We start from the raw sequence: 72,089 nt of genomic DNA on the forward strand, positions 1-72,089 counted from the left end.
TCTGCCCCTCCCCCACTCGTGCTCTGTCTGTCTCTCTCTCTCTCTCTCTCTCTCTCTCTCTCTCAAAAATAAACATTTAAAAAAAATTCTTCTGTTTTCTCAATTGTTTGAAAACTGAAGATTGAATCGAGAAAATAATGATTATTTCTGATCATTACATAGCTATTACTGAATATAAGTCTGTTGTCTAAGCGTGGGGGCCATGTTACCCAATCTTCTCCGAGCATCAAATATGCCAGGCATACCACTGTTTCTGTTACATGCTGAAGGTTGGGGAAACCCTTCTTGTCCACTCCTGATACTACTTCCATTTGGAGCAGCCTCCATTGTTGTAAAATCCCAAGCCTTCCTCATCCCCTCTCCCCAGTCCTAATCCCCACCTCCAGCAGGGGGAGTGGTCTATGTTGAGTAATTATTTGGGTGTAAGGTATACAGAGCTCTAGCTTTTCTCTCTTCCTTGCTGAGAGCCAGGTGACCTGTAGGGAGTTCACATCCATGTTCTTGGCAGTGAATCATACAGAAGGAGGCTCCCCAAAGATGCTTGTCCTGGCCAGGGTGGGGTAGTAGGGTTCTATAATCCTCTGTAGTCCATGCAAACCTCATCCTCCAAGGTGACATTTTGGTCTCCCCTTAGATTGGCTCCTTTATCTTGTTTCCTTTTGTTTGTTTTTCCATGAACGGAGGAGAGTGGGGGTTCTCTTTTAATATTTTTATTTAAGTACAGTTGACCCCCAATTCCCAATGCTGTACCTTTTATTCTCACCCCCTTATCTTATTTCTTACCTGATTCGGAACTCAAGCAGGAAACAGAATCGCTCCTTATTGGACCTCCTCATACACCAACAGTCATGACGATGACAATGATACCAACAATAGCAATTTTTTAAAGCTGTCATGTTTGGAGTATTTGCTGTGTCAGGCACTGGGATGAATTTAAATACATTCATTATCTTACTGAATCTTCCAGACACATTTGTGAGGCAGGTTCTATTGTTATCTCTACATGGCAGAGGAGAAAACAGAGATTACCAAGTAATAAACATGCCCACTGTCACGCAATTAGCAAATGATGGTAAAGGACTTGAACCTCAGTCAGTGAGTTAGGGCCCAAACACTTCACCACTATGCCACTTTGCTTAATGGTGGGAGAAAATCCTTTTATGGACCCTCCTTATTAGATTAAACTCAGAGCTAATGCACTGTTCCCAGGATTACAGGGCCTGTAGCTATCGAGGATGGAAAAATGGTCATGTTCTCTCACCTCTGTTCTGTTGATTTGCTCTCCTTCACCTCTCCCTAGGTGACAATACCAGGAGATTTAATTTGGAGATAGGCTCTGTTCAGCAAACACAAAGCACAGCAGCCTGGCTGTTTCCAGCTCCACGGCCCCACCTTTGCCAGTCATCTCATCTTAAGTCTTGCCTTCCGACTTGGCCGGGCACTTCCCTGCCCCGGCATGGCCAGCTACACAGTATCCAGGCTGAGAGGGGCCAAGAATGCACTCATTGCTACAAGGTGACAAACTCAGCCCATGCCAAGTGAGCTGAGATCAGGAGTCTGGGATCAAGACCTGAGCTGAGATCAGGAGTCGGGACACTTAACCAACTGAACCACCCAGGCACCCTCCCTTTAACTTGGAAAGCATCATCCCCCTTTAAAAAAGGAAAACATTCAATGACGAGTATCACACTCAGCCTTAGTTTCTCTGCACAGAGTGGCGGTGTACAAAACATCTTCTTCAAAACGCTGGCATGAGAACCAAGAGAAAACGTGTAGTAAACTTCTCAGAGCACCTCGTACAAAATGTGTGCTCAATAAATATTAACAGTTACCCCATCAGCATCACCATAGCTAAGTGTGGGTATGTTCATATTCATGATTTCTTTGCTCAAGGGCTTAGGGATGGAACCTAGGACTGGAAGCAGAAAATTTGAATTCTGACCCTGACTTGGCCCTTAACTCACTATGTTCTGGAAATGTCACTGATATTCTCTGGGCCTTCTTAATTGTCCTCAGCATTCTCATTATCATTATGAATACCTTTTATTTCTACAGCATGTTTTGGTTCACAGAGCTTTTTGGCATTCTCTCTGTGCCTTATTTAAGCTTCTCAGTACCCAAGATTTAGGCAGGGGCAAATGTGGAATTTGAGGCTTTAGGTGTGCTAAGTGACTTCCCCGAGGTCACAGAGCTAGCTAATAACAGAACCAATGTGACTTCCAAAAGGCGTCATCATCCAGTCTCTGGTCCAAGAGGGTTTGCCAGCATTAAAGCTAGAGGATGTCACAGCTGAAAGAGCCTTCAGAGGTAGCCTCTTTGGTGATGGCTAATCCCTAGTCCTCAGGACCCAATTCTCCATACCCACCCATGGCAGATATCACTGATTGACCGTGATGTATAAATACTTCTCAACAGGGGCTCCAATTAATTCTCAATCAAAGCCGCACACGGAATAAACTCATTGTTTCCTCCCACCCAGACCAGAAGCTCCTATCATCTCATCATCTGTGCGTCTCAAACTTTAATATGCCTATGAGTCAACTTTGGCTCTTGCTAAAATGCAGATTCTCATCAGTAGATCCATGTTGGGGCCCAAGACGCCACATATCTACCAAGCTTTTAGGTGTCACTGCTGCCTTTGGTCCAGGGACCACACTTTGGGGAACAAATTCCTAGACGATGTGATGGAGATGTCCCACCTCTGTGTGTGTGGTGGGGGGAGGGGGAGCCTCTCTCCTTAGGAGTATCTATACTGTCCCCAGGCTGCCACCAATGCCTCCTCTATGCTGTGTTCCTTGAACACACAGGTACTAGAAGGGAGAGCAGGAGAGAGCACACAACATACTCTTCCCCCACTCCTGTGCCAGTACCCCCCCTTACACAAACACAAACACACACACACACACACACACACACACACACACACACACACACACTCAGTTCTTCAGAAGTTTCCTGGGACTTCTGCAAGGTGCATCAGATGGCACACCACCTGAGAACTTGGACGCCTTGCCTCTGCAACTTTCCTCTGTAGGATCTTAGTCAAACCGCCCCGGATTGTCTGCATCTTCCCGAAAGGACCCTGCTGAGAAGCGAGCACAGTCCTAAAGCCAGCTTGGCACCCGGCCCCAAGACATGCTTTCTTCCCTGGGATGTTTGGGAACACAAAGTGAGAAGGTGTGGCTGTGGGTACTTATCAATTTTGCACCAGGTTTGTGGTGGGAAGTGACAGGTGAGCTGTAAGACAAACTGCATGTCAGGGCATAAAGGACCTCAGCACCCAGCCCGTCCAACCTCTTCATCCAGCATCATGTTCCTCCTTGTTTGCTTATTCATTGTGTTTAAGACAAACAAAAGAAACCCAAACACCTTGGCCCTAGAACCCTGGAGCAAACTTAGCAATCAAGAGATACTTAAAAACTGCAAGAGAGCCTACAAACCATAGCAGCATTTTAATGACCCTGAAGTAAAACCCTGTTTAGGAAAAAAAAAATTTTTTTAAACCTTTTACCTTCTAACCTGAGAGCACCCTCACCCCAAGGGCACTGTCCTTACTGCGAAGGGAGATAAATTGATGCTGTTCAATGGGCTGGAGCAGGCAGAGCTGGCTGCAAGTCAGGAGACACGGGACCCCGGCCAGCTCCCGCAGCCTTGAGCAGGTCACTTTCAGAAGCTGATTCTCAATTTCCTCATCCATCAAATGGGGATAATAGTAATAGCAAACGTGAACTGAGTACTTGATATATGCCAGGCACTATTACTTGTGTTGTCATTAATCCTCGCCAAAGCCCCAAGCAATACTACTATTACATCTAATTTACAGATGAGAAAAACAAAGCTTGGAGAGGCTTAATACCATGAAAGACTCCCCTAACAAGTTGGTCCTCTTGACCGCAAACTTGGACTCATGTCCCCCGCACCAGACCATCTTCCCTTGTCCTGCACCCCTCACCCCTCCCTCACAGAGCTCCTGTGAGTTTCAAATAAGAAAATCACTTCATCATCTGAAATGTTGCATACACACTGCTGCAGCTCTTGAAGTAAAGCAACAAACGCCAAGTGGATACAATGCAGACACCACAGCAGGTGGGAGCATGCAGGGAGGAACTGGGGTTCTTCTCAAAGCATCTGGGGACGTCACTGGTTCTTGATTCCACTTCCCTGGAATCTGACTGTAATGCCCATCTCTTTTTTTTTTTTTTTTCCAGACATTACACCACTCAAATGAAACATACGCCCCGTGCCTGATTAAAGTCCTCACTTAGAAATTCCCTGGGGCCGGGGCACCCAGGGGGGCTCAATCAGTTAGGGGTCCAACTCTGGATTTCAGCTCAGGTCATGATCTCACAACTCATGGGTTGAAGCCCCACATTGGGCTCTGCGCTGACAGCTCGGAGCCTGCTTAGGATTCTCTCTCTCTCTCTCTCTCTCTCTCTCTGCCCCCTCCCCTGCTTACTCACTTGCTCTCTCACTCTCTCTCTCTTTCTCTCTCTCCCAAAATAAATAAACATTTAAAAATTTATTTAAAAACAAAATAAATAAACTAAAAAAAAAAAAAGAAATTCCCTGGGGTCACTCCAGAATGATCTTATTCCACACACTTTCACCCTTGGTTTGGGTTCTTTTTCTCTTGGGTGGGTAGTCAAAGGTGGAAGGGAATAGGGAGGAGGGAGTTACAGTCTCCCCCTATGCAAAGCAAGCTGCATTTTCACCCAATTCTCCTGCCACCCATTCTCTCATTATAATTATGGATTTGGACAGCCTCTTGCCATGTAACACAATCTTCTGATTAAATTCTGCCAGCCAGCCAGCTCCAGTTTCAGAATGTGAATGAATAAATACACTGCCACACTAAACCAAATGAGGAGACACAAACCTTGGGTACAAGGAGAGTTCTCTGAAAACTAAAACAATCAGGATCATATTAAAAGAAGTATAGAGGCCTCAATAAAGGAGGCGGGAGAGGAATGGGTTTATTTTAGCTGGACTACATTTAAGAAATAAACACTAATAAAAGTAGAATGTGCCTGAACTTGGAAGGAGAACAGATGATTAAATGTGGGACACTGGTCAAGTTCTTCCCTTTTTGAGACTCAGTTTTCTTAGCCGTCAAATGGTGTGATCATATTAACCAGTAATTATTAAGCACTTAGCATGAGCCAGGCACTATGCCAAGCACTTTAACAATTAACATGCCATATGTAGATTACTTGAAAGAACTGAAGATGTTTTAGCCCAAGGAAAGGCAGCTTGGGAAGGTAAAGTAAACTGAAATTTAAATACATGCTATAATGTGAAAGAAATACTAAGCTTATTTTGTGTTTCTTTGGGCTTTTCAGTTGAAAGAGCACAATGTTTCACATAGACTTCAGGGTAAGGGATCCGCCAGTGCCTCACTCTCTGACACTGGAGGATTTATTAGGTCTCTCAGCCTCTGTTTTCTGGCCTGTGAAATGGGAATAATGCCACCAATCCCATTAAATTAATGTAGGGTTAAATTAATGGAAGTAAAGAGTATTTACTGCATAATACACACTAAGGGTCCAGTAAATGTTTGTTCCTTCTTTTATCCAAAGGATAAGAACAATTACTCTCCTTATAAGACTTGACTTAAGAGAAATCTGGATGACCCCAGGATTTTATCCCATTTGAGTGCAACCTTCATCCCGGCTACAATCATTGCATATCCACATGCATGTACACAGAGAGAAATTTTGGACGCACCCCTAATTTAATCATCAGGATTCTCTAGCCTGGGAGGATGGGAAGAAAATCCTTTCATTCTATCAAAATAAATGAGCAAGCCTTATTTTCCCTTATACCCCGATGGCTCTTGGAACTAGGAGTAAGCAGGAGAATTTATAGCCTGTAAATTCTCTAAGGGCAGGGATCGTGTCCATCTCATTGACCCCATGAACACCAGCCCTGGGCCTGGTGCATGGCACATGATAGGTGTTCCCTAAGTAGGTCCCTGGTCTACCGACAGTACCATTCCTCTGTCACTCGCTTTACTTTTCAGTTTTTACTCCCCACCCCTCCCCCCTCTGCCCCAAGAATATGAACTCCTCTGGAGTATGGAATGACACACTCATCCACTTTCCATTATCTTTTTTTTTTTAATTTTTTTTAACGTTTATTTATTTTTGAGACAGAGAGAGACAGAGCATGAACGGGGGAGGGTCAGAGAGAGGGAGACACAGAATCTGAAACAGGCTCCAGGCTCCGAGCTGTCAGCACAGAGCCCGACGCGGGGCTCGAACTCACAGACCATGAGATCATGACCTGAGCCGAAGTCGGCCGCTTAACCGGATCGCACTTGTGGGCTCTAACTCCTGTATCTAACTGCCTAATCTGTGTTTTCATCTAGGTGTTCAATATAAATAAGTAGATAAGCGAGCCTTGAATATGCTCCAAAAAGAACTCTTAATCCACCCTCAAGTAAGTGAATGATAAATAAAAGCCTGCGCTGCCTCCAGTATTTCTCATCTTGGGTAATGGTACCACCCTTATCCACCTGTTTAGGTTAAACATCTAAGAGTCGGCCTTGCTTCCTCGTTATCAATCTACATCCAGTCTGTCAGAAAGTCCTGTCAGCTCTTCCAAAATGTATTTCAAGTGTGCCCATTTCTCAGGGGTTCCCCCTGAAGCATCTTCCAATAAGCTGCCATCCTCTCCTCCCTTAACGACTCCAGTAGCTGCTAACGGATGTCCTGGCTGCCTCTGTTCTCCCTCACATGCCGCTTGTCATACAACAGCCAGACAATGTTTGTAAAATACATCCTCTCACTCCCCTGCTTAAAGCTCTCTCATCCATTCAACAGTCAGCATTTTTGGTGTACGGTCTGAGCTGTTACGAAGATCGTCCTAGAGAACACACCGAACAAACATGTCTGCCCTTGGGCTTACATCCGACTGGGGGAGGCGGACAATAACCAAGAAGGGGCAGTGCGGGCGTGGGGGTTGCAATTTTTATGTGGGCAGTTAGGAAGAGCCTCAAGGAGAAGGCAGCAGCATCTGAGCAGAAACTTGGGCAGGGGGTTGGGAATGAGCCATGTGGGTGTCTGGAGAAAGCTCTCCGGACTGAGGGAAACGCCAGGGCAAAGGTCTGGAAGCAGGAGCATGTGGGGCATGTTCAAAACCAGCAAGGAGAATCCAATGTGGCTGCAGCCAAGTGAGCAAGGAGGAGAGCAGCAGGAGAGGAGCTCAGGAAGGTGAGGGAAGACCAGGTCCCACAGGACCACGTAGGCCATTGTGAGGACTCTGGCCTTTATGTCAAGTGAGACGGGGAGAACCTGAAGGGTATTGATTTGAAAGTGAGGTGATCTGGCTTACACTCTGGTTTCTGTGTTGAGAATACATGAAGAAAGTTACAGCAGCAAGATCAGGTAAGAGCTTAGTGCAATAAAGCCAGGCAAGAGATGAACTATGGGGCTTGAACTAAGAAGAGCTATGAGCATGGTGATGAGCATCAGACCCTAGATAAAATTTGAAGGCAGAGCCATCAGAGTTTACCGACAGAGTACATGTCTGGGGGCCGGGTCATCAAGGACAACTCCAGGTATCTTGGCCCAAGAAACTGGACAGAGGATTCACCCTTCCCAGAGACAAGGGAGACTGGGTGAAGTAGGTCTGTGGGACAGTAGGAGAAGATCAGGAATTCAGATTCACACGTTAAGTTTGAGTTTCCTTTAAGACATGAAAAGGAGGCATTGAGTAGGAAATTGCATATGCAAGTCTGGAATGCAGAGAAGTCTGTTCTTTAAAGTCAGAGGACTGAATAAGATGGGTTGGAAAGGAAGCCTGACTAGAAAAAAGGAGAGAGAGGCTCACAGATTGGGCTCTGGGTTACCTTGAAGTTAAGAGATGTTGATGAAAAGGAGAATCAATGAGAAAGAAGATGGATAACTTTCTACATAGTAGAAAACAACTCAACACCTTGTTTACAACGTTGATTACTTCGGTAATCTAACCCCATCTCTCTCTCCACCTTCATCCCCTGACTTCTTCCTTGCTCACTAAGCACCAGCCACAGTGGACTTCATCTTGTCCCTAAAATAAGTGAAACTCATTCTCCATTCAAAACTGTGGACTCGTCTGGGGAGATCTTCTTTCAGACTTTACAACTGACTTGTCCCTTAAGTGTCAGAGCTTTTACTTTTCTTCCACGGAGAGGTATTCCCTAACCTACTCCCTATCTGCCCACATATTTCTTTATCTTGGTTGACTTACCTATCTAGGAAGATCATTATCTTAAACTTTCTTATTTCTTTACATTTCTACTTTCTACTTCACCTATCCTCAAATCTGGCTAGGTAAACTCAATGAACATGGAACTGGGTCCCTCTCTCACATTGTGGTAACCCCATCACCAAGATTGAAATGTATCATGTAATAAGTGTTCAACAAATGTTTAAGGGATGAATATAAACCAAGATCCAGAGAGGCAGAGTAAGCTTCTCAAGCTCATCTAGAGAGTCAGTGACAGAAACAAGGCTCAGGATGAGATTTCTTAACCATACACTGGTTAAGGGTGGTTGTTTGGGTCCAAGCGATTGCAGGCAGAGGGACACATAGGCTGAGCAAAACCACCTACGCTCATTTTGAAATTACTGATTGACGAATGTAACCCTCTTTTTCTTGGCCACTTGCCATACTTCATACACTTTAAGCATGAAACTTCAAGCTTGTAAAATCATTGACCAGCACAAGAAGGGAGCTTGTAGAAGACAAATCATAGTGTATTGGAGCTTAACTTGGGAAGGGACCATAGTCATTTTTAATCTAACTTTCCCTGCTTCCCTTATAATCTCATGATCTTGAAATGTGTCTGGGCAGTGTCCAAGAAAAAGAACGAAACTGATCTACATCTCTACCAGTTACCTGGAGCCTTTCAGATGTCCTCTGAAGAAAAGATTTTTTTTTCATTTGTTCATTCATTTGACAAATACGTAATGAACTAACTCTTCTAGAAGCTGATGACCCAACAGTGAATAAAACAGATACAATGCTTGCTCTCAAATGCCTACATTCTGGTTAGAGAGGCAGATGACAAATAAGGGAATGAATAAATTATCAAAATAATGTCAGATTATGTTAGGTGATGAGAAGACAGCCAAATAGGACAATGTAGTACAGAGCATTTCAGATACCTGGTTCCCCGCTCTGGTTCTGACTTAATCTCAAATCTAGACAGACTTCATGGCTCTCCCTTTGGAATAGTGCTCAGTACCTCCTTGTGAGAATTCACCAGACTGCTTTATTCCAATCTGACTGCTTATCATAGACAAGAAACCAAGCCGGAGGCCCAGATCCTCAGGCCATCATGTTCCCGACTCCATTTCATGCCAAATCCCATTACACAGGATGCAATACGTCTGAGGGCTGAGACCACATGTTTGACCTTGCTAGGTTGCCCCATTGAGCTACTGACTTACTCTTTATATCCCTAACTGAACTGGAGGTTAGTCAGCCAAGTGTCTCTGGCAGCACACTTGGCTGTGACCCAGACCAACGAGAAGAACAGGAGGAAGCACTGATATCTCTGCAGTGTTTAACACTCACACACATGCTTCTGCCCCTCCATCCACTTTGCCCAGAAAAGAAGGGTTGAAGTATACTGGGATAGAGCAGGATGAGCTCCAAGTAGAATCAACACAATAATGTTCCAGCCTAAACAGCTCAGGCAACCCCAATCCAGAGTCCTTCACACTTCTGTCAGACAAATCTTTTGGGGTAACTGTATTTACAAACAGGGATTTGGACATCATACAAGCCTAGGTGTGAAACCCAGCCCTGCCACTAACCAGCCATGTGACCTCAAGCAAGTTGTTTAACTCTTTAAACCCAGGTTCTTCACCCATACAATGGGAGTAATGCATATACCTAACCGGTCAAGTGTGTTGTGAGAATAAAGTAAAATAATACGTCTTAAAGCACTTAAAAGTGTCAGGGCACACTTCTCACCCAAGAGCTTAAACGTTTGGAGCTGGAAGGAAATTTACAGGATACTTATTCCTATATCTTCAGTGAACAGATGGGGAAACTGAGGCCCAGAGATGGGAAAGGATTGCCCAGAGATAGACAAGGGGAGAGCCAGAAGAAAAACCCTCCACCCCTGGTTCCTACATGTCAGGTTGCCTTCCTAGAACTTCTCCAGAAAGAGAAAGCTCAGCCTTGCAGTGGATGGCTTCAGCATCACAGGCTAAACAAAGCAGAGTACATAAAGCACCAGCTGGTCTTGCTGTGTAACTTGAGACAGGCCAGGATGCTCCTCCACACCCAGGTCCTTTACCTCATACAGAAATGGCTAGGGACTATGGTGACACTGTCCCAAGACTGTGAGGTCTAGGTATACATGCTCTGTACATTCAATTCAACCACACCAGACTCCTCGGCAAACCGCCGAGATCGCTCTGATTCCTCCTCATCCAGGTGTTTATGTATCAGATCCACAGTATCACACAGTGAATTGAATTCCCTCTATAGCAGGAGGCTTATTAAAGACAATCCCACACTTCCAGAATATAGCTCCAGATTTCTAAGACACTGAATGGCAACTTCCTTGGGCTGCTGAGTGCTTCATATTGACCCTGTGACTCAATTTCCAACCTTTGGGAGTTGTATATACACCACATCTACCCCAGTCAGAACATTCTCCAGAGAAGCAGACTAGAGAAGTTGCCCAAAGATGGTGAATCACATGGGTAGATGACATGATGTGACAGTGGCAGTGGCGAAACAGTATCTAACAGCTTAGGGACACATTTTCTGTGCCAGGCACAGCACCCAACACTAAGCATTCCCTCATTCAATCTTTACCATAATCCAATGATACATACAGTGTTAAAACTCCAGTTTTCCAGATGAGTAACTAGAGACCCAGACTGGTTAAAGTAACTGAACCAAGGTCATTAAGTGGTATAGCTAGGATCCAAACCCATTATGCCCTAAATCCAGACCCCATATTCATAACCGCCTCTCTACATTTCTAGAAAAGTCTCAGAGAACTTAGGTAGACCAACCTCATATAAAATTTCATTTTATTGAAATGACAACAGTACCCCAGAAAAGGGCATTCATTTATTCATTCATTCACCCATCAAATACTAACTGACCATCCCTGTATTCCAGGTACTACATAGGTGGCAGAAAAACATCTATAAGGAAAACGAAGTCCCTGCTCTCAAAGAGTGTATACACTGATCAACTTCACCACATTGGTTAATGGCAAAGCCAGGACAACTCCAATTTGCCAGTATCCTTCCATTTTGCTAGGCAACAGCATCATTTAGGGTTATCCAGAGAACCAGGACCAATAAGGTGTGTGTGTGTGTGTGTGTGTGTGTGTGTGTGTGTGTATGTGTGTATTTATGTATCTATCTATATCTGTATCTATATCTATATCTATGTATCCAGATTTATTTTAAGGAATTGGCTTGTGCGATTATTGGGGCTGGCAGGTCCTAAATCTATAGGGCAATCTAACAGGCTGGAAACTCAGGCAGAAACTGAGTTGTAGTCTCAAGACTACAAGTCTTTTTCATGAGGAAAGAGTGTTTTCCTCTTCTGGAAACCTGTTTTGATCTTAAGACCTTCAACTGATTGGATGAGGCCCATCTACACTGTCAAAGTGTCTTAAAGTCCATTGATTGTAGAGGTTAACCACACCTACAAAGTACCTTCACAGCAACACCTAGGTTGGCATTTGACTGATACTCGCCAATAGCTGAGTAGACATGCAAACTGAGCCTCGACACACAAAACTGTCACAGTGAGTCAGGCCACCATCCTCCCCATGATTAATTAATTGATGAGAGCTATACCCAGACTATCCCCAACTTATCTCCTCCCTCTGTGGTCTGCTTCAGTTACAGAAGGAGAAAATTATTCTCCAGTTCCTTCTATCAAGTGTCAACCTGACTTTCTACTTCCAAACTGACAAAACCTACAAATAGCAACACAAGTTTGGCAAACATTGATTGGCCTTCTCTTTTTCAGAAGATCACAATCATGCTTTTTAATTCAAGTATAATTAACATACAGTGTTAGTTTCAGGTGTACAATATAGTGATTCAACAATTCTAGACATTACTCAGTGCTCATTATGGTAAGTGTACTCTTAATACCCATTATTTATTTGACCCATCGCCCTACCCACCTTTCCTTTGGTAACCACCAGTTTGTTCTCTGTAGTTAAGAGTCTGTTCCTTGGTTTGTCTCCTTTTTTTTCTTTGTTTTGTTTCTTAAATTCCACATATGAGTGAAATCATACAGTATCATACTTTAATGCGTATCATGAACAAAACTTAACATCTCAATCTCTACAGAACAGCTGTGCTCCTAAATCTTAGCACCTGCTTTAAACATGGGAGGGGGAGAGGAATAAATATGGATCCTATCAAGTTTGATTGTACTTGAATTGAAACTTTCAAATAAGTAATTAATCAGTCTTTAAAGTGTGTGTGTGTGTGTGTGTGTGTGTGTGTGTGTGTGTGTGTAAAGAGAGAGAGAGAATTGAGGTACTCCAATCATAACTTTATAGATACACTGGAATTTGATCCTGAGAAACTATACCAGCAAATAAAGTCATTATCTACTATAAATAAGTACATAGAATTGACAGGGTTAATTGTGTGATGGTATGTCAGTGATTTAAAACTTGATTAATAAGAAAACAATGAAGTGATACAGGGAGTGATACGTGTTCTTTTCCTGGCGTGATTGCCTCATAGTGCCACATGACCCCTCACATCCTTGGTTTACTCCTGGTAAGAACAAGGAGTGTTACTGGAAGAGTGCCAACTCCAAATGTCAGTCATTCTACACCCTGTGAGATAGAAAAAAAGAGGTACAATCTCTGACAATGGGCCAGTAAGAAAGAGAAACCTACCAATCTCATAACGTTGCCAAAGGCCAGTTTACCTTCTTCAGCCCAGACAACAGAATACCTAGGCTGAACAATACTTATCAAGGTTAAGTTGTCTGATCAGACCTTCGGTGCAAATAATTAATTTTAATCCTAATACCAGATCACAGCACTCTGCCTAACATGACTTGCTTTTGTGTATTCGGTAAATTTTTTTCAGCTTTATTGAGGAATAGTTGACAAATACAATTGTAGATATTCAAGCTATACAACATGATGATTTGATATACATATTTATTATATTATGAAATGACTACCTCAAGCAAATAATTAACACATCCATCATCTCATACAGTTAATTCTGTGTGTGTGTGGTGAGGATACTTAAGATCTATTCTCTCAGCAACTTTCAAGTATACAAATGCCATATTATTAACTATAGTCTCCATGCTATATAGTGGATCCTCAGAACTTATTCTTTCTAAGACTGAAATTTTGTATCATGTGACCTGCATCTCCCCATATCCCCTCCCCACCAGCCCCCAGCAACCACCATTCTTTCTCTATTTCTATGAAATCAGCTTTTTTTTTTTTAGATTTCACATGTAAGAGAAACCATGCAGCATTTGTCTTCATGTGGCTGATTTAACTTAGCATAATTCCTTCCATGTTCATCCATATCTTTGCAAATGGCAGGATTTCTTTCTTTTTATGGCTGAATAATATTCCACTGAGTATATATACCACATTCGTTTTATCTATTTATCTATCAACACTTAAGTCATTTCCATATCTAGGCTACTGTGAATAATACTGCAATGAACATGAGAGTACAGATGTATCTTTGGGATACTGATCTTGTTTCCTTGGGACATATATCTAGGAATAGAATTGCTGGATCATACGATAGTTCCATTTTAATTTTTTGAGGAATCTCCATACTGTTTTCCATAGTGGCTGCATCAATTTCTATTACCACCAACAGTTCCCTTTTCTCCACACTTCACCAACATTGGTCTCTTGTCTTTTTTGGTAACAGTCACCAAACACACTTGTCTTTTTTGGTAACAGTCACTCGAACACGATGACATATCATCTCATTGTGGTTTTGATTTGCATTTCTCTGATGATTACTGAGTATCTTTTCATATACCTATTAGTCACTTGTATGTTTTCTTTGGAAAAATGTCCATTCAAGAATGGGAGAAGTTATTTGTCAACAATATATCTAATAAGAGAGTTAACATCCAAAATATACAAGGAACTCACAAAACTCAATAGAAAAAAATTCAAATTTAAAATAGGTAAAAGACTAATATTTGGTATTTGTTTTCATATTTTTTATTTAAATTCTAACTAGTTAACATATAGTGTAATATTAGTCTCAGTTGTATGATATAGTGATTCAACACTTCCATACATCACCCGGTGTTCATCACAGCAAGTGCACTCCTTAATCCCCATAACCTATTCTACCCATCTCCCCACTCACTTCCATTCTGGTAACCATCAGTTTGTTCTCTATAGTTAAGAGTCTGTTTCTTGGTTTTCCTCCCTTTCTTTTTCCTTAACTTGCTTTTTTCTTAAATTCCACATCTGAGTGCTATCACATGGCATTTGTCTTTCTCTGACTGACTTATTTTGCTGGGCATACTTCTCTCTAGCTCCACCCATGTCATTGCAAATGGGAAGATTACATTTTTTTATGGCTGAGCAATATTCCATTGCATATATATATCACATCTTCTTTATCCGTTCATCAGTCCATGGACACTTGGGCTGCCTCCGGATACACCTTTAATAATATCTTCTAATCATAGGAGCCCCCATCTCATTCCACTGTTTTCCCCCGTCTGAGATAAGCATCATTCTAAATCATGTGTTTATGTCACCTGCTTTCCTTTTTGCATAGTGTTGCTATAGCTATATGAATTATTTTGAAGTTTTTTATTGTAGTTTTTATTTCATAAAATGATTATCAAGCTGAATGAAATGTTAGTACTTGCTTTTCAAATCCTATATATTAAGTTGCTAAGATTCATCCATGTTGTTGCACATCTCTGTCCTTCATTGCTCTGACTGCTGTATAAGATTCAATTGTGTGAATATGACACCATTTACTCAAACACACTCCCTGAAATGGGCATTTGAATAATTCCCAGGTTTCTGCCATTATGAACAGTTATGTTGAACATTTTTTTTACCTCTCTGCCTGGTATTATTCTATAGAATGGTCCGGGTGTTTGTCAGCCCTTTGTTATTTCATATATATTTTAGAATTACCTTAAGTTCTGTGGGAGCAAAAAAAATGGCTGTAATTTTCATTGGAAATCCATTGAATCTATAGAACAAGTTTAGGAGAAGTGAATCTATGATATTAAGAATTCCTGGGGAGCCTGGTTGGCTCAGTCAGTTGAGCATCCGACTTTGGCTCAGGTCATGATCTTGCAGATTATGGGTTCAAGCCCACAGCAGGCTTGCTTCTCTAGGTGCATAGCCTACTTCAGATCTTCTGTCCTGCTCTGTGTCCCTCCCTCACTTGTGCTGTCTCTCTCAAAAATAAGTAAAACATTTTAAAAAATGAATTACTATCCATGAATGTTGTATATCTCCTAACTATCTCATCACTCTTTACTATCTCCTTAATAAGTTTTATTTTAATAATATTTTAAATAATTATTTATTAATATTTTTCTCTTTATAATTCTTACACAATTTTGTTAGATTGGTTTCCAAGACCTTGGTATTCTCTAATACAATTATAAATGGTTTCTTCTCTTTATCAGTTTTTGTAACTTGTAACTTTTTAAAAAATCTAAATCCATACCAATTATAATGACAGCTTTTAATACAAAGCTTGACTGCACTATAATCAGCAAGCGAAAATTTTAATTTTCAATATTGGGTAGAAAGATTCAGAACTGAGACTTTCTCAGACGGTGTAGTTCATCTTTTATGATTTTGGGCTCTAATCCTGAGTCTGCCATTTTTGGCCTTGTGGTCTTAAGTCCTTGCCTTCTCTGAGCTTAATATTGCCTGTGATAGCTCACCTCAAACTGGCTGCCATTAATATCTTCCCTTCCTATATACACGGTATTTCCACAAAGAGAGGTGGAATTTATTCCTCCACTCCCTTGAATTTGGACTGGTATATTATTTCTTTGACAAATAGAAATTGTGAACTTAATATCATGTTAATTTCTAAAGATAGGTCATTAGAAGACTTGCAACTTCTCTCAGGGTGTCTTGGGATGCTCACTCTAGGGGGAGCCAGTCACCATATAAGACTACCATTCTGTGAGGAAGCACAATCTAATCATGTGAAGGAGTCAGGTTAAAAGAGATATCCAGTCAACCCACAGTGTGTCCCACCATCATAGCTCAGGCAGGAAATATGATAATGGAAAAGCCTTTCAATGAGTCCAGCCACAGATGTCATCTGAATTCAACCTTATGAGAGTCCTCAAATAAGAACTAGTCAGCTGAACTTTGCCAACATACAAAAATATAAGAGATAATAATAAATTGTTGTCTAAAGCTACTAAACATTGCATAGCTTATGTACCCATCAGAAACAACAAGCAATAGATAACTGAAACCAGTATTTTTCAGACTGTGATTGGTAGAACTGTAGAATTCCCAGGAAAACCCCTACTGGGAAATAGATTGACTTGTAGTCTCTATGCTGTCTTCATCACCCCCTTCAGCCAGGAAAGCTCCTTTCTCACCTCTTATAATTGTAGTCCTACAAAGAAATTCTTTAAAAGGAAGAGGAGGGGTAAGACAGGGGGAGAAAGAAGATAAGAAAAGGAGTTCTAGTGGTATTTGTCTTATAAACCTCAGACCAGATGATCTCTAAGTTTTCTTCTATCATTATCTTTCTATGATGATATCACTAGATATATAAAAAATAATAATACAATGTCAAATGAGAAATGGTAGTGAGAATTAGGAATGTTTGGTCCAAAGGAGGAATTATTATTATTGTTATTATTATTATTATTAATTTCTTCTATTTATATTAGACTACTTTTTCATATAAATAAATCTGGAGTTGATTTTTTCCCTAATACATTCCAAAATATATGCATAATTTTTAAAATGTTATTCAACTGTAGGCTAACTAAAATTACAAGTGTTTGTCAAAACACTGGACTAAATGACTCTTCCAATGCTAGTCAAATAGTCTTCAAAATATATTAGCTTATTCCAAAGAAGACATCCAGATGGCTAAAAGACACATGAAAAGATGCTCAATATCACTTATCATCAGAGAAATACAAATCAAAACCAAAATGAGATACCACCTCACAGCTGTCAGAATGGCTAAAATGAACAACTCAGGCAACAACAGATATTGGCGAGGATGCACTGTTGGTGGGAAAGCAAACTGGTGTAGCCACTCTGGAAAACAGTATGGAGGTTCCCTGAAAAATTAAAAATAGAACTACCTTATGACCCAGCAATTGCACTACTAGGTATTTATCCAAAGGATACAAAAATCCTGATTCGAAGGGGCACATGCACTCCAATGTTTATAGCAGCGCTATCAACAATAGCCAAAGTATGGAAAGAGCCCAAATGTCCATCAACTGACGAATGGATAAAGAAGATATGGCATATATATACAATGAAATATTACTTGGCAATCAAAAAAACTTATCATTTGCAACAATGTGGATGTATTATGCTAAGCGAAGTAAGTCATTCAGAGAAAGACAAATATATGATTTCACTCATATGTGGAATTTAAGAAACAAAACAGATGAACATAGAGGAAGGGAAGGAAAAATAAGATAAAAGCAGAGATGGAAGCAAACCATAAGAGAGACTTTTTTTAAGTTTATTTATTTATTTTGAGAGAGACAGACACAGTGTAAGTGGGGGAAAAGCAAAAAGAGGGAGAGAGAGAATTCCAAGCAGGCTCCATGCTGCTAGCACAGAGCCCAATGTGGAGCTTGAACCCATGAAGCCATGAGATCATGACCTGAGCCAAAAACCAAGAATCGGACACTTAACTGGCTGAGCCACCCAGGTGCCCCAAGAGCAACTTAAATACAGAGAACAAACTGAGGGTTGGCGGAGGGGAGGTGGGTAGAGGGATGGACTAAATGGGTGATGGCCATTGAGGAGGGCACTTGTTGGGATGAGCACTGGGTATTATATGTGAGTGATGAGTCACTGGGTTTTACTCGTAAAACCGATACTACACTGTATGTTAACTAACTTCAATTTAAATAAATTAATTAATTTTAAAAAATTTGCCTTCATTCCAGAAGCCTGAGTCAGCTTTCCTCATTTCTTTCAAGGTCTTGTAGATGTCATCATCTTCATCCCTTGAACTTTCTCTTATTCTCTTTATTGGCAAATTCCTATGGACAAAATACTCTTTGCCTTTTACAATAAAAAATGATAACATTTATTGAACACTAACTGTATGCCTGTCCCCATACAAAGTGCTTTACGTAAAGCCTAGATGCTACTTTTTTTTTTTTTAAGCAAAATATAAGGTAACATTTACATTAGCCTAGCTTCATGAGTTTCTTTACTTCCCATGCCAGGTACCTTTTAGCTTTTGGTCATATAATTACAAAGAATGATGTTTCTGTACTTAATGCTCTAAATAAGATGCCTGTGAAGAGCCCTATTTGGGAAAAATGTCAACCCCATCTCGCCAAAAGCTAGTCATATGGTAGCCTCATAACAAGAAAAGGAAAAAGTTCCCAGCTTAGCCTTTTCAGAATGAAATTAATTGTGAGAATTTCACTCTAAGTCTCTTGGGCACTCGTGCCTTCCTCCTCCACTACCCTCCCCGCCACCACTGAGAGTTAGTTATAAATGATTTTGAATTTTCTGTGCTGAGTAATGTGGTCAGAAATTCACAGAATGGAGAGGGAAAAGAACACTGAAATATGGCTTCACCTTACTACCCCAGGTTCCAAAGACCCTTCAATGCTACAGGGATGGCTCTTCCTGCTCCAAAAATCATTAATATTCTCTGTGTCTGCCATTTCTTAGCCTTGACTACTCACCTGAGCTTAGCTTTGTTATTTTCCCATGCTGGTACCACCGAGAAGCTGTTGAAATAGCCTTTCCAAGCATCTTCTCAAACAGGCCTGAAATCTTACCTGCCTCTCTCTTAACCAATCCCTTCCCACATCCCAGCTAATAAGACATTAATTTTGCATTCATTCAACATTCATTCATTAATTCAGCACACATTTATCAGCTCCTGTTGTGCACCATACATCGTATGTGATTGCAGCGGGGATACATCAGTGAATTAATACTCTAATTTCAATAGCTAAAATATATAGAGCCAAATAATTAAAATAGAGGATAGATCAGTCCTCCCCACCACCTCTAATCACAGAAATACTAGTATCATGAAGGCAGAAATTGTATTCATATATTATATTCCAACCACCTAAAAATGTGGCTGCCCCACAATAACAGTTAATAAAATATATTTTAAATAAATAGAGGCTGTGAATATTCAGTGGAAAGAAAAGCTATATTGGCTGAGGATATCAGAGAAGATCTCTTAGAAGTAGTAGCAATTGGAGGTGCCTGAGTGGCTCAGTCGCTGAAGAATCCTACTCTTGATTTCCACTCAGGTCATGATTTCATGGTTTGGGAGTTCAAGCCCCACGTCAGGCTCTGTGCTGACAGTGTGGAGCCTGCTTGGGATTCTCTCTCTCTCTCTCTCTCTCTCTCTCTCTCCCTCTGCCCCTCCCCTGCTTGCTCTCTCTCAAAATAAATAAATAAACTTAAAAATTTTTAAAAAGTGGCAATTAAAATAGACCTTCAGAGATAGAAAATAAAGAAGAAATTTAAAAAGAGAAAATAAAATTATCTGGTGTTATGGCAATTGTTTATTATATTTATTTATTTTGTACTTCATTCTTGAAGTACCCTATTTTTATTTATTCACAATATAAAATCTAAGCATGAGCAACTCCCTTAGCCCCAGCTTCTAATCATCTGTCACGTCTAAGCCAATTCAATGTAGAAATATTGATCCAACACTACTCAAATAAGACAAATAGTTTGTAAGAAGTCATGGAAAATTCACTCAAATTCCATCAAACAACCAGAAGACTAACTAGAACTCCTCACACTAAATGTAAGCAAAATTTAAAAAATAAAATAGAGCCGGACTTCAAGTTGTATTACAAAGCTGTAATCATCAAGACAGTATGGTACTGGCACAAGAACAGACACTCAGATCAATGGAACAGAATAGAGAACCCAGAAATGGACCCACAAATGTATGGCCAACTAATCTTTGACAAAGCAGGAAAGAATATCCAATGGAATAAAGACAGTCTCTTCAGCAAGTGGTGCTGGGAAAACTGGACAGCGACATGCAGAAGAATGAACCTGGACCACTTTCTTACACCATTCACAAAAATAAACTCAAAATGGATGAAAGACCTAAACGTAAGACAGGAAGCCATTAAAATCCTCAAGGAGAAAGCAGACAAAATTTCTTTGACCTTGGCTGCAGCAACTTCTTACTCAACACATCTCCAGAGGCAAGGGAAACAAAACAAAAATGAACTACTGGGACCTCATCAAAATAAAAAGCTTCTGCACAGTGAAGGAAACAATCAGCAAAACTAAAAGTCAACTGACATAATGGGACAAGATATTTGCAAATGACATATCACATAAAGGGTTAATATCCAAAATCTATACAGAACTTATCAAACTCAACACACAAAAAAACAAATAATCTAGTGAAGAAATGGGCAAAAGGCATGAATAGACACTTCTCCAAAGAAGACATCCAGATGGCCAACCGACACATGAAAAAATGCTCAACATCACTCATCATCATGGAAGTACAAAACCACAATTTCCATTGTGGAACTCAAAACCACAATGAGACACCACCTCACACCTGTCAGAATGGCTAACAATAACAACTCAGGCAACAACAGATGTTGGCAGGGATGCAGAGAAAGAGGATCTCTTTTGCTCTGCTGGTGGGAAAGCAAACTGGTGCAGCCACTCTGGAAAACAGTATGGAGGCTCTTCAAAAAAGTAAAAATAGAGCTACACTATGACCCAGCAATTGCACTACTAGGTATTTATCAAGGGATACAGGTATGCTGTTTCAAAGGGGCACATGCACCCCGATGTTTATAGCAGCATTATCAACAATAGCCAAAGTATAGAAAGAGCCCAAACGTCCATTGATGGATGAATGGATAAAGAAGATATGGTATGTATATATATACCATACACACACACACACACACACACACACACACACACACACACACAATGAAGTATTATTTGGCAATCAAAAAGAATGAAGTCTTGCCCTTCGCAACTACGTGGATGGAACTAGAGGGTATTATGCTAAGCAAAATTAGAGAAAGACAAATATCATATGATTTCACTCATATGAGGACTTTAAGATACAAAACAGATGAACATAAAGGAAGGGAAGCAAAAATAATAAAAAACAGGCAGGGGGACAAAATATAAGAGATTCTTAAATATGGAGAATAAACAGAGGGTTACTGGAGGAGTTGTGGGAGGGGGCATGGGCTAAATGGGTAAGGGGAAGTATGGAATCTACTCCTGAAATCATTGTTGCACTATATGCTAACTAACTTGGATGTAAATTTAAAAAAAAAATTTAAATAAATAAATAAATAAATAAATAAGAGTATGGCAAGTGTGCAAACATGCCCCAGTAAAATATTAAAAGAGTAGAAGATGGTATGCGAAAAGAGTTGAAGAACCTCATCTGGAAGAAAAGCTGCTCTATGAAACAAAGGAAAATTCCCTACAAATGGTCCCCTTATTTAAAATTTTAATAAGAAAAAACAAGAACTCAGATGCCAAACAATGAGAGTAAATGGCTAATTGTATAGCTATGGAAACAAGTTAAGAGCCAGGATTCCATTATTATAAAACTCAGTAAGTTACATATAAAAGAAATCAGATAGGGATAACTATAAAATGAATTACTGACATGAAACACAGGCTTAATATAAATGTAGTGAAAAAATAAAGAACAAAATCAGGGGCACCTGGGTAGCTCAGCCAGTTAAGCATCCAACTTTGGTTCAGGTCATGATCTCAAAGTTCATGAGTTCGAGCCCCAAATCAGGCTCTCTGCTGTCAGCGAAGATCCTGCTTTGAATTCTCTGTCTCCCTTTATCTTCTGCCCCTCCCCCACTCTCTCTCTCTCTCTCTCTTTCTCAAAAACATTAAAAAAAAAAAAAAAGAACAGGGCACCTGGGTGACTCAGTTGGTTAAGCATCCAACTTCGGCTCAGGTCATGATCTTGTGGTTTGTAGGTTCAAGCCCTGTGTTGGGGTCTGTGCTGACATCTCAGATCCTAGAGCCTGCTTTGAATTCTGTGTCTCCCTCTCTCTCTCTTCCCCTCCCCCACTGATGCTCTGTCTCTATCCCTCAAAAATAAACATTAAAAAAATTTTTTTAAAGAACAAAATCAAAACAATTACAAGATAACCAGTATTGAAGACAAAGATGATCTAACTTAAAGATAACTGGTACCCCTACAAAATATTCAACTATAAAAACACAGTAAAAACAGAAATTATCTCTAAAAATGAAGCAAGAACTATAACTGTATGATAAAAAAAACACACCACAGTAAAATAAAAATTGATGCACAAGTATCAAAATCCAGGTGCTAATGTATATGTGTGTATGCATATATATAAATTATATAATATATAGCATATAACATTATGTAATACATATATTCTCTATATTTTTTCTTCTATAAGGCAAAAGGTCAAGCTGGTTTAATAGTGCTCCTCAGTAACATCCATGTACAAAGTTCTAGGGGAAACAAAATATGACCAAAGAATACTATATCCTACTCCACTATTCCAACATATAATCATTAACATTAGATGAGCATAATTCCAGATATTTCAACTGTATATGACTTTGTGTGTGTGCATAAAATGTCTGTAACAAAAATGATTATAATATAGATCTACCTTTAAAATTAAATGTAATAAGTATATTTATACTGAATTTAACAGAAAAAATAAGCAATTAAAACTATTAAACTATAAAAACAGGTTTTTTACTCCAGGAAATGAAAGGAAAAGTATGAAAGTTCATTAAGAAGCTAGTCTGTTTTTTTTCCTGCCATGTTTAATTTTGGATGGTATCATCTGGGTTTCTAAAGAACTACTATATGACCCAGCAATTACACTACTAGGTACTTATCCAAACGATACAAAAATGCTGATTTGAAGGGGCACATGCACCCCCATGTTTATAGCAGCACTATCGACAATAGCCAAAGTATGGAAAGAGCCCAAATGTCCATCGATGGATGAATGGATAAAGAAGATGTGGTATACTGGAATATAATGGAATATTACTCAGCAATCAAAAAGAAAGAAATCTTGCCATTTGCAACGGTGTGGATGGAACTAGAGCGTATTAAGTGAAATAAGTCAGAGAAAGACAAGTATCATGATTTCACTCATATATAGAATTTGAGAAACACAACAGATAAACATAAGGAAAGGGAAGGAAAAATAATATAAAAACAGAGAGAGAGATAAACCATAAGAGACTCTTAAATACAAAGAAGAAACAGAGGGTTGCTGGAGGGGTGTTGGGTGGGGAGATGGCCTAAATGTGTGACAGGCATTAAAGAGGACACTTGTGATGAGCACTGGGTGTTATATGTAAGTGATGAATCAGTAGGTTCTACTCCTGAAACCAATAGTACACTGGATGCTAACTAACTTAGATTTAAATAAGAATTTTAATTTTTTTTAAAAAAAATTAGAATTCATACCCTTCTATTTTATTCTCTCCTCCACATTCAAGTTTTTGTTCGTTTTGTCACTTGATATTGTCAAGTACAATACTCTCATTCTAATTTGTAATCACAATATTTGGTTCCTTTGTGTTCTTTCTACATTTATGTTCACCACCTGTCCTTATACCATCTATATAGACAATTTCATCATTTTGATTCATCATTTCATGGGCTACATTTTTTTTTCCAACAAACACCCACAAATCTTGTTTCCTTTCATTCTTACATACTTGAGATAATGAGATTGTTTGACTATATACCCAAAGAACAATCTGATTGGCTATTGATTTGCCTTAAATGAGTTGCCCTGCTATGACCTAAAAATCTGTCTTGTTCTCCTCTCCCTAAAATTTTTGTCCACAGGTTACCTTTTCACATATTAATTTCAGAATTTATCAAATGAGAATTTAATTCTCTGGATTTTGTCTTTAAGGCTTAAGAAGTATATTTGTATTGGAGACAGAGAAGGAGGGTATTTTAAGTTCTGGGAATATAGTAGTAACTGAGACAGACAAGGTCCCTTTTGTAGGAAAGTATGCACAGCAAATAAGAAAATGAAAAGGGCAAAAAAAAAAAAAAACCCACAAAACAGAGTATAGACTGGCAAGTTCTGTGATTGCAATGATGCATGGCTTTGTCTGAAGCAGGAATTAGGAGATCTGGCTTCTAGCTTTAACTTACTGTTTGTCCACAAGAAACACTTGCTTTCTCTCGGCCTTGATTTATCACTAAATTGAACATATTAAACTAGGTTATATCAGAGATCATTTCCCTATCCTCCAAATTTTCTCCCATAACTTATTCATGTGACTCTATCTTTTCTGCCTATATATCCACCTCTTTCTACAGCAAGATTCTCCAAACCACTTAAGTTCATTGACAGCTTTCCATTCAGGGCACTATGTGATGTCAGTTCCATTCATTGTGCACTCGTCATGTACCATTTCTTCTCAACCAGACACAAGTTCCCAAAAGAAGAGGAAGAGATCAGGCCTTATGTTTTATATCCTGCATAATGCTGAGCATATTGTTGAGCACTTCCAATGAAATACAAATTAAAGTCATAGACACACTGCCTGAGGAGAGGTATAGACCAGCAAAGAACACTGGTGTGTCAGTCCTCGGTGAGAAAACGTAGCTTCTATTCCTGTTTTTATATCAGCTGTTATACCACTCTGTGACTCAGTTTCCTTCTACAAGGTGGGTTGCCATTACTGCTAGTGAATATTTAGATTGCAAATATTAGAAACATGAAAGTCATCAAATATTAAATATATTTTATAAGTTTTAGAGGTCCATAACTGATCCCTGGTCTTAACTCTTTGTGAACCTCGGAGTCCAGCTTCTTTCCCGGCAGAATGAGGACATAAGACTATAGATAGTCTCTAAAGTGCATGGTTCAAACTCAAATGCCTAGGTAGTACATATGGATGAAGTAGCCAAGTTTTACTGCAAATACATCATAAGTCATACTTTTTCCAATGTAAATTAAATCTTTTCTCCGTGTTTCCACAAATAGTGTACATTCTCCCATTTTTCTTGAAAATTGAGGCCCTCCCAAGTCCATTATGCATTTCCCATCTTGGTAAAGAAATGCATGTGAGAAACATGCTGTTTTCTTTTTAACTTTAATACCCAAAAAAGCACACGCAAAATAATAAATGTCACTGCCACTCAGCCTCCATGTGGACAGGACTAAACTGAAGATGGAGGTGAATGGAGTCCCTACACAACACACCCAGAAGTTGAAACTGCTCTTTACTTCCAGTGACATGTTTCCTATTCTGATTTGTTTTTACAAAAGAGGCTAGAAATTGGTATTTTTGTATAGAATCTCCCAATTTTAATATTAGAAATCTGTATTTTTGTATCAAATCTACCAATCTTAAAACGTTATCAACTGCTTCAAATATTTTTAAATACTTTATAAAGATGCCTGGGTGGTTCAGTCGGTTAAGCATCCAACTTTGGCTCTGGTCATGATCTCCATGGCTTGTGAGTTCAAGCCTCACATCGTGAACTAAAAGACAACAAAATAAAATTAAAATTTCTGCAAGAAAATAAATAACCACACAAACAAAATACCAGAAATGCCCATGAGTATGTGGTCAACAGACTGCAAGATTATCATTTTTCTAAAGTGTCTCCAACTCTGACATGCAGCAAATTTCTTTACTCAAGGTTGAGGTAGAGGATGAGTACTATCCAGAGTTATTCTGAGATTTTCATTCTTGCCCAGCACCGTACTGTGCAAATGAGCCTGAGCCCTCACTGAAGAAATGTGCTGTGTGCAAAGCATCATGCTGGATGCAGTGGAGGGATTCAAAGATGACTCATGTGGTTTGTACCCCTCTCAGAAGATTGTGCCTTTGAGCTTTATTATGCAAGGAGGATGCACTCAAATTTCTGATTTTTAATGATAACATATACCCTAGTGGTTTATTGCAAACAAATCACTTTTACATCCCTTGTCTCACAGGATGCTCATATCAACTGAGAATTACAGAAGCTGAGATTAGTATTCCCATCACACAGATACGCAAATAGTTCAGCAAATGAGAAGGCACGCATCTAAGGTCACAGAGCTAGTAAGTAGGAGAGATGAAACTCAAAATCATGTCTTCTGACTCACAATTCTTTGATTTGTTCTTTTTCTAATACACTGTATTGGGTCAACCTAACCCACTCAAGTGAGATAGGCAGCTGGAGTCAGGGCCACAGTTCTGGAGAGAAAAAAAGTGAGTATGTCAGATGGGACTTCAGTTCATAACCTTATTCCCTTATATCGCATGCCCAAACCACCAAGTATATAGGCCTTTCATATCACAGTTCTAAATCTAAGATCTATGGCATCTTTTCAACATCCTTGTGCTATCAGTAAGTCTTTAATCCAGAATTACCACAATCTATTTTTTTTTTTTTAAGAAATCACCTTTCTTATGAGTCTGGATGCAGTCCCAAGGTCCTGGACCATGATAATCACTCAAGACATGATTATTACTGACCAAAAAGTGTTACCAATTTCTGCTTTCATCCAAGATGGAGTAACAGAGTCTGGGTTTACTCTTCCACCTGAACTAAAACACTAGACAAAATACATAAAAAGAATGGTTTTCAAGACCTTAAACATTAGACAATGAAGAACAATGATCCTCAAGAAATGGGAAATAAACAACATTGGCCCTATTATTACCCCTGCTTATTGCTTTAAAGAATTTCTAGACCATGTCACAGGCAACGCAGGCAGAGCCCAGGATGCTTCCTGATTGAGGAAACTTAGTGGAGAAATTGGCAGACCAGAGTTCACAGGTGAGAGAATTGGAAAGGAAAAAGCTAGAAAGGGGGAAATTCAGAGATTGACAGATGGTCTTCCTCAATTATTCAATACAGTACTGATTAGCACATTTATGTGACAAAACCATGGAAGGCCAGAGAACCACCTGAAAGCTTTCACCAAGAGTGGGAATAGGGCCATTCTCACCAGCCAGACTAGAAAAGCTCCTAATTTATGGGGCACTGTAGAGATAATTCAGAAGAGTTATGCCTGAGTAGTGGGAAACAATAAGCCCTAGATTAAAAGTTGCTCTGGTCTCACCTGACAAATCTTAATGGCAAAACCTGAAAGTATCAAACTGTTTCCAAGTAACTTTATTGCCTCCCAAAATAAAGTCACTTTGTGGCTGAGGTTGAAAACATGTTCATGGAAGAAAAATCCATTGGTTTGAGAATCTTTGAGACCATGAGATTCTCGATCTGTGCAGGGTATTAATGTCTAAGAGCTGCCTATTCCAGGATTTCTCTAGAGGATGGCAAGAGTCCTGAACCAGTTATCATTTCTGTCTTGCCGGTCTGACAGGGTTGGGAAGGTCCGAGCCTTGGGAAGTGGGACCCACTTTCCTTTCTTATCCCATGTTTTCCTGCCAGAACACCATGGGTTGTTAATTGCCTTGGGTTGGAAAATGGTTTGCATTTACAATTGTAAATTTATTCATCGTTTTAATTTATGTTTTTGTACACAATTCTCAATTCTTAAAGAGACGTCAAAAAAATTTGGTTTTCTACTGTCATGTGAGAACATTAGGCACCAACAGCATTCCTTGTGCAAGAAAAATAACGTGCTGCAGTGCTAAAAAAAATAGGAATACAAAAATATTCTGTGCTTAAAGTATAACTCACAGTGTCTATCATCCAATTAAAAATTACCAGATATAGAAATAAGCAGGAAACCATGAGCCATAATGAGGAGAAAAATCAACCAATTGAAACCAACCCAATATTGACACAGAGGTCAGAATTAGCAGACCAGAACGTTGACACATTATAACTATAGTCTACACGTGCACAAAGCTAGAGCAAAACTTGAAGATGTTAATTAGTCATGTGGAAAAAAAATTTTTTAAGACTAAAAAATTACACTTCTAGAAATGAAAACTACAATTATCTGAGATGAATGGCAGATTAGGCATTGCAGAAGAAAATATTAGTAAACTTGTATATTGATGGCAACAATTCAAAATGAAGCATAGAAAAAGGATTCAAAAACAAAACAAAACTTGAGGTGGCCTAACATCCATGTGCTGAGGGTTCTGGAAAGGGGTATGGGTTGGAGGAGACAGAAAATAATTTTGAAAAGTGGCCAAAGTATATTGATATTTTATTAAAACTCTAAACCCATCACATTAGTTTGCAAAGGCTGCCATACAAAGTACCAAAACCTAGGTGGCTTAAACAAGAGAAATTTATTATCTCACAGATCTGAAGGCTAGATGTCTGAAATCAAATTGTTGGCAGGATTCATTCTTTCTGAGGGTTGTGAGGAAGAATCTGTTCCATGCCACTCTCCTAGTTTCTAGTATTTGTTGGCAATCTTTGCCATTCCTTGGCTTACAAAAACATCACCTCAGTTTCTGCCTTCATCGTCACATGACATCTTCCCTGTGTGTGTGTATCTAAATTTCCCCCAATTATAGGACATTAGTCATGTTATTAGGGCCCACCCTAATAATTTCCAAATAAGGTCATATTCTGAGGTACTGAGAGTTGGGACTTAACAAAATTAATTTAACAAATTTAATTAACCCATTAATTTTGGAGGTATACAATTCAACTCATAACATTCATAGCCCCCAGGAAGTTTAACAAACCCCAAGTATAAAAAGAAATTAAGAAAACTACACTAAGGCATATCAGAGTCAAATTGCTCAAAACAATGATAAAAAGAAAAGTCTTAAGGGCGCCTGGGTGGCTCAGTTGGTAAGCATCCAACTTCAGCTCAGGTCATGATCTCATGGGTTCATGAATTCAAGCCCTGCATGGGGCTCTGTGCTGACAGCTCAGAGCCTGGAATCTGCTTCAGATTCTGTCTTTCCCTCCCTCTCTGCCCCTCCCCGCTTTCACTTTGTCTTTCTCTCTCAAAAATAAACAAACATTAAAAAAAAATTTTTTTAATCTTAAATATCATATGATTTCACTCAAATGTGGAATATAAGATACAAAACAGATGAACATAAGGGAAGGGAAGCAAAAATGATATAAAAACAAGGAGGGGGACAAAACATAAAAGACTCTTAAATACAGGGAACAAACTGAGGGTTGCTGGAGGGGCTGTGGATGGGGGGATGGGCTAAATGGGTAAGGGGCATTAAGGAAGACACTTGTTGGGATGAGCACTGCATGTTATATGCAGGGGATGAGTCACTGGATTCTACTCCTGAAATCATTATTGCACTATATGCTAATCACTTGGATGTAAATTAAACAATAAAAATAAAGTTAAAAAATTAAATTAATAAAAAAGTCTTAAAACCAGCCAAAGGAAAAAAGAAACATGACACACAGAGAAACAGAATAAGGATGACAGCAGATTTCTCATCAGAAGCAATGCAAGCAAGGCAACAGTGGATCAACAAGTTTAAAGTGATGGGGGGAAATGGCCAATCTGAAATTCTAATCCCAGCAAAAATATTGTTTAAAAAACGGAGATAGGGGGCGCCTGGGTGGCGCAGTCGGTTAAGCGTCCGACTTCAGCCAGGTCACGATCTCGCGGTCCGTGAGTTCGAGCCCCGCGTCGGGCTCTGGGCTGATGGCTCGGAGCCTGGAGCCTGCTTCCGATTCTGTGTCTCCCTCTCTCTCTCTGCCCCTCCCCCGTTCATGCTGTCTCTCTCTGTCTTAAAAATAAATAAACGTTGAAAAAAAAAATTTTTTTTTTAAAAATAAAAAAATAAAAAAATAAACGGAGATAAAATAGACTTTTCCAGACATATAAAACCTGAAAGAATTTATCATCAACAGACCTGCTCTACAAGACATAATAAAAGAAATCCTTCACACAAGAGGACAGTAATAGCCAACAGAAGAATGGATTAATACTAAAAAATAAAGAGCATTGGAAATAGTGATTGTGTGTATAAATATAGGTGATATTTTCTTATTGTTTAAATCTCTTTAAAAGATAATTGACTTTTTAACTTTTTTTAAAATGTTTATTAATTTTTGAGAGAGAGAGAGAGGAGAGAACGAGCAGGAGGGGCAGAGAGAGGGAGACAGAATCCAAAGCAGGCCCCAGGCTCCAAGCTGTCAGCACAGAGCCCAATGTGGGGCTCAAACTCATGAACCACAGTATCATGAAGCCGAAGTCAGATGCTTAACCGACTGAGCCACCCAGGTGCCCCTTAACTTTTCAAACAAAAATAATTATGGAGCTTCTAACAAGAATAAATAAAATAGGACAACATTAGCACAAAGCCTCAGAGGGGGGAAACAGAAGTATACTATTGTAAGGTTCTTATATGTGAAATAACACAATCTCACTGGAAGATAGACTATGATAAGTTTAAGATGTATACTATAATACCTAAGCAACCTGTAAAATAACAAAGAAGTATGGCTTAAAAACCAATAAAGATATCATAAAAAATAATTAACCCAAAAGAATACTTAAAAAAAAAAAAAAACAGGGAAAGGGGAACAAATAACTTATAGGATAAATCAGATAACAGTCAGTAACAAAGTAGATTTAAACCTGATGATATCAATATTCATATTAAGTATAAACAGTTTAAATTACCAATTAAAATCCAGCAATTATCAGACTGGATAAAAAAAAACATGACCTACTAAATGCTGCCTACAAAAAAAAAACCTTTTTCAATATAAAGACATAGAGGGTTTGAAAGTAAAAGGATTAAGTTGGCGGGGGGAGGGTGCCTGGGTGGCTCAGTTGGTTGAGTGTCCAACTCTTGATTTTGGCTCAGGTCATGGTATTGGGGCCATAGGATTGAGCCCCACATTGGGCTCCACACTGAGTGTGGAGCCTACCTAAGTTTCCCTCTCTCTCTCTCTCTCTCTCTCTCTCTCTCTCTCTCTCTCTCTCTCTCATTCTCTCTCTCTCTCTCTCCCTCCCTCCCTCCCTTTGCCCCTCTCTCTGCTTGCACTCTCAATCTCTCTAAAATTAAAAAGTAAAAGGATGGATAAAGATATATACCACGAATATGAATCAAAAGAAACCTGGAATGGTTCCTAATATCAGGCAAAATATATTCTAGAGCAAAGAATATTTGCAGGGATAAAGAAGATCGCTTCAAAATGATAAACGGGTAGATTCATTAAGAGAACATAACAACCCTAAATGTTTATGCACTTAGCAACAGAGCTTCAAGGTCATGAGGCAAAAATGGCTACAACTGCAGGGAGAAATAGATAAATACACAATTACAATCAGAGATTTCAGGATCCTTTGACAGACGTGTACATATACCAAAACATATCGAATTGTACACTTTAAATATGTACAGCTTCGTCAACGCCAGTTATACCTCAATAAAGAGATTTTAAACAGAAGTGTTACCACATCAAATCCATTTACAACCAGACTCCAGGAAGGGCCCATTTTAAGCAGGATCAAATATACATACAGAGATCATTCTGGAAACAAGCTACGAAAGCTTACAAAAGTCACGCATCAAGTCTGCACCAATACTGGGCTGAAAAACATCCAATCTATTCTCCGCGGCTGGCTTGGCCATTCGTTATTGCCAAGTCCCCTTTTTAACATCAAGGCTTCCCAAAGCAAGCTCTGCATCACACTAAGTCTGCAGGGGTTTAGTAAGTGTTACGGTGGGGGGGGGGGGGGGGGGGGTAAAAAAGTTCTGTGATCATAAATGATGGAAAACTTGAAACAAAAACTGTATTCTTTACTACCGAACTTTCCCAACCTTTTCACATGCCACTGTGCATTTTAACTCTGTAAAGCCGTGTATACAGCATTTTCCAAAAGTATTTGATCATGGAGTCCTGGTTTTCAAAGATCTTTTCCCAGGAGAAGTACCACACGTAGCAATTCAGGGACATTTTGTGAGAGCATTTCGGGCTCCTCCCTGTCCTCCAGCTCCTGGCGGCATGGTGCTAACTGAGGGGAGATCAAAGGTAGACATAAAATACAGGGGATCATATGCATATAGGCTGTTCCCAATAGTTCACACAAAGCATGAGAATCCTGGGGCCAAAAATAAACTGCTTTTGCATTTTCCATTGTTTCGTTTTGCCGGGACACCAACATGAAAGATTTCTTCCCAGCATGATGACAACTCCCCTTCACGGAGACAGATAATCAATCAGTAGTTGACTATGCTCAAAACAGAGTGACAGACTCAGCAGAAGAACAAAGAATGCCCATCAGGGGAGCAAGAAAAAGGAGGGGACTTGGGAACCATGTCTGTTAAGAGAAGTGATCCCTACCACCAACAGCTACATTTCCAGGGGCGCCATTTATTACCATAACCCCCTACTTCAAACATGGAGTTCACAGTCCGGGTACCTCCATCCATCTTTCAGTTGACAAACAGCATCATACATCTTCCTTTCACCTCTCCAAAGAGCTATAGCTGAACTAGAGCACCCCTCCTCCAGTCTCTCCCCGCCTCCTGCCTCTTCAACCTGGGCACTATTCTTCTCTAGGAGTTAAACAAAACCAAGCTGTTCTGCCCAGCAGTAATAGAGCCTGACCTTCTTCTCAAAGAGCTGGGGGCTCCAACCCAGGAGGCAAGCCAGCTGGGAAGACTGAACAATGCAGTAGGCAGAAGCAAGCACATGAATATTCAAGCATGTTCAGGGGCACTGAGAGTCACTTACCCCAAAGGGAAGCCCGACCACTCACTCACACTCCATAAAGAGCTAAGAGGACCAGGCAGATAACACTGAGCCTTTCAGATTTCCAGCGTTGATCAGACAGAACTCTAGTGGCCAGACATTGCTCAGATTCCAGAATGGAGAGCAGGAACCATCACCAGCAGACTCCCTCTGCTCCAATTCCTTCCCCCAGGGCTTTTCTGAAGATTAGCCCCTGAACTGCACTATCCACATCATCTTGGGTCACCCCATCCCTGATCCTGTAAATGGAAAACTCCATGCTTATGGAAGAGGTTTCCCCAAATACACATAGCGAGTAACTAGTGAGAACCTAACCCTCATGTCACATCCATTATACATTCCACTAGATGGACTGAGAGGTATCCAACCTTAGGGACAGAGCGCCCACTGAATTTCTAGGGAAAACTTCAGAGAGATACACATCCTTCCCAGAAAAGGCTCCATGGTTTTCATGACGTGCTCAGGGGAGTAGATAATGAGTATTAAAAATCATTGCCTGCCACAGGGAGTAAACTCAGGTCCCAAAGCAGAAGGAATGGCACAAAGAAGTTGGACTCAAACACCAGCTACTAGTTTTAGGGACAGAAAGAAAAATAAATGAATCATCGGGGTTGGGGGGGTGGGGGGGGGGGCACTGGTTGGGCTGCCCTGAGGGAAACGAGGAGATAGGGGATATTGGTTTTGTATTCCCCCATCTAATCTGTTAGCTTGCTATCCTTAATCTCATATTCCTCATCCCTTTTTTCACTTATCCTCCATAATCAAAATCTATCTGCACCATATCCCACATCGCAGGCTTTGAGTGCTTTTGAAAATTTGTCCACACTGAAGTATTAATGACTTACTGAGGTTTTTCTGCACGTGAGTCTTCACTGCCTTAAACAAGTCAATAATATAAGACACCATAGCAGTCTGGCTTAGGAGCCATTTGGGTAGCAGAAAAAGCCTTTCAGGGATGCTCACAGATGGAAGCTAATTTCTGAAGTCAGAGCAAAGGGTAAAAACAATGCCTACTCAAACTTATCTTTGAAGAGCCCATAAACCTCTCATAAATAGAATACAGTGAACGAACGTGATCTTTTGTATCAACACTGGAAGGCAATATGTATAAGACAGCAACCATGCTATATGTCAAACTTCAAATCCTTAAACACTGACGTATCACTAGGTGTGGCAAAAAATTTTCCCAACACAAGATACCATACAAATCAAGACCAACTGAGCCCCTGTCTTTCATGTCTTCCCATCTCATGTTTACTCCAGAACTTTCCGTCATTGGAGGGAATGGTAGGTAGGACTGCCTTTGCTATTTAAATTGTTGCTTGTAGTTATTGTTATTGCCTGTAGTTATTGTTTTGGCTGCTCTGTCTCAGAAAGGCATGTTTCTGGGTAAGACGTATCTCTGCTACAATTCCACACTGACAAAGTGGGTCATAGGTTTCTGCTCACATCACTGCTGGCTCAAAGACTCACTTGTTTTTTTTTAAAAAAAATTTTTTTAACGTTTTATTTATTTTTGAGACAGAGAGAGACAGAGCATGAACGGGGGAGGGGCAGAGAGAGAGGGAGACACAGAATCGGAAGCAGGCTTCAGGCTCTGAGCCATCAGCCCAGAGCCCGATGCGGGGCTCGAACTCACAGACCGTGAGATCGTGACCTGAGCCGAAGTCGGACGCCCAACCGACTGAGCCACCCAGGCGCCCCAAGACTCACTTGTTTTTAAAAGTCACCTTCGTGGCCTGTCTCAATTAGTCTTTAAAGGAGAGAATTTGTCCTCTTTTACTCTCTAGTTTCTTGGAAAGGTGAATGAGTGATGAAGTCACCGAATCTGGACCTATCTGAATTTGGAGAACCTAGTCTACGGCCATACCACCCTAAACATGCCTGATCTCATCCAGATTTGGAGAACCTCAGTAAAAGAAAGCGTAGTGGAGTCTTGAGGTCACATCCCAGTTATGCCTTGACTCACTGGGAAAACATGGGGCAGCCTCACCCTCTCTGCCTGTCAGCATCTCTATCTACACAAGGAGGAAATTAATGCTGAGAAACCCTGATTTTCTTTCTCGTTCTGAAATTTTGTGCTTCTGGCTCCGCTCTGCCACTGGCTGGCCAACCTTGGCCAACAGCTTCCCTTACCTGGGCTCCAACTCTGCCTCTTCCACTTCTGGCTATGTGACCTCTGGTCCTATTTGACCTCTGTGATGACTCAAATTCCTCCAAGGTAATGGGGACAGAATAAAGGTCCAAGCTTCACGGAATTATGCAAGATTAATCCACGGAAAGAGCACAAGGAGCCCATGAACAAAGTAAGTGAATAACGGAAGCCACTGTTAGGATAAAAGGAGACCTTTGGGCCAACTGACCCATCAGTCTCCAGCTCCATTCTTCCCTGGATCCACTGCCCGTTTTCTGGTCGGTCATGTTTGCCGATTGTGGATGAGCACCAAATGTCATTGAGAATCAATCGTGTGCTCAGCCTACTCTGTAAGGAAAATTCCTGATTGTGTCAGGGGCAGCAAAGACATGTTTGCCCTGGTGTAGAATACCTTACTCAATAGCTTAGGGTGGCAATATTATCTAGCATGTACAGCCCACCACCAAGAACAGGAAGTTTAGATTCTAGTCACTGCCCGTCACGAAGTGACCTAGATTACTCATTCTGGCTCTGTCATTGCCTGTGTAAGCCCTCCCAGGCAATGCACCTGAGGGGCCCAGATGAATCCTAAGTTGGGGAGAAGTTTCTCCGACCCCAGCTCACATTAGGGCTCTCCACAGAGAGCAAGGTATGGGATTTCCCACATTGTGAGGTTATCACAAATCTCTGGGATGTGCTTTGCTTGATCCTTGTGTCAGCCCTGCAGGGGAAGCAGACACACCAGTATCCCCATCACAGATGGCCCAGGGATGTGGTCACACAGGTCACAGAGCAAATTAGTGCAGCGGCAAGAAGACAAACCCCATTCTCTCTACTCCAAATGTTCTTTTTTATTTTCCCAGCCACCAAACATAAAGGATCCTCCCCCCGCCCCCATCCTTCAGTCTAAAATACCTCAGGATCTCTATGGCGACTGGAAATTGCCCTAATAACCCAAGCCATCGAGATACCCATTGCTGACATCCTCAGCTCTGCCTGATCCCTGACCTCTGCCTCATTCTGAATCATCCCAGATCTCTGGGAATAACGCTCTGGCCATCTCCAACCTGCCTTCTACCCCATAAAAGAAGACGGGTTGAGCGATCGCCCTTGCCGGCCAGTTGTCCAGCTCCTGAAAGGTCACCCGCACCCTCTGTTCTACCTTCCTCCGCCCCAGCTCGAGAGCCCCGAGGACTGCCTCAGCCGCACTGCGTCGGTCCTCTCTCGCCTTCTCCCAATCCACGCATCACCGGGAACAACAGTGCCGAGCGCTCTCGGCTGCCCAGACCAAGGGCTACAGGGCTTCCAGGCAAGGCTGGGGGTGGCAGATGGGGGCGGAGGGGACTCGGCTGTCCACCCGGCCCCAACTGCAGCCCAGCGACCCCCATCTGCGGCATCCCCGCAGCCACCCAAGCCACGCTTCCCCTCCTGCGCACGTGCGCATCTGTCAGGGCACTGACACCCGGCTGCTCGCTAGCCCTCCGCGACCCTGATTGAGATCCAGCCCCTTCCCCCTTCCTGGATGGAAACTGGACTCTTGGCAATAAGGGTGGGTTGGAAATGCAGCTATGCTGCAAGAAACCCAAATTTACAGAGAGAAAATTGATTCAATGCAGAAAAGGTGTGCTTTAAACAAAGCCAGTTCCAGTTAAAATTGCGTAGCTGCAGGTTTGACGTCAACCCCTTCAGCCTCCGCCTTCCCTACGGTGCAAACTCTGCGCAATCCATCATGCCCTCTCCTCCCACCCGGGGACGTGATATCTTCACGCTATCCTCCTCTCCCTTTATCAAAGACTGCTTTCAGAAAAGACATCTCCTATCTGTCCTTTACGGCAGAGCAAGAATGTCAGTCACTGTGTCTTCTCTGCTATAAATATGTCCACGTCTCGCCTCCTGACTGTGGAACAGAAGGTTTCAGGGGCCACACAATGAGGTATGGGGGAATGACCAGGGACCCGAGAAGGAAGTATGGAGTCCTGCGCGACCTTGAAAAAGATACTTCACTTCTCTGGGCCTAGACTCTCTCATCTGACCAGTGGGCATGGTAAGATCAGAGAGAGCTATCTCGTGGGGCTGTTTCATCCAGGGAGAATTTGTTAACAAGATCCAGTGATTAGAAACCTGGGCTTAAGTCACTCAGACCTGAGTTTAAATACTAACTCTAGCTGTGTGACCTACAGCAAATTACTTACTCCGTCTAAGGCCAGCTTGTCCATCTGTCATACTAGGGCAATTAAATTTTAAATGCTTCACAGGGTTAAGAGAACTAAAAAAAGACAATGGAGCCTGTATAATGGAGTAGTTAAAAGCACGGACTCTGTATTCAGATTATGTGGGTCTAAGCCCAGCTCTGCTATTAACTAGCTGCACGACCTTGGGAAAGTCACTTAAGCACCTCTCTGTGCTTCAGTTTGTCATCTGTAAAGTGCTACAGCGTGTACGGCCATGGACAGCTATGGGAACTCAGTGATTTAATACATATGTAAAGTATTTACAACAGTACCTGGCCCTGGAACATGATAAGCATTAATAAGCATTAGCTATTATTAGCGTTGTTGTTTAAGTAAAGCCCTTGGTACCATTCCTAGCACATGGCAAGGACTCCATAAATGATGGCCATTAGTATAATGTCCAAATGTAAAACGGTTTCATCCTGTATCATCCTGCGACTGCCCCTGCCACCCTGCCATGGGAGGACTCTCTGGTCCTTAAAAATCAAAGGGACAGGGTGGGACTGGGGCATACTTAAGACTTCAAGTGACTTGCAGGGCAGTGCTTAAGGAATGGTGGGTACACTCAGTCACGTGCCCAATACGCTGGTGGTAAAAGTAAGGCATAAGGAAGGAAGTTGAAAAGAGAGACACAGGGGGCAAGAGAAGCAGCTTTGGTTTCCTACGTGAATCCCACAGCCAGGTTGACCCTCCGCTTGCATCCACAGACCAGTGTGGCAAAATTCTCAACAGCCCTGCTGAAGGTGATGACCAGAAGACTCACTTCTGTACAACGAGAAGAAATGCCCCTCCACATCCCTGAATCAGAATTTTGTGCCTTCTCTGGCCCGTCTCCTTACTTACCTGTAAGGCGGTTGAGGCCCAGAGAGGGAAAGGAGCTTACCCAAGATCACACAGCTGACGAGTGGCAGTCAGAACTCGAACCAGGATTTCTAACCTCAAATCCAAGATACATCCACTAGGCCAGGTGCTTAGAAAGGGAAATTGTGGCACAGGAATGTGATCCACGGGCTCTAGAACAGGTCCTCTTAAGGGGGAAAGGCCCAGGAAAGTGGTGTTTGAAACAACCAGCTGTGCACTACCCCCTTTACATGGGTGAGACAGGCTTATCTGTCCTTCACCCTCCCTGCTACTGTTTCTCAGCTTCTGTGCCCCAGTGCTTTGCAGACATGCCCTAAAGATTGTCTTGCCCACTGAATTACATAATGTCTCTATGCCATGCTTCCCTAAGGGGCTCCAGATGTCCATGCCATTGGTATAATTGCTGCAAGGCTCACCCGGAAAGGGGGGCAGGAGAGGGGGGCTTCAGACACAGCTACAAGGCAAAGAAAAAGGTTACTCTGTGACTATCAAAAGATGATCTATCCCCACATTTATGATATCTGCGTTGGCTGCTTCTTATTGGCCAGATGGTCCTGGAGTTAATATATTTCTATCCAACAAAATACAAAAGGGAAGCAACTATAGCCACTGCTGCTGTTGGTGCTCATACGAGCTTTTCTGCAGATGATGTTGGGGAACGCAGCCTAAAACGTTCTGCAGCAATGACTGTCGAAATGTCCACACTAGACCCACAGGCAACACTGCCCCGACTGTCTACACACCCAACTTTAGTGCCAAACCACTACCCCTCACTTCAGCACATTGTAAATTCCAGAGAGACAGATGTGGTCAATTCTCTCTGGTCCTTATGTTTTGAATGCAGATAAAATCTAATCATTGAACAAGTTGCCGCCAAACATCACTACAGGATTCCGTAAGGATTACAAAGACAAATAAAATACAGTTCCTCCTTCTGAGGAGCTTAGAGTTTCAGACACATAATAGGTACTTATTAGAAATCAAACAAAAGGGGCACCTGGGTGGCTCAGTCGGTTGAGCGACTGACTTCAGCTCAGGTCATGATCTCATGGTTTGTGAGTTCAAACCCCGCGTCGGACTCTGTGCTGACAGCTCAGAGCCTGGAGCCTGTTTCAGATTCTGTGTCTCCCTCTCTCTGACTCTCCCCCACTCATGCTCTGTCCCTCTCTGTCTCAGAAATAAACGTTAAAAAACAATCAAACAAAACTCTAAAATGCATCTGTTTACTAGCCCCTGATGCAGCCTTTGTCAACTTTCCACTAAAATGTTCAGAAGACAGAGGAAAACACACAAATATTCATAATGAAAAAGGAAAGAAACAAAATCTGACAGAAATGTGTACTAAATTGTGAGGCAGCTGATGCTGCTAGAAAGAAATATACCAAAGCCTTGCCTCAAGATGCCCAGGTTTTTTTCTCATAAGACTCTAAAAAGTATCTCCCCACCATCTGCCCTGCTCAGAGACTCAAGCAAATCACCAGTCACCTGGCTACTACACGGACGCTGCCTTTTGAGGAGGCTGGCACACAGGGCTTAGTCCATGGTGCGCGGTAATCAAATATCTGCAAAATGACAGTGAGTGAACAAACCGTGCCCCGATCCACCCTTTCTCACACCGCTACTCCTCGTGCCCCGAGTTCTACATCCTTTGAGAGACAGCAACTCTGCGGGCATGAAGCAGGGAGAGCCGGAAATGTTAAATTGCATCCTGGAACATGTCTTTCTTACACATAAAGTAATTCAATCTAGAAAAGAAAAAATATATATATTTCTGGTAGCAATATATGCTGAAAATTGGATTTTACCTGTGTTCCCTTGATTCAGAGTATCAGGGAAGAAAAGGTAGAGGGACTAGGGTGAAATGCCACCTTTGCAGAACAGAGTGTCATTAATCTGAATTTCTCAGTTTAGGGCACTATTAACACCCAGAGCCACACCATTCTTTTTTGAGAGTTCCTTGTGCACTGGAGGATATGTAGCACTATCCCTGACCCCTACCCACTAGGCACCTGTAACACACACACCCCTCCAGACATTAACATCTATCCCTTGGGAGACAAAACCACTGTCAATTGAGAAGCACTGTCCTAAATGAATGTTTAAGAAACTACAAATTGTATGGTGAGTTATTCATAGTACCTTGCCCCTGAGTTGTAAAGCTGACCCATCACCACACAAATACCTCCGGACAAGAGCCAGTAGAATATTGACAGACAGAAGGTTCTAAGGTAGTTGGAAGGATAACGAAGCGTGGAAAAGAGTTACAAGCTTTAGGGGGGAAAAAACTAATGCAGAACAAAAAAAAAAAAAAAACTAATGCAGAACAAAAAAAAAAAAAAAAACAAAGGAGGAGGAGGAGGAGGAGGAGGAGGAGGAAGATCATCCCAAAGACCCCAGAAATGATCCACTGCAAGATATAGAAGAAAATTTCAGGAAATTGTTTTGTGTCCTCGACAGAGAGCACAAAGATCTGTTGTCCACGAAAGAAGCAGGAAACCGTTAGGACAGATAGGCAATTTGGAAAGATAACAAATACGATATGATCCATAAAAGGATAGAATGAAATTTAAATGGATGAGGTGTTTTTTTAAGAGTTAGCAAAAACTAAAAATATCATCACAGAATTAAAATACACAGGTGAGGCATCCAGTAAACAGAATTGATAAAGCAGAAAGCCACAACAGCAATATGAGATGCTATCCCAGACTGCCAAGAGAAAGGGAAAAGACAAAAACCATGAGATAATTGGAAGGAAGGGGATAAAAGGTTAATATGTAGGTAGTAAGCATTTCTAAAAATGGCACTAGAACAAAGAAATAGAAGCAATAAGCAAAGGTAAAATAAAAATTAAATGTGTTCAAATGGAAAAGACTCATGAATATATATAGACTGGAAATGTCCACTGGTTTGCAGATCAACTCAATTAAAAGTCACCCTCATATAAAAATGTAATCTTTTTAGGAATTACATGGATAGAGACAGCAGTGCTATGTGTATGTGGTGATTTTAAAAATAAAGAAAAAAATGGGGTTCTTACAAAGGAACAAAAATCAGGTAGTTCTCATATTTCTGCTCTGAAATGAATTATGACCAAAAATTACACTCCATTTATTCTTGGTAGGCAAGGGCTCAGAAAAAAAACATGCTATCCATGTTCACTTCCTCTATTTTTTTTTATTTTGAAAGATTTTATTTTTAAGTCATCTCTACACCTAAAATGGGGCTCGAACTTATAACCCCAAGATCAAGAGTGTCATGCTCCACCAACTGAGCCAACCAGGTGCTCCTGTTTCCACTTCTTTTAAAACATCACTTAATGGTGCTGATTCATAGAGCACGTATACCCCAATGTTTATAGCAGCTCTTTCAACAATAGCCAAATTATGGAAAGAGCCTAATGTCCATCAACTGACGAATGGATAAAGAAGATGTGGTTTATATATACAATGGAATATTACTTGGCAATGAAAAAGAATGAAATCTGGCCATTTGTAGCCACATGGATGGAACTGGAGGGTATTACACTAAGTGAAATAAGTCAGGCAGAGAAAGACAGATACCATATATTTTCACTCATAGGTGGAACTTGAGAAGCTTAACAGAAGACATGGGGGGAAGGGAAGGGGAAAAAATAGTTACAGAGAGGGAAGGAGGCAAACCATAAGAGATTCTTAAATACAGACAACAAACTGAGTACTGATGGTGGGGGGGAGGTGGGGGAGAGGGGAAAATGGGTGATGGGCACTGAGGAGGACACTTGTTGGGATGAGAACTGGGTGTTGCATGTAAACGATGAATCATGGGAATCCACCCCCAAAACTAAGAACACACTATCTACACTATATGTTAGCCAACTTGACAATAAATTATATTTAAAAAATAAATAAAAATAAAGCTAATATAAAAGAAATAAAAAACTAAAATAAAATAAAATATCCCTTAAAGGTATACCCCAAAGAGAAAAGAAAAGACAAGACCTCAGAAATAGAGGCCTGATGGTATAAAAAGATGGACAGTAAACATTGAAACCAGGGAATGAGAGATGAACCTCAATGATTATTAACTCTAGATAAAATAATGTGAAAAATTGTTATTGAATAGAATATAAAAATTACTAATGTAGCATAAATAATCCAGATCTAAATCCCAAGGTTACATTAACAGAGATGTAACGTATGAGATCAGAGGTTTACTAAAAGCATACTGTTTTAAAGTTAATTTTGCTCTTAACAAAATTAGATAAATATAGAACCAACACTGCTCTCAAAAACATTTAAAATAATCACAAATTGGATATAATTAATATAACTGTTCAAAAACACCAGGAAAAAAATAACAATATATACTCTAGGAAACACAGAAAGTAATAAAACAAGAAAGTATAAAGTAACAGAAAATAAAATTTTATAAGCATTAAAAAATAAATTCAAATGAGTTTAACAATTCTCTTAAAGACAAAAACTCTCAAAAATTTTGCCACATACAACTAAATTCCATGGTATTGAAAAGGGATGTCTCTAAACCAAGTAACACATACCCCAAAAAAGTTTAAAAATGAAAGAAATGGAGAAATACCAGACAGGCAGCTTAAGAAAAAAATCAGGATCACAATATTGTTACCAGGAAAGTAGAGCTCAAAGTTCAAACAAGAAGCCTCAAAGAAGATAAAGCAAATCATGTTATAAAGGATAAAATGCATAATGAAAAATATTAGATTTCTATGCATCAAGAAATTTCTTTGAAAAAAATTATGTTCTATAAATATTGAGGACAAAAATTAGTAGTGAGATAACTAAATACACTTAAATCTTTGACTAGGAAAGTGAACAAAAATTAGGACAAGAAGGATGTGAATAATATAAATTAATTACGTTGATTTAACAAACTGGGTATGGTACAATAAGGGAATATGGTTTCCTTCCAGCACTCAAGAAAGTCATAAAAATTGATCATTTATTAAGCCACAATGAATAGCTCAATAAGCTGCAAAACTAAATGTATAGAATGCATTCCAGATTGTAAAGCAATAAAACTAAAAACAAGAGTTTTAAGTTTTTAAAATACCAACCCCCGAGAAATTATTAACACTCTTACTTGACTTGAAAAAGTGAAAGTCAAAATCATTACTACAAATCATTTCAAAAATAATAAAATTTGATACTTCTATATATTAAAATACATGAGATGCAGCAACCAAAGCTATATACGTATTAAAATTTATCACTTCACATGTGTCATTGTTCAACAAGAAAAGGTGGAAATAAATAGATTAAGCATTGAAGACAAGATGTTAGGAAAAAGAATAAACTAAGGTAAGAATAAATATAAAAACAAAAACAATGGCACCACAAGGGTGGCTCAGTCAGTTAAGTGTCCCACTCTTGATTTCAGCTCAGGACTTAATTTCAGGTTTCATGGGATCGAGCCCCACATCAAGATCTATGCTGACAGGGCAGAGCCTGCTTGGCATCCTCTCTCCCCCTCATTCAGTCTGCCCCTCCCCCACTTTCTCTCTCTCTCTCTCAAAGTAATAAGCATTTTTTTAAAAAGCAAAAACTAATGAATTTAATTGATAAACTGACTTGATAAATTATCCAAGGGTCCATTAAATTTTTTTAAAATACTTCTGGAAGTGTTATCTCCTTGTAGTTTTGATTTGCATTTCCCTGATGACGAGTGATGGTGAACATCTTGTCATGTGTCTGTTGGCCATCTGTATGTCTTCGTTGGAAAAATGTCTATCGGTGTCTTCCACCCATTTATTAACTGGATTGCAGCTACGTGGATGGAGCAAGACAGTATAATGCTAAGCGAAATAAGTCAGTCAGGGAATGGCAAATACCATATGATTTCACTCGTATTTGGAATTTAAGAAACAAACAAGTATGGGGGAAAACAGAGAAAGGCAAACCAAGAAATAGACTCTTAACTATAGAGAACTAACTGATGGTCCCAGAAAGGAGGTGGGTGGGGGATAGGTAAAATAGGTGATGGAGATTAAGGAGGGCACTTTGTGATGAGCACAGGGAGTTGTATGGAAGTGGTATAGTGAATCACTATATTATACAACTGAGACTAATATTACACTGTATATTAAATAACTGGAATTTAAATAAAATTTTTTTAAATTTAATAAAAATACTTCTAGAAAATCTGAGACAAAAGTGAAAGCATTTTCAATGTAAAATATTAGAAATGAGATTTTCTTTTTCACTATAAACAACACTTTGTGTAATTCAAGCTAATAGATTTTTTAAATCTCATTGAAATAGATTACTTTCCAGGAAGAAAATAAATCAACAAAATTCATTCAAAAAGACATTTAAGGAAAAAAAGAAAAAAGCTTGACTATTCCAGTAGCAAAGGAAGAAACTAAAATAAAAGTTTGAATTGCATCTTGTATTGTATGCCAGAAATAATTTGCAATGGGTTTAAGAATGAAATTTGACATGTAATTCTTAAGTAGAAGAAAATGGTTTTTTTTAATTTCAAATTGTATCAGTCCTCATACATATCAAAAAAAAATCTACACAGAGAAAACACATTCACATAAAGAAAAAAAATCTGCAGATTTGACTCTACTGAATAGGATTTCAGTATGAATAACATCTTTAAATATTAAGAGACAAATTTGTAACCTGGAAAAAGTAGTTTCAACACACATGACAGAAAAAGGTATAATACCCTCACTGTAAACAAGAATAAGAAATAGATAATCATTAACAGAGATATAAATGGGGGACAACAAGAAAAACATGTTCACCCTCTTTAACATGCAACAAGCAAATTCAAATAACAATAAGATCTATTTGCTTCTACTGATATTTTAAATAATTTCCAGTTTTAACAGAGGTGAAGAGATTGATGCTATCTACAGAAAATGGATATTTTAACTTTTTTAAGTCCTTTCTACAAGGACAATTTGGCCATTGATATCCAAAACCTGAAAATATACATATTCTTTGACCCAGTGATTCTACTTGTAGGAATTTATCCTAATGAAATGGGTATACAAGATAATTTATTTACAGAAATTGTTCATGTTACTATTTATTACATAAAATATTGTTTGTGCTGTAAATGGCCAATGATAATGAATAATGTGATATGTTTGAATGATGGAACATTATATAAGCACAAAGTATAGAATATTAAATGTCATTTTAAAAATGTTATTACAGCTTATGTTTTCAAAGCTCATATTTTTTTAAGAAAAGAGCATCACAATTCCAGATGCCTATCATAATCATCTCCAAACATGTTATACATTCAGATTCCCGGGCCTCCTGAATCAGCCCAGGTGTGGACTCAGGAATCTGTATTCTTAAAATGCTCCATATATAAAGATCTGTACATGAAGACTGAAAGTATCTATGACATGTTTATTTTGGGGTAGAAAGAATATAGATAATGTTTATTTGTGCTTTATGTTCCTGTTTAGCATTTTCTATAATGAATGCATGTATTGCATTTATCAATTTAAAAATTCTAAGTTTAACGTAAATTGACCACGCAAGGTGATCTGTGATCTGATAAAGAAGCCCTAAGGACCGCGGTTCTGAGAGATTGTAGGAAAAAAAAAAAAAATTAAGACAGAAAACATGAACTGGTGGCCCACAAGGTACATCTGAATCCTAGACCTCTTTAATCCACATGGTGTTTTAATATTTCAAAAGTGATTGTCCACATTGAAAAATCGGGAGATTCCCCATAATAAATACTGACTTCCATCTTCTCTTGAGAAGAATACTTGGCCATGCTGGGCCCCGATGGCAGGAACTGATTACAGTAGAGTGACTCCTCCCCAGGTGGGCAAGGGCCCTTAAGTTTACTACTGTCCCCACCGCTCCCTAACGTCCTCCTCATCCTGAGGTCAAAGCCAGGTACCTTTAAAAGCACACATTCTTTTTGAGGGAGGGAGCCAAAACATAAGAGACTCTTAAAAACAGAACAAACTGGGGGCGCCTGGGTGGCGCAGTCGGTTAAGCGTCCGACTTCAGCCAGGTCACGATCTCGTGGTCCGTGAGTTCGAGCCCCGCGTCAGGCTCTGGGCTGATGGCTCGGAGCCTGGAGCCTGTTTCCGATTCTGTGTCTCCCTCTCTCTCTGCCCCTCCCCTGTTCATGCTCTGTCTCTCTCTGTCCCAAAAATAAATAAAAAACGTTGAAAAAAATAAAAAAAAAAACACAGAACAAACTGAGGGTTGATGGGAGATGGGAGGGAGGGGAAAGTGGGTGATGGGCATTGAGGAGGGTACCTATTGGGATGAGCACTGGGTGTTGTATGGAAACCAATTTGACAATAAATTGCATACTTAAAAAAATAATAAATAAAATAAAAGCACACATTCACTAGTTTGTTGTTGTTTTTTAATCTTGAACCAAACTGTTTTTACATTACCTGCCTGATCCCTGTGTGTATTTGAGTCTAAGATCCCGTGATTAAGCAAATACCGAGTCAACATGTAAAAAGTGGGGGAGACAAGGTTGAGAGCCACTGTTTTAGGGGAAAGGGTGCTGGCAGGGAGAGCCCAGACACATCTGAGGGTGAGAAAGGAGACGATACTTGGTGGGTGCTGAGCCATAGCAAGGAGTTTGGAGACACCCTGGATTCAAACTCCAGCCTTTCCACATCCTGTCTGTGCTCACTGAACTCACAAGAAGCATTTGCTTCTCTGGGCCTCTGTGTTCTCATCTGCAAAGCAAGAGTCATATTCCCTTCCCTAGAGGGCTGTTATGAGGGTTGCATGGGATGAGGCCTGTACCAGCTCCACACAGTGTTTGCTTTATAGTGAGTACTCCATAAATGCAAGCAATTTTGAGCATTATCACTAAGATCGTACCAAGTACAATGGAGGGATGAAGGAGGGAGAGGGGGACGAGAGTTGCTCGTGATAGTTGGGCTCTTCTATATACCTTATAACATGATCTCATTTTATCCTGAGAAACCTACCAGTAAAGTACCAGAAAGGGCTGGAGTGAGATGATGGAGACCAAAGCGTTTTCTGAGCCACAGAGAACTCTCCTGACACAAAATATTTGTAATGCCATCATTATTGGTCTCCTTTAACTAGCAGGCCTCATGAAGAGGGCTTTCTAATATTTGATCAGTGATGTTCCCTGTCTCCCCTCTTCTGGCCTGACACTTCCCCTTGATCCATACCCATTCTTCACTCATCTAAAAAAAAAAAAAAAATGAATAGGCAAAATAAAAGTAAATGCTTCTTGACTTTCCCATCCCAATGGCAGAGCAGAAGGCAAATGCAATGGAAGAGCACACAGGGAAGCCCCAGGGTCGGGAGAGGGAGAGCCCGTCACCCCCAAACAGATTGCAGCTGAAGGATCCGCCGTAAAATATCAGGGAGGTGGGCTTCCACCAGGAGAACGCCTAGGCCCTCCCTGCCTTCATCCTTTCCCAGCCCTCTGCTCACTCCAACCTCCGGCCTCAGGCTGGGTAAGCTAACTCCAGGCTTGAACCTTGAACTGTGTCAGCAGCACAGAGGAGACCTTACCCTGGGGAGGCCCCAGGCTCTGCAGTCAGTGCTGCTATTTGCCTCGGGCAAGTCACTTCCTTTCCAGTGCCTTCCTCTGTTTCCTCATCTGTTCAATGGGAGTAATAATCCCAGACCTCTCCACCTACCTCTTGTGGGTTTTACAAGGACTGTAGGTGAAGGGAAGAAAGTGCATGAAAATTCATATTTCAGGCCAAAGAAATTGAGGCCAAAGTCGTTAGTACCAGTGTCGTGCAGCCACCGTGTCCTTCTACAGCATGAATACATTCATGTTCCTGAATAGCAGTTTCCTTTGGACTTGTGTTTTCTGGGTAGAACATCAGATATCTGAAGGTGTCAGAGAAAGCAGTTCGGCGTTGAGGGCCTTTGGGGTCTGTGACATCCCCACCCATAACTTACCCACAATTTGTCCGTGTCGGGGCAAGAGTTGTAATCCATCATCAATTTACTTCCCAGCTATAATCATCTGTATGAGTGCAGCTTACGTTTTCCTAAGCCCTTTCCTCTTTAGGATCTTATTTGGTAGTTGCCAGACCCCACAGAGAAACACTAGGCATGGATCCTTGTCACCTTTGACAGTGAAGGTGACACTTGGCAGGATTATACATGGGTTGAATGAAGTCAAATTAGGAAGCACTCAGCACAGGCATGACGCCATGACACCAGATAAGTAGTCCCTGAGTGGGGGTCAGGGTCTAGGTGGCCTGTAGCATCATTAAACCCAGGCTCTGGGAGCACCCAGCCTACTGTGCTCAATCCAGAACACCTCTATCTTTTACCTGGGCAACTACAACTTCTCCCACTCCTCAGCTTAAAACCCATCATTAGCCCCACACTGGCCCACAATTAAGTCCAAACAACTTAAAGTGGCTTACTGGGTACTGGTGATGAGGCATCTGTCTCTCTCTCCATCCCCAAACTCCTTCTCTCCAAGCTCCCCATGTTCTAGCCACTACTGGTCCTCTCTCAGCTCTCCCAGAATCCTGTGTGCCCTCTGCTTCTGAGCTTTTGCATGTGCTGTGCCCTACCTGGAACACTCCCACCTCCCTGACTGCCCTGACCCACGCACACTGACTTCAACCTTTGACACCGCCCAATTTAACACTTATGCATCCCCCCCAGCTCTCAACTGAAACGTCACACCCTCCAGGAGACTTTCCTGACTTTAGGCAGGACAGAAACCTCTGCTACGTGCTCCCAGAGCAACTTCTCTGTCCCTTCAGAACATACTGAAGGGACTTATGTTTTCTTCACTAGATGATAAAGTCATGTGTGGAGACGGAGGACGCTGAATCCCAAGAACCTAAGATAGGAGAGGGAAGGAAGGAGGGACAGAAGGAGAGAAAGTGGGAAAGGAAAAAGAAACTGCCTTACCTATCCAAGACTTTCCTTATTCAGGCCCTTGCTTTGTCTTTATCTTTGGGTTTATTCTTCATCTGACCTCTGGGAAGAAATGAAGGGTAGGGAACCATCCCCAACAAACCGAAACAGAGAAGCATTATTTAAAAGAGAAGTTAAATAAAAGATTTAGTCTTTAAAAAATCAATATCCGTCAGGAATGTACCCATGGAAATTAAGAAAAATTCAGAACCAAGGATCAGAATATCCTCTGGGCCAAGGATTCCTTCTGAGAAAGCTCCTTTGCAATAGTCAATTCCTCACAGAGAGGGAAACAGAAGAGCCCAAAGTTCTGGCTGAGATACTAACAAATTATCTCAGCGATGGGAAGTACAATCACCCTCTTCTTCCTTTGTGTCCCATGGCAACTGATAGGGACTCCCACCTGTACTTAGGGCTTTATATGTCCATCTTGGCCTGCTAGACCACGAGCAACTGAAATCAGGACCCAGGCTGAACTGTGTCTGTCCCCCAGACTCAGTACACAGCCTGGCACATAGTAGATGCTCAAGAAATGTTTTCTGCATGAATGAATGAATGAATGACCTTTACTCATACTCCTCTTTGAGTAAGCCACCTATGTCATGTAATCTTTCAGTGTGTATTTATTGTGTCCCTATACACATAACAAGACAAACGACTCCTCACCTGATTGAGTTTGCAATCTCTTGGAGAAGGCAGATATTGAGCACATAATTCCAAGTGTACTTGGAGTTAGGAAAGGGACATTCACTGCTGGCTGGAAGCTTCCACTATGGACGAGTTAAAGCTGAGCGATCAGAAAGCTGGATGGGATTTAGCCACGCAAAGGGATGAGAGGTGGGAGAGAAAGTTCAAAGAAACAGGAAAAGCATATGAGAAGGCCCCAGGTGGAAAAATGAGACCACAGAGGAGGACAGATTCTCCAAGCCTGAAAGCCAATGAGCGCAGTATGGTGTAGCCATTTCACACTCACCCTAGTAGGGGAGCTCTTTCTTCCAGTAAAATCCTCTGTGGAAGCCATTAACGTAAAACATAAAAGGAGAGCTACTCTGGTTGAAGCCACTCCTGTGTTTGCCAAGGAAGGCAAATATTTCAGCCCAGGGCTTCTCAACTTCAACATGCACACAAGTCAAACGGGGAATCTCATTAAAAGGCAGATTCAGCCTCAGGAGGCCTGGAGTGAGGCCTGAGATTCTGCATATCTACCAGCCCTCAGGTGATGCCAACCCTGCTGGCCCACCAGCACCCCATGAACACCAGGATCCTAGCCACTTATCAGGCAGTTAACTGGGACCCACGAGAATGCGGGGATGGCCAAACAATCTCTCCAGAATAGAGGCAGTGCTGTGTGGAATGTATTTCACCGCGCATGTGCGGGTCTGTAGGTCAAGTTGAGATGTCGTAAGCTGCGGCCTGCAATGAGCTATTGTTACCGAGATGGCTCGTGTACACATGCTCACACCTACCTCCATGTGAGTGTGTGCATTTCTTTGAACAGTGTGTATGTGCACGGGTGCACACACCTCAACAAATTCTCACAACAGAACAAGAACCATGGGCACTAAAAATAGCTCCTGGGACTTACAGCAGCATAATCCGGATTTAGGAGAAAATAAATTATTTGATCTGTCACTCTGATGTCAGCAGGTCACTTACAATCTACCCAAGCCTCGCCCTGTTTTTTTAGTGCCAGTGACAAAAGAGAGGAAGAGATCCTTGGAGCAGGGTTTCAGCTTCTTGGAAAGGAATGAGGTTAAAAAAAAAAAAAGGTCTCCCTACCCGAGTCTTGGCTCAAAGGCCTTGCTGTACTCCATGGACATCCCAAATGGCACATAATTGCAGTTGTCCGTGCCTGGGGAGCAAGGGGGCTAGTACTGCCTCGGGATTTCAGGACAATTTGAAGAGCACGCCCCCCCCCCACCCGCCACACACACACCTGTTACAATGCTTGAACCCACACTATTGGAATCTAATGTGCTCTTGTAATCTAATGATTTCCAGCCTAAAGGATTTTCAGTCTTCCGTAGGGGTTAATACTTTAAGCTTTTATCACGTAATTCTTCAGGGAGTTTGAAGAGCGGTAAGCGAAAGCAAGGCCTCTGAAATGCGACTCACTGTGAGCTGCTGGTTTTGTAAAACCACCTAAAGAGCAAATGTGACTCTTGGCTGTGCTAATAGGAGTAGAGGGTGCAGGGGCACCCACGTGGCTCAGCTGGTTAAGCATCTGACCCTTGGTTTCAGTTTAGGTCATGATCTCATGGTTCGTGAGTTCAAGCCTCATGTCGGGCTCTGCACTGACAGTGTGGAACCTGCTTGGGATTTCTCTCTCCCTCGCTTTCTGCCCCTCCCCTGTCTCTCTCTCTCTCAAACTAAATAAGTAAACTTTGGGAAAAAAAGAGTAGAGGGTAAGAAGGATGATGATCTCAAAGAATTCCATATATTCAGAGTCCACAGAGCAGCCAGAGTAATCTTAAAAGGCAAAGCCTTTTGGTGTGTGGCCATCGCTGTTAGAAGACCTGAGTCAGGTGTGCTTGAGTGGCTCAGTCAGATGAGCGTCCAACTCTTGATTTCTGCTCTGGTCATGATCCCATTCGTGGGATGGAGCCCTGTGTCAGGCTCCATGCTGGGTGTGGAGCCTGCCTGAGATTCTCTCTCTTCCTCCCTCTCCCCTCTCCCCTGCCCATGCACTCTCCCTAGTGACCTGAGAAGTCCTACACAACACAGCCCCAGTCACCCCTCCAGCCCCATAGCTCCTGAGGTTGTCTCCCTCACCAAGCTCCATCTACACTGGTTTGCAGTTCCTGCCATATGCCTAGCATACCCTCAGGACCTTTGCACATGCTGTTTCCTCTCGTCTCCCTTTTCACCTAGCCAGCCCTTGTTCATCCTACAAGCTTCAACTAAATGCTACTTCCTTACCAATGTTTCCGTGACTCCACAATTCCTCAGGCTATGCACCTGAGTATCTTCTTCTGCTCCATTGTAGCAGCAGTAACAATAGCTAACATTTTCTCAGTGTTCAAAATGTGCCAAGCTTGACCCTAAGCCCTCTTCATTTGTTAGTTCCTAATAACAACCCTCATGAAGTCATTACTATTATTATTTCCCCCCATTCAATAGATGGGAAAACTACAGACCAGAAAGGGGAAACAACTTGCCCAATGCCACCCAACGGTAAGTAATGGAGCTCAAGTTCAAAACGACCCAACCTAACTCCAGAATTCTTTGCTCAGCATATGTTTTTCCCAGCAGACTCCAGAAGCCAGGAGCCAAGGTCCTTTGCATCCCTCCATCATCAGCACCCAGTACAATGGCTGGCACATGCAGGCACTTAGTAAATATTTGTTGAACAAGTAATTGACTGAGTAGCTTAGAGTGGGGCCCAAGGAATGATGAGGAGTCTAGAAATTATATAAGAAAACAGTGAGGTTGAAGAGTATGCTTAGCTGAGAAAAAGATGCATGGCCAACCTCAAAACTGGGAAAGAAATAGATTTCCTCTGAGTGGCTACAGAAGGCAGGGCCAGAAATGATTGGTAAAAAAAAAAAAAAAAAAAAAAAAATCACAGCAAGAAGATTTCAGCTCAGTAAAAAGACCATCATTCAGTGTTATGCCAAAATACAGAGTGCTTCCTTTAGGTAGTCAAGCAAAGGCTGGATCAGCATTTGAGAGGATGGTACTTCAGGAGACACGTGCTCCAGATGGGGATCCAAACGGGATGGTCCCTCTGTGTCCCTCCAACCCTTATATTCTCAGGACGCACCTACCTCTTCCTACCCCTCATTCCCAGAGGCTCCAAAAAGAGCATTTCAGCAGGAAAGCAAACTCACGATGGTTGCTCCTAAGAATAAAAGGATGGAGGATGGACTGGAGTTTTAACAAATACAATCCAAAAGGGAGACTCCATCCTCCCCTGTCACTGCCCCGCCCTGTTCCCCACCCTCACCCCCTCCCCTGACATCCCAGGGAGGGAGGGAACCTTTTGAAACAAGGAAGCTCTCTCCTACCCTCTCTCCTCCCAGCCCTGCAGCCACTCAGGGCAAGTGCACTGCTCCCCACTGTCCTACTCCTCCCGGAATAAGTTCTGCTCTAAGGGATGGAAGGGGTGCCTGGGGCTCCTTGAAGGACTGGAGCAAAGTTTTCTTTTGCATTTAACTAAAAAGACAGAAGGGTACTTCTGCTACATGCCCTTTAAGAGCCTTCCACATTTACATTTTGATTTTAAGAATGGAATTAAATAGAGTAGTATGTTAGAACTAGGAGGGAACTTAAATACTATTCCATCCATTACCTTTGCTTTACCTTTATAGGGAAGGAAAGAAACGCTGGCACGGAGAGTGGAGGGAGCTTGTCCAAGGTTGCACAGTAAATTGGTACCAAATTGTAACTCAACTCACTGTCCCTGACATCTTATTTAAACTTTCTTTTTCTAAAATTCTCCAAGATTGTTTTCTCAGACCTGCTGCTTTCTGAGTTCAGGCAGGCCCTGTGTGTCCACCTTCTTTTGTGTCATCCCCACGGAGAGCCTTTAGCATGGTTCCACTTGGTAGAAATGCACTTGTGACTTGGAATTAACTTTGAACTCTTGAAAACCTTTTCATAAGGACCAGGTGATTTCTTTCCTGTCATTCGAGCCAGAGGCTCTGGAAATAAGATCAGAGGAGAGACCAAAAGGGCATGTGCCTAAATGACCTGCCTGTGACACTCTGACATTCTGATGTGTGTTTGGAGGCTGGGTCAGTGAACTGGCTCTCACTGTACCACTGGGGGAAAGGAAACCCTAGAATGAGTAGGCTAGACATAGCCTTAAAAATCTCCCAGTCCCATGATTCTCCAAAAACTAGTCCTTGAGTCTGCCATAAGGAAATGTTTAATGATGTGTGTGTGTATGTAGACACCTTTCCTGACAAAGACCATCTTTTATTCTGAGACCATGTTCTTCTTTCTTTTCTAGTCACTACATATCACTTCTTTTATAAAATGGTGGTGACAGTAGATGGTTTGGGAGTTTTGTTTTTAATATTCTTACCATCAAAATGAAAACTGATAATAAAGTTGAAAACTCTGTGTTTGGTACCTCAATTTTTTGGAAATTTTAGAAAACCATGAAGTCTAGAAAACACTGACCTAAACCAGCCTTCTCTTTTTGACAGTTGTGGGACCAAAGGGCCATAGAAATATATAAATATTTCATGTTCTGTGAAAGAAAATTCCTAGGGGTCCTGGGTGTCTCAGTTGGTTGAGCATCTGACTCTTGATTTTGGTTCAAGTCTTGATCCTAGGGCTGTGGGATCCCAAACATGGCCCCGAACCTGGCTCTGCACTGAGCATGGAGCCTGCTTAAGATTCTCCCTCCCTCTCTCTCTCTCTCTCTCTCTCTCTCTCTCTCTCTCTCTCCTCTGCCCCTCTCCCCTGCTCATGCTCTCTCTGAAAGAAAGAAAGAAAGAAAGAAAGAAAGAAAGAAAGAAAGAAAGAGGAAAGGAAAGAAAAGGAAAGAAAAGGAAAGAAAAGGAAAGAAAAGAAAAGAAAAGAAAAGAAAAGAAAAGAAAAGAAAAGAAAAGAAAAGAAAATTCCTAAAACGAAATTAGACATGTTAAGGGGCCATAAAACAGAGCTGGGAGCCATTGGGAAAGTGAGCACATCCTCACCCAGATGGAACCTGAACCTATGGACTGTGCAAACATCATCCTAAAAAACATCCATGCACTTTGGCCACAGGGCCAGAACCCCCCTCCCTTTTTTTATTTGAGAGACAGCGCATGTGAGAAGGAGAGGGTCAGAGGGAAGGAGCAAGGGGGGGTGGAGAGAGCAAGAGTGAGAGAGAATCTTAAGCAGTATCCGCACCCAGCATGGAGCCCAGCACGGCCCAACACAGGACTCCATCCCACCACTCTGGAATCATGACCTGAGCCGAAATCAAGAATTGGCCACTCAATTGACTAAGCCACCCAGGCGCCTTCTGGAAAAACTCTTCTGCAACCATTGCATCTCACTATCCAATTGCATTTTAACAGCTCAGCATTATTATAACACAGTCACATTTTGTTCAAAACAACTCGCATACATTTCTCCTCTTTCCTCTTTAAAAACTTAACCTCCTTTGTCTTTTCAGAGCACTCTTTGGATTTCGGTTGACTCTGTATCTCCTGGTTTGCAATGCCTAAGACCCCAGGTAAACACATAAACTTATTTTTGGTTTCCCCATGGTCAACAGTTTTCATAGTCTCTTACAAACCAAATCCAATCCTGAGCATCCATTAAACTAGTCCTACCTCAGCACTGAAGCTGCTATATGGTCAAGAGGGCAAGTGGCTTAACTTTGGGCCTCTATTTCTCCATCTGGAAAATGGACACAAGTAATTCCTGTCCTGACTTCTTCACAGGTGGAGATCAACATATGTGAAAGTGTTTTGAATGTAAGGGGTTATTATAATGAGCTCTGTGCAAACAGCTACAAACTCCAATACTTGCAGTGCAGGCAGACAGTGGAAACAAGTGAAGGAGGACAAGTGTGAGTAAACAGATGACCGTTCTGTCTCGGTGTTGGGAATGCAATGAGGCATGGTGGGGAGTGGGGATAATTGGCAAGTCTGGCATCTGAAGGGAGGGGAGCGGCCACCCCAGCTAATTGTTGCTATACAGCAATATGAGCTTAGATTAACCAGATATTCTCATTTTCAAGGACATTGGGACTTAAATTTTTATGCTCTATCTTTTGATTTTTAAATATTGACCACAAATTCAAACTTGGAAAATTGTGAGAGACAAACAAAATAATGTTATATGTAGGCTACTTCTATGTCAACCTCTGGTCTCAATGACTCCATTTCTCCCCTTTTCTGGAAGCCCTGTAGGCAGGTCGTATCAGAGAGTGCCCTTTATTGCCTAATGACAAGAACACAGCTCAAGACAACTTGAACAATACAAACGTGCAGCCAAGACTGGCCCCTGAGGATCTGTACACACGTTTCAGAGTTGGGCAAGAGATAAAGCTGACTAAGAAAACATCTCATGAATTAGGGTGACACTCTCTGTACAGGCTCTCCTCTCTAATGCTCTGAACCATTTCTCTGAACTCTCTCACCAACTTGCAACACAACTACCTTATCCCCAAAATGGAAGCAATTATAAGTGTCTTACCTGCCTAAATAAGATATTGGGCATAATGTGAGTAAAACAAAGAAATATACAGCAAGACTGTTTTGTCCCCAACAATGAAGATGATGTTGTTAATGAACAGCATGCCAGGCACTGTTGTATATTAGGTATATTAATTTAGTCCCCATGACAATCCAATGAGGTAGGTACTAACAGTATTTTGTGAAACTGAAAAGTAAGGCACAGAAAGGTTAAGTCATTGCCCAGTGCTACACAGCTGCATAGCGGCAGAAATGGGAGCCAACTGATTACAATCTTCCTTCCTGCTGAGATTCAGAATCCTTGTTGATAGAGTGACCCAAGAAAGCCTACCAACGGACCAAGCTGGCATGCATATTTTTTAATTTTTTTTAATATTTGTTTATTTTTGAGAGAGAGAGAGAGAGTACGCGTACACACAAGCAGGGGAGGGGCAAAGAGAGAAAGAGGGAGGCACAGAATCGAAAGCAGTCTCCAGGCTCTAAGCTGTGAGCACAGAGCCCAACATAGGGCTCGAACCTACTAACAGCGAGATCATGACCTGAGCCGAAGTTGGACGTTTAACCTACTGAGCCACCCAGGCATCCCATGACATGCAGATTAAAATCTATTTTCCCTACTCTCACCTAACTCAATGCCTCACACAAAAGAGGTCCCATTACCCTTATTATACATCCCTCCTCTTGGACTTCGCAAGTTGTTATGAAGATCAAATCATAGGATGGGTATCAGGAAGGGTATCTCAACCTCAACGCTACTGACATTTTGGATCAGATAATTCTTTGCTGTGAGGAGCTGCTAGATGCCAGTGGCACACTCAACCACCCCCCTTTTGCCAGCTGCAACAGCAAAAAAATGTCCTCAGACATTGCCAAATGTCCCCTGGGGGACAAAACTGTCCCTTGTTGAGCTCTACGTGTGTCAACTATGATTAGTCAAATTCCTCTTCCTGGACCTCTGGTGATTCCCCCTGCTTCCCTGTTGCCTCTCACTTGCAGAGCCCCACCCTACGCTGGGAGGGGTCTCGGCTCCTGACTCTGGAATAAGAGACATCTCTCCAGGAGCTGCCTCTCCTCTGTTCTGAAACCCATCCCCAAGAACTTCTCATGTTAAGGGTTTCGTTGTTCATTCCTGCAGGAAACAGATGAAGTGTTAAAAGCAACAAACAAGACAGGAATGGGGAATAACAGAAGTTCCAGAGTTCTCCGGACAGTAGACACATAGAGAAAAAGCTTGGATCGCAAGTAACTTGCTCTGCGAGTGTTCTGCAAGACAAGCAAACGTTTCTAATAAATTTTAACTTGATAAACAAGCGATGTCTTGCAACACGAGTAGTACGTGATGCTGAATGTCACATGATCACAACTGAGCCAATGGTGGTGGTGGTGGTGATGGTGGTGGTGGTGGTGGTGGTGGTGGTGGTTCTTCTTCTTCTTCTTCTTCTTCTTCTTCTTCTTCTTCTTCTTCTTCTTCTCTCTCTCTCTCTCTCTCTCTCTCACTGTGGGATTGTGGGTGATTGTCTCCCATGCACAGATGCTGGGTCTCAGGCCACAATTTTTGGCAGAAATCAGTGATTTTTCAGAAGGTTGGAAGGTGCCCCCAACTGGCACTACTGTGTTTTTTGTCCCTTCAAAGCACCTATGGACAGCCCTCTGCTGTTCCATACAAGAGTGAGCTTAGGAATGCTCTGCTTCATTCTGGGTCAGGCTGCCTGCAGATCGAGACCGTTTGCTCGGCTGCCTTGTTGTCAGTTACATTAAATACAGTATATGACAAGAGTTTATTAATACTGTACTGTAGTCAACATCCATACGAGTGTATACAATGGCCCCCATGCAGAAGAAGATTCCACTGAGCCAATAGAGAGCAGTGATTCCGTTAGTGATAGTGAAAGTCGCCCTACACAATAACCTTCCTCTCTCTTGCCTCCCTCACACCAGCCACAAAGGTTTTCAAAGGTAAGTGCAGGTTAATTTGTCTTTATATTTTGTATTTTCTTTATTACTTTGTAGTATATTATAGTATTGTAATCATTTTTATATGAATATTTTTGGGTTGTGAAATGAATCATCTAAGTTACCATCATTTCTTATGGAGAAATTTGCTTTGATACACAAGTGCTTTGGATTACAAGTGTGTTTCCAGAATGAACTATGCTCACAAACCAAGGTTTTCTGTATTACAATACCTACCTCATAGGATTGTCTGGGAGAACTAAGCAGGGCCTGGCCCACAGGAACCACTCAGATAAATAAATGATAAGCACATAGTAAGCACCTTACATGATTAGTCCTTCATTCCACAAATACTCTTTTATGCAGACCAGACACTGGCAAGTTTATTACAGCTTTGTGTACAGGATTCTACCCCTAAAACTTACAAGGAAGGAACTATCACCACACTGGAATTCATGGATCAAAACACTGAGCCTCAGTGCACTCAACAACTTTCCAAGGGCAGGCTAGCGGGTGGAGGGAACACGATCGAAGCCTTCTGCGGCATAGCAAACAAACACAGCTTGGTACAGCAGGAAGAGATTCAAGTCCCGGCGGCTCTGCCATTTACTCTGTGGCAGCCTGGAGTCCATAACTCAACCTCCCTGAGGCCCGATTTCCTCATCTGTAGGACGAGGGCTGGATGAGAGTCCTGTCTAGCTCTAAAATTCCTTAACACTTACCTGTTACCCCTCTCAAACCCGCCTCCGAGACAAGGGATGGTAATTTGTCATTAAATTAGGATTAAGAAAAAAATGTTTGAGGGGGGAAAGAAAGAAGATTAACTCTCAAAGTGAGTGTTTCCCATTATAAAACCCCATTTTCTCGCTAAACACCGGATTAATGTTGCTGCAATTGTGTTGCTGGAATGAGTGGGGGAGGGGGAGCGGTAATGAACTGCTGAGCAAAAATTTTCATCAGCGGGGGAAGAAGATCTAAATTAATGAGGAAGAAACGCTAAAAAAAAACCAATCACGTCAGGCCAGCTTTCACTGGAATTACATTATTAGCAAAATGCAATGAAACAACAATTGGTTCAAAGTGGAGGACAGAGAGGAAGCAGTGGTCTATTTATTCATAGAATCCCAGAATCGTGGAGCAGGAAGGAAGCCCTGGTGAGCACAACATTCTCCACAAGTAACCAAAAATCATAGTAACAGCGACTGTTAAGGGCTTTATATATATTATCTCATTTAATCCTCACAATCCAGGAATATAAGTATGATCTCCTTTTTTTTTCTTTTGCTAAAGAAACTATATCCAGAGAGTCTTATTTCCTTACCCAGCTAATAAATTGCAGAGCCACGATTTGAACGCAGATCTGATGCCAAATCTTGTTCTCAAAACTCTACATCATACAGCTTCACTCTGGCTGGCCTCTGCTGGAATGTGTCTGTTGCCTGGGTACGTACCACCTCATAAGGGAGCCGTATTCCACGGCAGACGTCTCTCCACTACAAGGCATCTTCTTAAATTGAGCTGAATATACCTCCTTGTGACTTTGTCCAAAAGACACCGACTCTGCCACCCCCCTCATTCCCAAGCTTGTGACCTGACGTCCCACAGAACCCAACATCTATCCCTTTTCCGCACAGTAGCCCTTCAGAGATTTAAAGTCGATGATCACCCTGACATTTCTCTAGGATAAAAATCCCCAGCTCTTTTCTTCGTACCCCACTTGGCAAGGTCTCCAGACCCTTCCGATCTCAACCACCTTGTGCAGGACAAACTCGAATATGACAAGAGTCTCTCAGAGGGCTGAACCCATATTTCTAAGTGTATCCTAAGTGTATCCAAGTGTATCTCCTCCCTCCTTCTAGGCGTGCTACTTCTGTTAATGTACTCCAAGAGCCTATTATCTGTATTGGCAGCCAGATCACAGATTGGCTCATGATGGGCTTGCTCCCAAAGGGCTAAGGTGTCTCTGCGTCTTTTCCAAAGTGGCCTTCTTTAGCCAGTGTATGACTCAGCGCCATAGTTCAACAGTTAGTTGCTTCATAGGAGAAGGCCCAAACAGATCCCACCAGACAAAAACACCAAAAAAGCTCACGTCCCATTCAAAATCGCTTTTTCTTTGTGAGGAAACTAATTGGTATCAGTTGGCCCCACAGCAACAGATTATCCTGTTAACTAATAAAATAATCACCACCCTTCATACGCCCTTCAGTCTGTTTTATAAAACATTTCACCTCAATAACAAAAACTACCATCTTGAGCACTTAGGTGGGCACCAGGCAAGTTGAGTATCCTAACACAGGAGAATCTGGAAAGTTTGGCATGATTCTTTCCTTTTTCCAGATGGAGAGACTGGAGCACAGAGTTCAGTGACCTGCCCAAGGTTTTCACAACCACCTTACCACTTTCTCTCCTACAAGTGCCAGGACTGGTGTTCAAATCCAGTCTGCTGCTGGATCCATTTTTTTCCACCACAGCACAATGGCTTCCGAGTTCAAACTTCCTACCTGGTCCATCCCAAGAAGCCGAATTTGTCTACTTGTCTGACTTCTCAGTTAACCTTAGGATCCTAAGAAGGGAGAGACCAAGGGACTTACCTACATCCCAAAGACTGGTCTTCTTTCTGAGTCTTCAACAGCTAGTCTCTCTGTCCTGGATCCAGGCACAGAGGATGCCCCCTCCACCATCCCACCTTATTAATCCATGCTCTTCTTTCTAGCTGAGTCTCTCGGATCTCAGAGGACCTCTGCAGGTCAGAAAGTTGGAGAGGACAAAGTCACATCCCCTGCAGAGAAAACCAATCAATCCCATCAACCCACCTGCTCTCAAAAAGAGCAGCTGATCAGCCACAGCTGATAAGAGAGAGGTAATTTAAAGGTCAAAGGAAGGCTGGATGTCTATCTGTGCTTCCTTCATGACAAATGTGTCTGAGATGTGAGCACAGTGAGATGGTGATATTTTAAGATGGGTAGCTTATCAAGAACACTGAATTTACCCAGCCTGTGTCAGTCCCATTTTATAAAATGTCATGCCTAGGGTTTCAAAAGGCAAAGCAATGGGCTGAAAGGAGCACTAGAATAGGGGCAGGGAGCCCAGAATACATATGGAGACTTGGCATCAGCTGCTGGTCTTTGGACCCATTGCTTGAACCCTTTGAGTTTCACTTTGCTCATTTTTAAAATGAGGAATTATCACATGTGGAATTTAAGAAGCAAAACAGATGAACCTATGGGAGAGAGGGGGGAAGAAAAAAGAGGGAAACAAATCATGAGAGACTCTTAGAGAAAAAACGGGGGGTTGAGGGAGGGAGATGGGCGGGGGGGATAGGCTGGATGGATGATGGGTATGAGGGCACTTGGGATGAGCACTGAGTGATGAAATCACTGAATTCTACCCCTAAAACCAATATTGTACTGTATGTTAAGTAACTAAATTGAATTAAAATTTAAAAAGAAAAAAATGAATAAAAAATATAAATGAACGAATGAAGGAAATGAGGAGTTTTGTGAGCCACAGTCATAACAATGCTGTAATAAGAATATGTAGCAGGGTGCCTGGGTGGCTCAGTCAGTTAAGCGTCTGACTCTCAGTTTCGGCTCAGGTCATGATCTCACAGTTTCATGGGTTCAAGCCCCACATCAAGCTCTTCACTGATGGTGCAGACTCTGCTTGGGATTCTCTCTCTCTCTCTCTCTCTCTCTCTCTCTCTCTCTCCCTGGCTCCTCTCCCACTCATGCTAGCTCTTTCAAAATAAACAAACTTAAAAAAAAAAAAAAGATGGAATTTCCCTTTACATTTCTAATCTCATGCTGTACAGGGCTAGAGCTCCAAGAACACTCAGAAAGCAATCAGTAACGCAAGTTAGAAGTAGTGGAACCCTCTCCTCAAAAGGAATCTTATGTGGAACCCCAATATGTCAGACTGATAAACTTTGGACTACTGCTCTGGTTGTTACTGAGTTTGGGGGCATGGAACCCCCACCCCCAACCCCAGCAACCACCGGTACCTCTCTGAAACCTGGACACACTAGGGAACAATCCCAAGACCAGCCATCTAAGAGCCCATTTTATAGATGGGGAGACTGAGGCCCAGAGAAGCCTCAATGTGAGCTTAGGCCAGAATCTCAGCTGAATGCAGAAACCACAAGTTTCAATTGAGTGCAGTTTCTACAGTATGCTGGGATGTTCATTCTTTTGCCTCTGTGTAACCCTATGCGTATCATATTAAACACAATGTTCTAGAAGGTGACAGCTCTTGCCTCTGCTTCAGTCAAAGCCCACCTTTGTCTCTACTCTCTGTTAATAGCACCAGCTAGTATTTATTGAGCACTTCCTATGTGTCAGGTGTTATGCTAAGCATTTTTATATACATTATCTCATTTAATACTCCCAATGAACCTATAAGACAGCTGTTTTTTCATTTCCAGTTTAGACATGAGGAAACTGGGGATTAAAAAGATTAAGTGACTTTTCCAAATACATACAGACAGCAAGAAGTAAAGCCAAAGTCAAATCCACAGGGCCTATACTGACAAGCCCTATGCTTTCCTACCCAAGTATAACTTCCTTTGAACAAAGGGACTCACAGTCTGAAGGACCCACAGTCTGAGACAGAGGAGCAGCTGACTTCTCTCCAAGCTTCTCGCCTGTGTCTTAGGTGAGTCAGTCAGCTAACAGGTCAACCACTATCTAGAATGAAACAAGGGGTCTTTTGCATGGCCACCAGTTGAGGGTCTCACCAAAACTATGCCCGCTATGAGCCTGACCCAAGCTAGTGACCTCATGGGTCTTCCACTGCCACTGAAGCCATCACCAAGTCCGGTCAGAACCCCTGACAGCCTGAATCAAAAGGTGTTTCCCTTCCCTCCCCCATTTCACCCGTAGCTGGTTCATCTGCAATGGTTCTACGAGGCACATGAGACGTGCACGCGAATTCTCTGGGGTCATGCTGAGTTACTGTCAAGCCTAAACCCAACCTTCAGCTTTGGAACAACCTACTTTCCACCAACAAATTCTTCCAGCTTTTACTTGTCCCTGATCTTTCTTGCCTTGACCCCAAAAATGCCAGCTCTGCACGAGGCTGCTGAGACAAAGGCTATATATAAATGCCTGGACCCTGACATGCCTATTTCAGAAGTAGTCGATACACTCCTGATTAAAGGTCCCACTCAACCCACCAAGCTTGCTGGGGACCTGAGTGACTGGGTCACATTGGGAAGAACCCAAAAAGGATATGGTAGGTAGACATCTTCTGACCTGAAACACCGGTTAGCAGGGACAGCCGGGCAGCAAATCCCAATGCCAGCTCTATCCATGCTATCCAGCTCTCCAAAAGGAACTCTGGTATCCACTGGCTCATTCCACAACCATATAACTAAATACTGCCCCCAAATATACTTAATGACAAGGAATGGTGTTCATGATTATTTAAAAAAAGCACATTTCATTATTATACTGTCAAAGCATATATATTTGTGCATATGCAGATAAAATATACATATCTTTTAAAAATAAAAAATGGAGTGCTATTGTATGAACTTTTCTATCATGATTTTATTCACTTGAAGTAGCATAAACATCTTTCTGCACATGCATACACATCTGCGTGTGTGAACCTCTTCGGTGTTAATTACCAGTGATTTTTGTTTTTTCTTGTTTCCATAGTTTTGGTGGGCAGCAGTTGGTTTAGCACACTTTCTTTCTCCTTTGGGGAACAACCCATCCTGCCCAAAAGGTTGTGGCAGGGCAATCATAGTGCTCTTGTCCCCATGCTCATCACCACCACCCTACCCCCAAGACTGTCACATTAATTTAGGCTAGCCAAGCAGACCACTCTGTCCCCAAGAGCATAGTGGATGGTTCAGAGAAAGCTCATGGCCCAGCCTGAGCCTCTAAGTCTTAATATCTGAGCACTGTAAGACAGGCTTACCTTTCCTCTGGAATTTCAGGCTGAAAAGATCATAATAAGCCAAGAATTGCTGGGAGACGGATTATCCTGCTTTGATGATACTTAAGGCAGAAACCATGTCTTAAAATGAAGGCAAGACAGAGCAGAAAGTAGACCCAGAAAACAGATAAAGAACACTTATGACATGCTTTGAGCTTCTGGATCCAGTCATGCCTGAAGCTGGACTGATCCCTGAAATTCCTAGCTGTGTCATCTGATAGATCCTTTCTTAAATTAATGTAAACTGGATTTCTGTAATAGACCTAACATGTATGTTTTCTAATATGCAACCATATGTGTGGATATTACCTTTTGTGAACAAGGGTAAGTGAACCCAATCATTCTTGAAGTTATCAGTGTATTACTCAAAGCTCTCTTCTCTCATCTTATATCACCAATTTTGCATACCACATTCCCGTATTGTCAATTAGTTCATTTTTCATATGTTAATCTAATTAAAAAGTGGGCAGAGGAACGAAATACACATTTATCCAAAGAAGACGTCCAAATGGCTATAGGTACATGAAAAGATGCTCAACATTGCTAATTATCAGGGAAATGCAAATCAAAACCACAATGAGATATCACCTCATACCTGTTCAAAAGGTTATCATCAAGGAGACAAAAGAGAAGTTTTGGTGAGGATGTGGAGAAAAGGGAAAACATGTACACAGCTGGTGGAAATGTGTATTAACCCAACCACAAGGGAAAACAATATGGAGGTTCCTCAAAAAATTAAAAATAGAACTGCCATATGGTCCAGCAATACTCAAAGGAAATGAAAACACAATATGGAGGAGATCCTGCATTCCTCCATGTTTACTGCAACATTATTCACAATAGTCAAGGTATGGAAACAACTTAAGTGCCTGAAAATGGATGAATGGATAAATAAGATAAATAAATATGGATACAATGGGATATTATTTAGTCATGAGAAAGACAGACATCCTACCATTTGCAGTAACATGGATGGATTTTGTAGCCATTACGTTAAGTGCAGTTAAGTCAGAGGAAGACAAATACTATGATATCACTTACACGTGGAATCTAAAAAAGCCAAACTTATAAAAACAGGAAGCAAATTGGTAGTTAGCATGAGCTGAGGGATGGGGAAGTGAGGGGGAATTGAGGAGATGTTTAAGGGTATAAACTTGCAATGAATAATAAACAAATCCCAGAAATCTAATGCACTGTAGAGTGAATATAGACAATAATGTATTATAAGCATCAAATGTGCTAAAAGACTAGACCCTAATTATTCCAACCACAAAAAAAAATGATAATTATGTGACATGGTAGAGGTTCTCATTATGCCTAAATGTCAACCATATTACCATACATAAATGTATCAAATCAACATGTTGTACACCTTACATTTTCACAGTATTATATGCCTAATATGTTTCAATCAAAAAAATAAAATGACCTCCCAAATAAAAGCTCCTCAAAAGAGGGAGCCATGTCTACCTCATTCCATGATGCCAAGCACCACATGTATTGTAGGAATTCAGAAAGCCCTGTCCCTCCCCCCACCCCTCACCAGCTGAGGAGTGAGCACTGAGGGCATTATCACTCTCTCATGAAGTTCATAAGAGCACTATCTGGGATTTAGGTCAGTGTTCATATACAGAAGGATCAAATCCAGAATCCCTGAATGTCAGAGCACGAGGAAACCTCAGCCATCACTCAGTCCAGTGGTTTTCAAACTGGATCTACAAAGTCTAGAGCTGTGTGTGGAGGTTGGCAGGCAAGAGTCTGAAAGTCTAATGAGAGAATCAGTTGCTTATGCTGAGTGAACTAACCCCTGTTTCCACCATTTAACCCATGGTAATTTTGAGAGTACAAAAACAGTCTAGTGCTTTAAAAAAATTAAATCACAGATCCAACCAACTCCTTTATTTTACACATGGGCAAGTTAGGCATGGGGAGAAGAAGTGCTTGGGATCACTGACAGAGCTAGGTTAGGACATGGTCTTCTAACGTGCTCTAAATACATGCTCTAAACTTCTCTCTGCTCTTCCAGATGCCTTTGAGTCTCCAGTCTCCAAAGTTTCTTGAGGCCCCTCAAGTCACTGTGATGACTCTCCAAGGTTTGTGAGCCTCAAACATCAAAGTCATCTGGGAGCTTATTAAAAATGCTAACTCCTGGGCTCCACCCCAGACCTACTAACACCTATTATCAGGTGTGAGATCCCAGGATGTGCTTTTTAACAAGCTGGCTCTAAAGTTTAGGCAGCACCATTTCTGGAGGACTCCCTCCAGAAACTTGCTATTCTTATCTGGAAATCCTCTCCATCCCTACCAGCTCCCTGCCTGGCTAACCTCTGCCCTCCTGGGGAGTAGTAATTGAATGTCACATGTTGAGCATAATCCTAGAAAATCCTCTGTCATCATGTCCAAGTCCCAGTAGCTCAGAGTAATTAGATCTAGACTGGGGAGAGGCACAAAGGAATCATATTAATGTGGTTTGAAGTTTCTGAGGTTCATGCAATGAGGGAGACCAGGATCAGCAGAGGAAAACACAACCACAGATTTCAAGGGAGAGGCAGCATGGGAGAGCCACAGTACCTCTGGAACTTTCCCAATTCATGTTAGCTTCTCTTGCCCTTTCTGTTCCCAATCTGGTGTCCCATCAAACAAGGTCATGCGTACATGGTGGCAAACTTCATCCTTTGTAATGTTAAGTGGTGGTGAATTTAAAGCTCCCCTTCCCTGGACTGACTACACGTTAACAACTTGGTTTACACATCTCCAAAGGCAAGGGAATTAAAAGCAAAAACTATTGGGGCCTCATTAAGATAAAAAGCTTCTGCACTGCAAAGGAAACAATCAACAAAACTAAAAGGCAACCAACGGAATGGGAAAAGATATTTGCAAATGACATATCAGACAAAGGGCTAGTATCCAAAATCTATAAAGAACTTACCAAACTCCACACCTGAAATACATATAATCCAGTGAAGAAATGGGAAGAAGACATGAATAGACACTTCTCTAAAGAAGACATTCAGATGACCAACAAACACATGAAAAGATGCTCAACGTCACTCCTCATCAGGGAAATACAAATCCAAACCACACTGAGATACCACCTCACACCAGTCAGAGTGGCTAAAATGAACAAATCAAGAGACTATAGATGCTGGAGAGGATGTGGAGAAATGGGAACCCTCTTGTACTGTTGGTGGGAATGCAAACTGGTGCAGCCACTCTGGAAAACAGTGTGGAGGTTCTTCAAAAAATTAAAAATAGATCTACCCTATGACCCAACAATAGCACTGCTAGGAATTTACCCAAGGGATACAGGAGTGCTGATGCATAGGGGCATTTGTACCCCAATGTTTATAGCAGTACTTTCAACAATAGCCAAATTATGGAAAGAGCGTAAATGTCCATCAACTGACAAATGGATAAAGAAGATGTGGTTTATATATACAATGGAGTACTACGTGGCAATGAGAAAGAATGAAATATGCCTTTTGTAACAACGTGGATGGAACTGGAGGCTATTATGCTAAGTGAAATAAGTCAGGCAGAGAAAGACAGATACCGTATGTTTTCATTCATATGTCGATCCTGAAGAAACTTAACAGAGAATCATGGGGGAAGGGAAGAGGGGGGGAAAAGTTACAGAGAGGGAGGGAGGCAAACCATAAGAGACTCTTAAATACTGAGAACAAACTATGGGTAGATGGGGGTGGGAGAGAGGGGAAAGTGGGTGATGGGCATCGAAGAGGGCACCTGTTGGGATGAGCACTGGGTGTTGTATGGAAACCAATCTGACAACAAATTATATTTAATATTAAAAAAAAGACCTCTGGTCACCATGATGATGATATTAAGGTTAGAACAGTAAATTGGGGATAGATTTTATTTTTTACTTTTTTTATGGAAAATATTTTTTTCATGTTACATTTGTCCCAACACAACATTCCACTAACATATCTGTATGGGTATGTGCATTTTACACACGTGTATAAAAATGTATATTTACATTTTCTTATTTAAATTTTGGTTAGGGGCTGCCTGGGTGGCTCAGTAGATTAAGCATCCGACTTCAGCTCAGGTCATGATCTCACCCTTCATGAGTTCGAGCCCCACGTCAGGCTCTGTGCTGACAGCTCAGAGCATGGAGCCTACTTAAGATTCTGTGACTCCCTCTCTCTCCACCCTCCCCTGCTCACATTCTGTCTCTCTCTCAAAAATAAATAAACATTAATTTTTTTTTTAACTTTAGTTAGTTAACATACAGAGTAATATTAGTTTCAGCAGTAGAATTCAGTGATTTGTCACTTCATACAACACCCAGTGATCATCCCAACACTTGGGGATAGATTTTAGAGGGGCCTTAAAGTTTGAATGTTGTACTGAAGGCCATTTGGAAACACTGAAATAAAAAGCTTAAACAATTAAAATAAATAAATAAATAAATAAATAAATGTATATATAAATAAATAAATACTAAAACCTAAGAACACTTCCTTGTCTTTCTCCAGACCTTTGGAGTCAGAAACTACAGTAGTGGAACAATGGCATTGGCATCTTTATAAAGATTCCCATTGATTTTTACGTAGCCAGCCCAACTCCAACCTATTAACTAAATTTGGGAACCCCACCCCCATCCATGTCCACATTTGAAGGTTGCTAGATGCACTTGCAAAGATTAGAGTAGGGAAAGGATATAACAGAGGGTCTAGAAGGAATGAAAGAAGTAGAAAGTCACCATTTGCAACCACTAATGAAAACATGGGGCTAGATAAGATGATCGGTAGATGCTAAACCCACTAGGTGAAAAGTTGATGGAGAATGTTGTCATGGTGTGACCAGGCTGACATCGTGGGGACTAGGACAGCCCGACATGACACACCCAGGATGTGGCAGAAAAGGAAGGACACTGTCACCATGCCTACAAGGTCATCTAGCCTAAAAAACTGAGCTGAGTATAATTATATTATCGACTTCATATCATTTTACAGGAAATACTAGGGATAAAAGAATAACGTGAACACCACCAAGAAGTAATCAACTGAATCCATAATGTGGGATAATCAACTAAAAACCCAATTTCTCTAGTAAATGATATTAAAAGTCAGGGAGAAGAGGACCCTATTAGAAAAGAAAAGAGACATAAGAGATGTAATTACCAAATACAAAGTGTGAGCCTTATTTAAATCCTGATTTCAATAAATCAACTATTAAAGGGCAATTTTTGAGACAATCTGTGAAATTTAAATATGATTTCCTATAGGTGATATTAAGGGGTTATTATAAATGTTGCTAGGCACAATAATTAAGTCCTTATCAGTAAAAGCTGATATGAAGTAATTTACAGCAAAAAAAGACATGATTCTGGTGTTTACTTTAAAATGTTCCAGTGTAGGGGCGCCTGGGTGGCTCAGTCGGTTAAGCGTCCGACTTCAGCTCAGGTCACGATCTCGCGGTCCGTGAGTTCGAGCCCCGCGTCGGGCTCTGGGCTGACAGCTCAGAGCCTGGAGCCTGTTTCAGATTCTGTGTCTCCCTCTCTCTCTGCCCCTCCCCCGTTCATGCTCTGTCTCTCTCTGTCCCAAAAATAAATAAACGTTGAAAAAAATTTAAAAAAATAAAAATAAAAATAAAATAAAATAAAATAAAATGTTCCAGTGTAGGGGCGCCTGGGTGGCTCAGTCAGTTGAGCGACTGACTTCGGCTCAGGTCATGATCTCATGGTCCGTGAGTTCGAGCCCTGCGTCAGGCTCCGTGCTGACAGCTCAGAGCCTGGAGCCTGTTTTGGAATCTGTGTCTCCCTCCCTCTCTGACCCTCCCCCATTCATGCTGTCTCTCCCTGTCTCAAAAATAAATAAACGTTAAAAATAAATAAATAAATAAATAAATAAATAAATAAATAAATAAATAAAAATAAAATGTTCCAGTGTAAAAAAAAAAAAAAAAAAATGGAGGGATAGTTAAAACAAGATTACCAAAATATCACTAACTTCAGAACTGGGTAATGAGTTTATTATATCACTCTCTCCACTTTTTTTCTACTTTTAAACATCTCCATTACAAACAAACAAACAAAAAAAAATTTCAATTCCTGGCAAGTACTATTTGTCCCTGATAGGAAATGAGTCCATGATTGGTCAGTGGGTGGGTAAAAGTGAAAAAGTGAACAAGCAAATAAAAATATAACTGATTAAAGCATAGAAGGCTAATAGCTAACTGAGTTCCTGCTCAGATTGCCCAATATAAATACAAAAACACCTCTTTAGACATTCACTCATTTCTGCATCATACTGTATACTTCAGGCCTGGTATTGGGTTCTGTGAGGTAAGAAGTTCCTTGAAGAGATTAGAGTCTAGTAAAGCCATCAAAATTAAAGCAAAATAGAATGCCCAGAATATTAGTCTAGTAAAGCAACCAAAATTAAAGCAAAATAGAATGCCCAGAATAATAATTAAGCAAAGCTAGCTTGTTTACGCTCTTATTCTAGAAACTGTCCACTTAATAATACTTCACTGAATCCTCACAACCTTTAAAGGTAGCTGCTATTACCTCCATTTATAAAGAAACTGAGTCTCAATAAAGTCATGCAGATAGCAACTGGGGGAGTCAGGCAACCCAAGGGCCATCACAGGACACAGGGAGAATGTACTTGGGAAGATGGAACCATTTCTTGCCTGTTCCTCTACAGGAATAAGTTTAATGATGGAGAAGTTAATGCCCTTGCTTTGAACAAATGGGCAGCCTGGAAGGCCCAGGCGCCATGAGATTATGTTGGTACCAGTTTTCTTTTATCTTTGGAATACGAAGGAAGCTTGAAACATTTAGGAAAGTACAAACCTCTGAACATGCTTAACCCGTGAGAATCCTTCCTCCCTGGCCCTGCCTGGTCTTCAATTTCCAGAAAAGCCAAGTCTTTAAGGATTGAGGCCTTCGAGTCAAGTAGACGTGGCGTTCAGTCTTAGCCCTGCTACATACAAGCAGTGAGCTGTGGGGAAGGGGGAGGGGAGGGTTCTTAGACTCTCTTTGCCTTTGATCCACCTATAAAATGGGATGATAGTTTTCCCCACAGCGTGTTTCACAACATCCAGGTGATGAATTACTATTAGTTGCCATTAGATGATGAGACTTTGTACCCTGCTGAGACTTTTCCTTCTTCCAGATCCCTGGAGCTCATTGACCAGAGAATTTCAACCATAATAAGCCAATGCCTGGCATGTAGTAGGCAGTCAGTAAACATTTACACTATGGAGTGATAGGCTACCTGATGAGGTCTCTCCCACAGGCTTGTAACGTTAACTTTTATGCATGCCTCTCAACCAGGATGTAAACGAAGGTCAGAAGTTGTCTTTCAACTCTGTATCCCCCCATTTCATGCAGTAGGAGATTACAGCCTCAACAAATGCTTGCTGCAATAGCTAAATGCACAGCCAAGTGTTGGCTGTGTGCATGGGACGGAGTGTCCAGGGCCCCAGGCATGTTCACAACCCAGCCTCCAGTTGAGTCCATTCCTATAAGAAACACTGCAAAACCTGATTCCTCGGGGGGGGCCATTCAAGCCCCAAGTGACCCAAAGCAATTTCTCCCGACTCTGCAACACCCACCTCTTCTCTCTGCTCTGCCAGGCCCGAGGGTGGACACGTCCCTCTCGGTGATTTGTGACGCCTCCATTGGGACAGAGGGAATGCAGCAGCCGCGACATTGTCTACGCGGGGACGCATGCAGCAGGCTGGCCTGCTGGAGAGACGCAGGCTGGCCAAGGAGCTGAGGGCTGACTCCCCTGGGCACAGCGCGCGGCCGTGGCTGACCACGGCAATTCATCATGTTTAAAAACCTGCCCGAGGGAGGGGCCCTGAAAGGAGGCAGGGGAGCCAAAGCCTCAGGTTCTCAGGGAAATTCAGGGCTTGTGATCATTTTTTTTCTTTTTTCACCAAGCCTAAAAGGCTGGTGAGAAACCTCCAATCCGCAGGAGTCTACCAGCATGATCCGCAAGGAACACCCATTCTAGCCTGAACGTCAAAAATAATCCAGGAAAAATTGACCTCACCTCTGTGACAACTTCCTCTTTTTCCTACAAAGCATCTCCTACTACCAAGAGCTTTGGACACCA

At 41.5% G+C, this 72,089-nt stretch overlaps 1 long non-coding RNA gene across 1 annotated transcript; it reads left to right on the forward strand.

Moving 5' to 3' along the window:
* Positions 1 to 27,406: 27,406 nt before the first annotated feature.
* Positions 27,407 to 46,619, forward strand: LOC125176638 (uncharacterized). Its single transcript, XR_007156346.1, has 3 exons — positions 27,407 to 27,584; positions 34,073 to 34,086; positions 46,608 to 46,619. It is a non-coding gene; the product is annotated as an uncharacterized LOC125176638 (long non-coding RNA).
* Positions 46,620 to 72,089: the final 25,470 nt, after the last annotated feature.

The sequence above is a fragment of the Prionailurus viverrinus genome, chromosome A1 (assembly GCF_022837055.1).
Source record: "Prionailurus viverrinus isolate Anna chromosome A1, UM_Priviv_1.0, whole genome shotgun sequence".
In the NCBI taxonomy this organism is placed as follows: Eukaryota; Metazoa; Chordata; class Mammalia; order Carnivora; family Felidae; genus Prionailurus; species Prionailurus viverrinus.